Genomic DNA, 72,089 nt, shown 5'->3' on the forward strand with positions numbered 1-72,089 from the left:
GGACCACAGGCTGGTCATTACAGCAGTAGAGAGAACTTATGGTCAGTCATTACTGAAGGTGTCCCTTGGTCATTGTTTTAGTACCTTATGCCACATTAAGTTTCCCCCCGTCATTATGGGTTTAAATGGGAAACTCAATATAAAACTTAATTTAAACATCAATGTTTGGTCATTTCAGCAGTAGACAGAACCTATGGTCAGTAATTATTGAGTTAGGTTTGGTGATCATAGGTCGCTCTTTTGTACATTACACCAGTTCAACCAGTAATGACCTCTAAAACCAGCAGCAGCATATATTTATACATTAAAGCACCAGTAGAAAATCGTAATACATTCCCGGTGTGCATGTTTCGAAGTTTTTAAGCCGCCCGGTGAGGTGCAGTGTTGCTCCGTGTCGGTGCTGCAGAATGCAGCGTTCGAGTCTAAGCATGCGAGAGTGCGGAAATAGATCCAGGAAAAGTCGTAAACTGGGATCGCAGCACGTTGTTGACGTGGACAGAATACCAGTTTACGGACTCAAGCACCGTGCTGGATTGAGCAATGGTGCAGTGTGTATGTGAGACGTGTGTTTGATCAGGCGTAATGGCTACGAGCGGAGGGATATCTCGGACCTGTTGGCTGTTTCTGTAAGTTCAGGACTGACGAGTTAAACTGCAGTTATGGGGGACGTGAAGGATTTCGGGCCTCTAACTCGAAGCCGGAGACGAGCTACTATCACCAGCGCTAAAGGAGAAGGAGAACTCGTGAGACGATTAAATGGAGGTAGTCTGGCTGATATTAGCCGCAGCACAGGCAACAAACCCAAGCACAAAGTACCGGAGTTCCACATCCGCGATCCGGCTGAGGAGACTCGCAAACGGAGTCGCTATGATAACATGAGGTGAGCTTCTCCACCTATTCGATGTATGTCAGGGCATTTCACCGCGACCCTGACCGTACAGGGCGCCAGTGCATCGCCACACACCCCCATTAAAACAAACACTGCCCGGGGTAAAGGTATGCTCTAACAAGCAACAACTTTGTTAGTTTTTATAGTTCATTTCATCCCAAAGTGACCAAAAAGTATGTGGACACCCCCTTTTTGTAACTGAGTTTGGTCATTTCAGCCCAACCTTTTGCCAATAGTATGGGGAAGGTCATTTCCTCATCCAGGATACACCTGTGCACAGGTAGAGTTGCACTCGGAAGTATTCAATCCACCTCACATTGCAAGGAATTATGGTGATAAGTGTAGAATTGAACAATGGATACCTACAAGCAAGGTCATAATCACTATATATATATATATCAGCAAGTGAACATTTTATCCTCAAAGTTGATGTTAGGAGCAGGAAAAATGGACGAGCGTGAGGATCTGAGGGCCAAATTGTGATGGCTAGATGACGGTCAGAGCATCTCCAAACCTGCAGCTCTTGTGGGGTGTTCCCGGTCTGCAGTGGTCAGTATCTATCAAAAGTGGTCCAAGAAAGGAACAGTGGTAAACCGGCGACAGTGTCATGGGCGACCAAGGCTTATTGATGCACGTGGAAAGAGAAGGCTGGCCCGTGTGGTCCGATCCAACAGACGAGCTCCTGTAGCTCAAACTGCTGAAGAAGTTCATGCTGGTTCTGAAGGTGTCAGAATACACAGAGCATCACAGTCGCAGGGCTGTTTTGGCAGCAATAGGGGGACCAACACAATTGTTAGAAAGGTGATCATAATGTTATGCCTGATCAGTGTATAACACGTCCTAGCTGAAGAAAATTAAAGGTGGTTATTGATCTCAGTGGTTTAATCATGTTGTAACCCAACTTTTGGTTAAACAGACCAGCAGTAGGATATAAGATCAGCAAAACAAAGCATCATACAACTGTAAAATACTACATGATTCATCTGCTGAGTAAAAGGGTATTTTTTGGGTGTTAAATCTCTGATTTTGACCATATATAGAGACACAGTAGGTATAGTTGTACGTAGTATGGTGAGAAGAAACTGCAGTAATCTCTGAGAGTCATTAATGCACCTCATTTAACATTATTGGAATTAATTAGAATCCCATTCATTTGGGTGGACTTTAAAAATCATTTGGACATTTTAGAACAACGCCTGCTGGTCGACACTCGCTGGATGTTTACTCATTTCAATCTGGACGGAGGCTATAAGAAGACCCAGGTCCTGCTGAAGAGATAATTCACTTGGAAACGTTTGGCGTCCTCCGGTAGGATCTGAAGTCTGTTGTCGGAGATAAAGTGATCTGGGCTGATCTTCTCGGTCTGCTGCCAACACAACCATAACCAGGAGAAGCAGATGGAAGATAATAAAACTATTGATGTGTTTTCTGTATACAATGCAGTGCAGATAAATGAAATTGGGCTGCCTGCCGGAGGTGGGTACGTTTTTTCAATACGAAAAGGCCAATTTTTGCTGTCCACAATGTAGTGTACACTCACTGTCTTCTTTATTAAAAAGCATCCGGATACCACCTTAAATTACAGCATCAATCCATTCAATTAAGGGTTAAGGGTATTGCTCAAGGGCTCATCTGCAGCAACATGGCAGTCACAGTCAGGCTTGAACCAACAACCTTTTGATTATTAGTCCAGTACCTTCACATCTGAACTACTACTTTGATTCCACAAGCTTTTGGAAATATTCCTTTAAGATTCGAGTGCATGGTGTAATTGCTGCAGATCCTGAGTTGTTTGTTTGGATTTAGGTCTGGTGACTAGGGAGGCCATTGAAATACAGTGGAGTTATTATATGGACATGTTGGTAGAACCAGTTTAAGATGACTGGCATGGAAAACTATGGCAATAAATGGATGTCCATGGTCAGCAGCAATACTCAAATAAGCCATGGTAGTCAAACAAGAAACATTTGGGGTTTAGGGGCCTGGTGTTTTCCAAAAATATACACCATTACATTATTTAGGTGGTGGATGATTCTCAGCACTGCAGTGACACTGACATGGTGGTGGTGTGTTAGTGTGTGTTGTGCTGGTATGAGTGGATCAGACACAGCAGCGCTGCTGGAGTTTTTAAACACCTCACTGTCACTTCTGGACTGAGAATAGTCCACCAACCAGAAATATCCATCCAACAGCGCCCCGTGGGCAGCGTCCTGTGTCCACTGATGAAGGTCTAGAAGATGACCGACTCAAACAGCAGCAATAGATGATCGATCGTCTCTGACTTTACATCTACAAGATGGACCGACTAGGTAGGAGTGTGTAATAGAGTGGACAGTGAGTGGACACGGTATTTAAAAACTCCAGCAGCGCTGCTGTGTCTGATCCACTCATACCAGCACAACACACACTAACACACCACCACCATGTCAGTGTCACTGCAGTGCTGAGAATGATCCACCACCTAAATAATACCTGCTCTGTGGGGGTCCTGACCATTGTAGAACAGGGTGAAAGCAGGTTAAAAAGCATGTAGAGAAACAGATGGACTACAGTCAGTGATTGTAGAACTACAAAGTGCTTCTGTATGGTAAGTGGAGCTGATAACATGGACAGTGAGTGTAGAAACAAGGAGGTGGTTTTAATGTCATGCGCCTTTTGTATTTGTGAGCCCAGCGAGGGATTCGAACCCCCTGAACTCAGGAACTTCCGTTTCCAGCTGTGTGTCTTTTACCAGTATCCCACACCAGCTCATGCCTGGTATCATGCAATTGGTATAACAGCATAAAAAAGCGAGTTTACACGTGTTTACCTGCTTTACTTACAATCTGTTTGCAGTTGTCACCGGATGCAGGAATCACTGCTGAGTTCAGAGAGCAGTTTTAAGAATTACAGAGGCATTCTAAACTGGTGTGTTGTAATGTTGGTGAGTACGCGCACGCACGCACACACACACGTCACGGCTTACAGAATAGGATTACAACACTGACAGTACATGCAAGTGTGAAAGTTCTATGTGAAGAAACTTGTCACCACATGTTTTTTCTTTTGTAAGAGTGTGAACAGTACAACACGTATCAAAGCTCACTTGATCCTAGAAATGAGTCACTAAGTTACTTGATAATTTAAGTTAAAAATTAAATAAACACAGCCCGACCGGTTAAAATATAACAGTGTATAATTGATCCATACTGTGTTAGCTTCTCAACTTGACACTCCTGATTTTAGTCTCACCGTGGGTTAGATTTTTACCCGATCGCTTTTTACTCGATCGCTTTGGAACATATTGCAGGCATCAAAATCAGAAATTGATTAGGTGAAACAATATATGTACATGTCTAGTCCGTGGTGTAATTAAAATAACTGATAAAGTCTCCATACCAATTGAATACGAATATGAATGCCTATATTATCATTGTGCAAATGCATGACATTGTTATCAGGCATAACATCATGACCACCTTCCTAATATTGTGTTGGTCCCTCATTTGCTGCCAAAACAGCCCTGCGACTGTGATGCTCTGTGTATTCTGACACCTTTCTATCAGAACCAGCATGAACTTCTTCAGCAGTTTGAGCTACAGTAGCTCGTCTGTTGGATCGGACCACACGGACCAGGCTTCACTCCCCATGTGCATCGATGAGCCTTTGGCCGCCCATCACCCTGTCGCCGGTTTACCACTGTTCCTTCCACTGTACCACTGCAGACCAGGAACACCCCACAAGAGCTGCAGTTTTGTAGATCACAATCTGGCCCTTGTCAAACTGACTCAGATCCTCACGCTCGCCCATTTTTCCTGCTTCTAACATCAACTTTGAGGATAAAATGTTCACTTGCTGCCTGATATATCCCCCCCACTAACAGGTGCCGTGATGAAGAGATAATCAGTGTAATTCACTTCGATGACTGGGTCAGAGCATCTCCAAAACTGCAGCTCTTGTGGGGTGTTCCCGTTCTGCAGTGGTCAGTATCTATCAAAAGTGGTCCAAGGAAGGAACAGTGGTAAACCGGCGACAGGGTCGTGGGCGGCCAGGGCTCATTGATGCACGTGGAGAGAGAGGGCTGGCCCGTGTGGTCCGATCCAACAGACGAGCTCTTTTCACCTGCTCGAGTCGGGTTCACGTGGAGATCCGTATCGTGCACAGAGAGTCTCTCCATTGGACCAGCCCATCACTCACGAGCTCAATATGTCAGCACTGGTGGGCTAGCGTGCTTTACCCTACTTTAACACTTAAACTTTGCTGATTACTGTTCAGATCTCTAAATAAAAGTGTATTTATTAACTTTGCATCTCTATTATATAAATTCTGCTTTATTTTATGTACAGAAAGCATTCGTTTATGCATTTTTAGACGAGAATTTAAATCATTTAAAGCAGTTAGTCTCACACAGCATTGAATGAAAGTTTAATTAAAATATATGTATAAAACAAGTATCGAAATGTACAGATCTGTTTAGTTTTGGATAAATTATACATATAGCAGAAGATTAAGTAACAACTGAAGCTATATAAAAATCTATGAGTGCAATTAGGTTGGTTATAGAAGCCCGGTACACATAAGTGCATGGTGTGCATTTATATAGTGCGAGCTGTAAGATATTTAATGTCGGTGTAGTCCGGAGTTTAGCGTGATTGATGAGATACGCTGCCTGGGAGGGGAAGGGGGGGGGGGGGGGGGGGGGGGGGTTGTATGTTGTGGTCTTGCTTCTAATTGTCCTGAATTGTTTTCCAGTGGGAGGATTTAGAGAATGGGATTGCTGGGTGAAGTGGGTCAGTTATTTTCGGTGTATTTCTGGTTCTGCATGGTGGGCAGGTTACAGCTGATTATCCTCTGTGCTGATCAGGTAATGTGTCGTGGGCAGACTTGTTTCCTGGTTGGATATTACGCATCAAGTTTATATATTTACTTTGAATTTACACACGTCTTGTACCTTTGTACTTATAAACAACACAGTGGATGCATTTATTGCTTTAAACGCATTTCCTTTGTACAGAAGGTCCAATTTATTTGGTTATTAAGTCAACCCAAAACTTTAGAGTGACTATAATCATCTATTTTTTAATTTTACAAGGTAAACCAACATGGTTCGAGTAAAGTTTGCTGCACTAGAAACACTTTTACAGGCGCAACATGTGCTGTAATTTCACACATATAGCTGTATAAGTGCTATACTGAAATTATTCCCCACCTAAATGGTATCTGGTCAGTGGTACTATATGGCAGACATACCAATAAATGTATGTTGTTCCCTGGCTAGACAGGTGAGGTCTTCTGACAAACCAATAAAATGCATTTATGCACATTTTTAACTCCCAAAAAGTGAACGTATCCAGGAAAATAGACGTATGGTCACCTTTTATATATAATTAATGAATAAAGCATCATAAATATACACTTTAAACAGTGGGCTAAGGCAGCACAACCAGCTATATTAAAATATAATAATATATAAAGCGTTGTATTGAAGCTTATTCTGACAATGTTTATGTAATTATTATAAGAAGATCAGCAGATTTTTAGCTACCTACTGGGACGAGATGCAAAACATCCACATCATTTTGTAAAAATAATATTTAAAACGCAGATCCTCATGTGAGTTTAATACTTGAAGTCAGAGACCATAATGACACAGAACAGCTTCACCGTTTGTCATTTTCGGGTTTAGCCGACCGCTTCTTTTCACCTGCACGAGTCAGGTTCACGTGGAGATCCGTATCGTGCACAGAAAGTCAGGCACCGATCCCCGTTATCCCAAGTCTCATTGTGCAGGCACCATCGATCAGCCAGCAGAGGTCATAATTGCAGCGGTTATGAGGAATCCCATTCGACCCTCCCTCCCTTGGACCAGCCAATCGTTGTCCATGTTGATCCGCATGTGAGTTTAATACTCTAAGTCAGAGGCCATAGTGATGTTGAACAGCTTCACTGTTTGTAATTTTAAGGCATTAGCCGACCGCTTCTTTTCACCTGCACGAGTTGGGTTCAGATGGAGATCCGTATTGTGCACAGAGAGTCACGCACCGATCGCCATTATCCCCTGTGTCATTGTGCAGGTGCCATCGATTTAATGTGTAATAGTTTTGTTGTTATTATTTTATATGGATCTTCTAACTGGACAGTGATCCCAAGCATACCTTAAAGTCCACCAAGGTTTGGAAGATTCTGAAGTGGCCTATCACTGTCGCCTGACATTTGTGGGATTTGAAAAGCTTTCAAACCAGAGAATATTAGTAAACTGGACACCGTTGCCCCTGAGGAATGGGTTAAGGTTCCTCAGGAGCACTGGCAGAAGCTGGTGTCTGGCTATGCATGACGTTTGCAACAGGTCATAACAGGTCATAACAGGTCATAACAGCAAAACGGTCTCAACTAAGTACTATTTATTTATTTATTTTATTTATTAGGATTTTAACGTCATGTTTTACACACTTTGGTTGCATTCATGACAGGACAAGATTCATCAGTTCAAGTTTAATGTCAAACACACTCATGGACAATTTGGCATCTCCAATTCATCTCACTTGCACATCTTGGGACTGTGGGAGGAAACCGGAGCTCCCGGAGGAAACCCACTCGGACACGGGGAGAACATGCAAACTCCACACAGAAAGGACCCGGACAGCTTCACCTGGGAATCGAACATCTTTAGATGCTCGTTATGAGGGGGTTGAATAATTCTGAGTTTGTAGCCACAGTTTAAGCCAGTCAGTATATAATCCCAGTAGTTGTGCTCCGTTATAATAGTGACGTGCGTACAGAACATTTATTTGTACCTAAGCGTGTTTGTTTATCTCGCTGAGGTATGTACCCTGGCACTCGCTTGGCACCGGATGAATCATTGTTCGCGGCGTGCGTTTTGGGAAACACAGTCGGTGCCAAGCGACACCCAGGAATAGATTTCCTGAAACAGCGTCTCTGTCTGAACCCGAGCTGCGGGCAGCTTGCTCATTCTTAGCTTCACACTGAGAAGAATGAATTTACATTCCTCGTTCTGCCTGTGAGGCTGGAAATAAAAGCAGCTTTAAAGTGCTGACTTTTATATATCTCGAACGCCTGCTGCGCAAACCTGGATCTTCTGTTTATAATGTTCAGTATATATGATTAATCTATAACACCAGGTGTGTATATGTGTAGTGCACAAACCCGCTTTAAATTTACACACATTCTCTCTTTACTTATGAATGACTTAAATTAGCTGGACATTAAAGCTGCTATAAATAAATAAATAACAATACCACGCTACCCCATCAGTTCTGACATCTCAAGCTCGTGAGTTCAAATCTCAGCTCTGCTAACAGCCGGCCGGGCACCTACACAGACAATGACTGTCTCATCTGAGGGAGGGCGAGAGGGTCTGATACTTCCTCAGTCCTACACAGAGACTGGGGATAATGGAGATCAGTGCATAGCTCTCCGTATGCGATACGGATCTCTATATGAACACACCTAATGCAGGTGAAAAGAAGCGGTTGACTACATTAAGAGGGAAATATAGATTTACGCTCTTATGTTAATAACTATGCATCCAGTTAACATATTTACTTTGAATTTACACACGTCTTGTACCTTTGTACTTATAAAAAATACAGTGGGTGCATTTATTGCTCTAAACGAAGGTATGTTGGAAGTCAGCAGCAATGTGATGGCTTGTCTGGGGGAGGGAGGGCCAGAGGGGTTCCTTATAACTGCTGCAGTTGCGACCTCTGCTGGCTGATCGATGGCGCCCTCACAATGACACTGGGAGTATACAGATTCCCATATGAACCCACCTCATGCAGATGAAACGATGCGGCAGCTACTGCACACGTATCGGCGTGTGTGTGTGTGTGTTCCTTATGGCCCTCATCGGCCAGGAAGGAAGGTGTGCAGCAGTAAAGGCGGAAATACAAATCAACCACTTCTTTTCACCTGCAAGTCAGGTTCATATGGAGATCCATATTGCGCACTAATCTTTATTACCCCCCGTCTTATTGTGCAAGCTCCTCATGATTGCAGCAGATATGAGGAATCCCTACGGCCCGTCCTTCACTCATTGCTTTATCGCCGTGCATCCTGAGCCCCATGATCAGCATAAAATTATGAGTTAAAATTAAATTTACATGAATTTTAGAATTTCTTAGTGTTTGGCACTGAAATGCAGTTCCTTGGTACAGAAGGTCCGATTTATTTGAGCATTAGCTCAACCCGAAACATGCCTAGACACTACAGAGTCACTATAATTCTCAGATTTTTAATTTTACAGGGTAAACCAACATGGTTCGAGTTTGTTGCACTAGAAACACTTTTACAGACTCGACATGTACTATCATTATATTACTATAGCTGTATACACCGATCAGCCATAACATTAAAACCACCTCCTTGTTTCTACACTCACTGTCCATTTTATCAGCTCCACTTACCATATAGAAGCACTTTGTAGTTCTACAATTACTGACTGTAGTCCATCTGTTTATCTACATACCTTTTTAAACTGCTTTCACCCTGTTCTTCAATGGTCAGGACCCCCACAGGACCACCACAGAGCAGGTATTATTTAGGTGGTGGATCATTCTCAGCACTGCAGTGACACGGACATGGTGGTGGTGTGTTAGTGTGTGTTGTGCTGGTATGAGTGGATCAGACACAGCAGCGCTGCTGGAGTTTTTAAATACCGTGTCCACTCACTGTCCACTCTATTAGACACTCCTACCTAGTCGGTCCACCTTGTAGATGTAAAGTCAGAGACGATCGCTCATCTATTGCTGCTGTTTGAGTCGGTCATCTTCTAGACCTTCATCAGTGGTCACAGGACGCTGCCCACGGGGCGCTGTTGGCCGGATATTTTTGGTCGGTGGACTATTCTCAGTCCAGCAGTGACATTGAGGTGATTAAAAACTCCAGCAGCGCTGCTGTGTCTGATCCACTCATACCAGCACAACACACACTAACACACCACCACCATGTCAGTGTCACTGCAGTGCTGAGAATGATCCACCACCTAAATAATACCTGATCTGTGGTGGTCCTGTGGGGGTCCTGACCATTGAAGAACAGGGTGAAAGGGGGCTAACAAAGCATGTAGAGAAACAGATGGACTACAGTCAGTAATTGTAGAACTACAAAGTGCTTCTATGTGGTAAGTGGAGCTGATAAAATGGACAGTGAGTGTAGAAACAAGGAGGTGGTCATAATGTTATGGCTGATCGGTGTAAGTGCTATACTGTAAACATTCCCACCTAAATGGTATCAGCTCGGTGGTACAAAGTGCATCTATATGTCAGACGTACCTGATCAAATCACCAATGAATTTATGTACAAGATAACTGAAGCTTAAACTGATACTGAAACTCTTATTCATTTTATTTAGTAATATCCATGTTCCACTGTGCTCTTCCTGTGTTGCAGGTCTTGAGTAACGCTCGACTGTTTTTGGAAAACCTTCTCAGGTATGTATGTACATATATAGCGATATACTAAATGGGTCTGTACCACATGCCGGTGCAAATGTGGACGCACACATTTGCCAAATATCTATTTCTATTAAACACATACTGACTGAATGCCCTAAATACTTGCACGAACGGCAATCTATAGCAATACCAGAAACTATGGAAACATTTTAACCAAGCCAAAATAGAAACAATCCTCAATTTGTTGAAAATAATTTGGTAAAAAAAAGCGCAAATAAAAACAACATACAACAGTGGTAAGTGAGAAGGCTCCTAACACCAGCACACCAGTAAACCCACATCGACCAGAATCAGAAAATACCGAGATTTATAACTTCATCATGGATTTATTGAATTCCCATGAGCAAGCAGGGGCAGTGGTACAGTTAGCAGTTAATGTACCGGACTAGCAATCAGAAGGTTGCTGGTTCAAGCCCCACCATTGGCCCCACCAGTGCCATTGTTGGGCCCCTGAGCCTTTAACTCTCAATTGCTCAAAATGTATTCATTCATTGTAACCTGCTTTAGATAAACATCTGCTAAATGCTGCAAATGTAAATCTTTGTCATTCTTACTGAAAGTGTGAGAAAAATATCATGACCTGTGTCAAGGGGGTCCGAGAACATATTTTGGAACACAGGGGGGTCTAAGATTTAAAAAAAGGTTGTGGTCCGCTGATAGACACCATATATGCACTGACTAACCTTGAATTCGGTTATGATGAGCTACCATCCTGCCATGAACATCACTAGTGTGTAAACGTGGCATTAAACCCACAACCAAACAAACAAAATCATGTTACCCAGCATAGCATGGAGCTAGAACAAGAGAAAGAAGCCACTTTATTATATTGTTTTACGACCCCAATAAACTATCAAGTATAACGTCGGGAACTGTGGAGATGTTCAGGTCGCTGGGTGCGAGCGCTAGTCCGACTCTCATTCAGCTTGAGCGCTGTTCCCAGGCCGAGGGTACCGTATGCTGCCGTCGTGTTCTGCACTCCCTCAGGCAGCTGCCAGCTTCAGTCACGGCCGTGTAAACCGTCTCTCACGCAAAACAAACATTTATGAGGCGCGGGTCGAACAGATGTGCAGCAGGGGCGGGTCGAGACACGAATACAGTGAATACAGTGCAAGAACATGCACCACGTGCCGCGTTTGTAATGATATTGTCCTGCTTTTAAGGTACGGTGTGCTGGTGGACCCTATTCAGGTGGTGTCTTTGTTCCTAAAGGACCCGTACAGCTGGCCTGCTGCATGCCTGGTCATAGGTACGTATGCCTGACACGTTAGCATAGCCAACCACTTCTTTTCACCTGCAAGAGGCGGGTTCACACAGGGATCAGTATCACGTACATAGAGTCACGCACTGCTCTCCATTATTCATCATCTCTGTGCAGCGCCATCGACCAGCCAGCAGAGGGTGTAGTTGCAGCAGCAGTTAGGAATCCCTTCGCCCCGCCCACTCCGCAGACGTTAGCCAGTCATGTCTGTGTGTAGGTGCCCGATCATATGAGTATGATGAGTATGATGAGTCCTAAGTGTCCTCGGATGGGGACGCATTTTTAGAAGCTCCAATTGGCCTGACTGCATTTCTTTGGACTTGTGGGAGGAAACGCGTGGGTTTCCTCCGGGCGCTCCGGTTTCCTCCCACAAGTCAAAAGAAATGCAGTCAGGCCAATTGGACGTACCACACTGCAGAGACCTGTCTGTGAGGGGTTGGCATGTTCTCCCCATGTATCTATGTTCCTTTAGGTTCATTTGGGTAGCGCCCCCTGTGCAGACCTACTTTGCTATCAGTCGGCTGGGCGCCCCTAAGCAGGCACGATTGCCCACTAAAGTCTGCTGGGTGGGAAAAGACCCAACAAAAAAAGGGGGCAAGGTCTGAAGACCTGTCTGTGAGGGGTTGGCATGTTCTCCCCATGTATCTATGTTCCTTTAGGTTCATTTGTCTAGTGCCCCCTGTGCAGACCCACTTTGCTATCAGTCTGCTGGGCGCCCCTAAGCAGGCACGATTGCCCACTAAAGTCTGCAAGGGGGCAAGGTCTTCGACACTTTGTAAGAACCCTGGTTAGTACCCCGAGGCGCCTGTACAGAAGTGGAGGGACGTGGAGATTAGGGCGTGACTCTCCATGCGCTAGACTGACCTCACAAGCAAATCCACAGCAATGAAATACAGCAGATATATCCTGCTCGGGTCGAGATCAGGGTCTCCAGCAGTGGAGGACTAAGTGGCTACGCTAAACTGTGAGAAAAGGGAGAAAATGTATGAATAAAATAGCAAAATAAGAAGAATAATAATGCTATTTCTTCGATTTTATCAGCAAAAGTTACATACTGCAGCGTTAATCTGCTTTAAAGTGGATTATTGCTGATAAACTACTTATTTTCATTACGTCGTTGTGGACTGTACAGGCCTACATCGTGTTTTTTCCCCTTTATTAGTTTATTTATAGTTTTTTTTTTTACATGTGCTGGTTATTTATTCCTTTAATATTTAGCTGTAGAAATTTTATGGCGATCCAATTAAGTCTGCGCACTAAATAAACCAATTATTGGGCAAAACTGCAGGTGATTTTATTGCATTTTTTTACTCTCATTTAAGGTGCACGAGCGTGCATCTTAAATTAGCGCCGGAATAATTCGATTAGCCGGCGGAATCCAATAAGGACGGGATTATTACCGCGTCCTGTACGAGATCGATTATGAATAGACTAACATAGCGCCGGTACGAGTTCTCTCTCGGACGCGAGCGGATTCACCGGGTTTGAACAGCTGCTCGATATCTGCACGGTCAGATAAAGATAATGAAGGAACGTTCACGCTCCCGGCGGTACAGACGGCGTAAATGTACCCGCGAAGAGGCACGACTGTGGTCTTTTAGGTCCAATTATGTAGCTTAATGTTGTTCCTTTTCAAATATGATGCTTAGGCGTTATGTTCCTGTGAGGAAGCCCCTCGAGGACACTTCACACTAATTGTTAGAGTGTCTTTTATATTAGGATGTTTTAAAACGGTATTAACGTCCACGCTGGTACGTTTGGGATTTGTGTCTCTCAGTAGCACAGGTTTGATTTCTCAAAATCAAACTTTGGACTGGCATCCTTAAAATTATGGTTTCAACCCTAATACACTGCCTGGCCAAAAAAAAGGTCACACACTCTAATAATAGGTTGGACCGCCTTTAGCTTTGATTACGGAACGCATTCGCTGTGGCATCGTTTCCACAAGCTTCTGCAACGTCACAACATTTATTTCTGTCCAGAGTTGCATTAATTTTTCCCCCAAGATCTTGTATTGATGATGGGAGATTTGGACCACTGCACAAAGTCTTCTCCAGCACATCACAAAGATTCTCAATGGGGTTCAGGTCTGGACTCTGTGGTGGCCAATCCATGTGTGAAAATGATGTGTCGTGCTCCCTGAAGCTCTCGTCCACAATCTGAGCCCGATGAATCCCGGCATCGTCATCTTGGAATATGCCCGTGCCATCAGGGAAGAAAAAATCCATTGATGGAATAACCTGGTGGTTCAGTATATTCAGGTAGTCAGCTGACCTCATTCTTTGGGCACATAACGTTGCTGAACCTAGACCCTGACCGACTGCAGCGACCCCAGATCGTAGCACTGCCCTCATAGGCTTGTACGGTAGGCACTAGGCATGATGGGTGCATCACTTTAACCACCTCGCTTCTTACCCTGATGCGCCCATCACTCTGGAACAGGGTAAATCTGGACTCATCAGACCACATGACCTTCTTCCATTGCTCCAGAGTCCAATCTTTATGCTCCCTAGCAAATTGAAGCCGTTTTTGCCGGTTAGCCTCACTGACGAGTGTTTTTCTTAAGGCTACACAGTCAAGTCAAGTGAACTTTATTTATATAGCGCTTTTTACAATAGACATTGTCTCAAAGCAACTTTACAAAATCCAGGACCAACAGATACAAAAACCCCTGTTGAGCAAGCCGAGGGCGACTGTGGCAAGGAAAAACTCCCTAAAAATTACAGGAAGAAACCTTGAGAGGAACCAGACTCAGCAGGGCCCGTCCTTCTTGGGTGGCCTGGAGGATACTTTAAATAAATACACGATTTACACAGAGCATACAAACACAGAATTAAATGATCTAAAAGTTATAACTGGTAATAAAAAGATAAATAAATAAATAAATAATAATAGAGTTGTTCTTCGCTCTAGTCTTCAATAAAGTCTGTAGTGATTTCTTGTCATTCTTGGTGCAATTACTCCAGACCCGTCACATCCGGCAGGAGCAGCATCGTTGTCACGGCAGTCTCGACTTTAATCCTTAACCTCGGCGGGTAAACTGGTTTCCATCAGAATGCCTTTGGAGTAAAACAACAAAGAATGTAGTTAATAATGTACAATGCTAGTTGAGTAAAACAACAGTTTTACAGTTTTTGAGTTTTACAGATATTACAAATATTACAGCATAACTAAAAGGGAGAGCGAGCAGGTAACAAGGTCATGAAGGCTTTCACAGGACATCAGCGCCCACCTCTCCTACCCCAACACAGCTGTTTAGTCCCAATCCCTCGAGTTCCCTTCGCATTGTGCGTTACTTTCACTATTAAACATCTCCCTGAGTTTTACTGGAGTTTTTCTACCATTTGATTTCACCAAACTTTTAAGTGATCGCCGATCACCATCATTCAAGATTTTTTGAAAAACCCCCCACTGTCCTTCCACTTTTTAATAATGCGTTGAACAGTTCTTAACCCGATTTTAGTCGTTTCAGCTTCTCCTTAGATGTTTTCTCTGCTTGATGCCAATAATTTGACCCTTCTGAAACAGATTAACATCTTTTCCACGACCACAGGACGTGTCTTTCCACATGGTCGTTTAACAAATGAGAAGCTACTCACTGCATCAGTTAGGGTTAAATAACTTGTTGCCAGCTGAAACATAATCACCCATGCAGTAATTATCCATTGGGAGGCTCTTACCTATTTGCTTAGTTAAATCCAGGTGGTGACTTTTTTTTTTGGCCAGGCAGTGTATATAATGTTTGGACATGTACGGTACAAAGTCAGAGTATGAATACAGGTCAAGTATATAATTCCTTCGTGTCCTCGGATGGGGACGCATTTTTAGAAGCTCCGATTGGCCTGACTGCACGTCTTTGGACTTGTGGGAGGAAACCGGAGCACCCGGAGGAAAACCCACGCATTTCACAGTAAATATACTGTGTCCTGAATTCCTGTCTTGGCCAAGAGTTTTTAGGATAAAATGTTGACCCAAGACACGTCAAAACCAATTATGGAAGGACTAGATGATCCTAAAATCTAACTTTGGAATGGCGTCCTTAAAATTATGGTTTCAAGCCTAAATATAAATATTTGGACGCCCATTGTATTAATACAGGTCAGGTATCGGATTCCTACGTGTCCTCGGATGAGGACGTATTTTAGAAGCTTCGATTGGCCTGGCTGCATGTTTTTGGATGGGATTTCTTCATTCAGGCCAATTGGACGTACCACACTGCAGCATGGGTCCTGGAGACCTGTCAGTAAGGGGTTGGCATGTTCTCCCATGTTTTTATTTATTGACCCTTCAGTCATCGTTATTATGCTACACCCAAACACCTTTCACTCTATTACCGCTTATGTGGTGTGCGCCAGTGGGTTGGCGGGCGTGTACCGTATAAGTCAGTAGAGACGATTCTAATAAGACATGGAGCTCATAAGGCACATGTGCTACTTAGTCATCGCTGTTCAAACCGACGGGCTGAGGCGGCACAACTCGCTAGCACGCCAGCTAACGTCTCCCTTCGTGTCCCTGACGAGCCCGAATTTACAGATAAGCGACACTTGTATAGTTACACCTTTAAACAAATGAAACATCAATGAGAATTTATAAACATTTGAAAGGTTGGTTGATCCGCATTATATTCATCCGCCGTCACGCGCCCTCGTTATTCAGTCAGATCATCACTCAGAATTAAGGCGCCTCAGTAGGGGCATTTTAAGGGATCTGAGAATTTAGACACGCCCTCTTCTCAGGAGTGTAGGATGATGTAAAATGCGTCTATGTAGAAAGATCACTGGGTTTTCAGACAGACCCAGTGTAAACATGTGTGCAGATGCAAACCACTTCTTTTCACCTGCACAAATCTTACAGAGACAGAGGTGAGGTCAATTGGAGATACTCTGGGACTTCCTGTCATGAATGGAACCAAAGTGTAAAACACCACCTTCAAATCCTACTACAAGTCAATAGTTTTAGTCTGTAGTAGATTAGTACTTCAGTGGTGAGAATACTGGACTAGTAATCAGAAGGTTGCTGGTTCAAGGTTCAAGCCCCACCTTTTTCAAGGCTCTTAATCTTCAATTGCTCCAAATCCAAATTGTATTCACTTGAAAATCCTAATTACTCTCACTCACTCACTCGCTCACTTTCTTAACCGCTTATCCAATTAGGGTCACGGGGGGGAGCTGGAGCTTATTCCAGCTTTTCAATGGGCGCAAGGCACACAGTAACACCCTGGACGGGGCGCCAGTCCATCGTAGGGCAGACACACACACACACACACACACATTCACCTATATATCTCTCCAATTAACCTGATTGCATGTTTTTGGACTGTGGGAGGAAACTGGAGCACAGGGAGAACATGCAAACTTCACACAGAAAGGACCCGGACCGTCACGACTGGGGATCGAACCCAGGACCTTCTGTCTGTGTGTAAAACATCACCTTCAAATCCTACAACAAGTCAATAATATTAGTCTGTAGTAGATTAGTACTTGAGTGGTTACGATTCTGGACTAGTGATCAGAAGGTTGCTGGTTCCAAGGCCCTTAATCCTCAATTAACAATCAATCAAATCCTAATCAACAAACCAAATCTTTAAATGTGCTAATTTTTTTAGGTTTATAAGGTTTATAATGTGGATCTAATGTGTTCTTTTCCAGTGTCGAATGTGTTCATACTCACGGCACTGTACACAGAAAGAAAATTAGCCATGGTGAGTTTACCAGCTTTACCCCGAGATTAAAGCACGTTTATATTGTAAACAGTTCTATCATTTTTAATCCTGTTTCTTATTATTTATCCAGGGGACGTTTAGCGAGCAGATCGGCCTGATTATTCACGTCATCAATCTGTCTTTGGTTTTGTGTTTTCCGATGATCACCGTGCTCATGCTGCCCTCCATAACACCAGGTAAGAATCACACTATCGTCATTTTTTTATATGTATTACACCCATCAGGCACAACATTATGACCACTTCATTATTCCTAACTGACTGGTCTGCAGCTTTGCAACAAACCATGATGCACTGTGTATTCTGACACCTTCCTATCAGAACCAGCATGAACTTCTTCAGCAGTTTGAGCTACAGTAGATCGTCTGTTGGATTAGACCACACAGGCATCAATGAGCCTTGGCCGCCCATGACCCTGTCGCCGGTTTACCACTGTTCCTTCCTCGGACCACTTTTGATAGATACTGACCACTGCAGACCACAATCTGGCCCTCGTCAAAATCGCTCAGATCCTCACGCTCGCCCATTTTTCCTGCTTCTAACATCAACTTTGAGGATAAAATGTTCATTCGCTGCCTAATATATCCCCCCCACTAACAGGTGCCGTGATGAAGAGATAATCAGTGTTATTCACTTCACCTGATAGTGAATAGAACAATCACAAAGTAAATAGACTTAAATATTGTTAATAAACTACTATTATTAAACTGTGACATACTGTATATCATACAGTATGACATGGTGGTAGCCTAGTGGGTGGAGCTTTGGGCTATTCAATTGAAAGGTTGAGAGTTTGAATCCCAGTTCTTCCATGCAGCCACTGTTGGGCCCTTAAGCAAGGCCCTTAACAATGGTTGACCCTGCTCTTTGACCCCAGCTTCCAAACAAGCTGGGATATGCAGAAAAAGAATTTAATTGAACTGGACGGGCGGCCCGGTGGCTCGGTGGGTAGCACTGTCGCCTCACGGCAAGAAGGGCCTGGGTTTGATTCCCAGGTGGGGGCGGTTCAGGCCCTTTCTGTGTGGAGTTTGCATGTTCTCCCCGTGTCTGTGTGGGTTACTCACACGGTACAAAGACGTGCACAGGAGGTGAACTGGAGATACAAAACTGTCCATGACTGTGTCTGATATTAAACTTGAACTGATGAATATTGTGTAATGAGTAACTACAGTTCCTGTCATGAATGTAACCAAAGTGTGTAAAACGTGATGTTAAAACCCTAATAAATAATTAATAAATAAATAAATCTGTATATATGACAAATAAAGGTGCTATTCTACAAGTAATCAATGTCAAACTGGACTTGACTGTCTATTGTATAATATTATATTCTGTAGAACTTGGCCTAATTTTGTCATGTACTCTCGGTTTTCTTGTGTGTGTGTGTGTGTGTGTGTGTGTGTGTGTGTGTGTGCGTGCGTGCGTGCGTGCAGGTGGCGGCGTCTTCGCGCTGGGCATCTGTACCATCCTGTTTCTGAAGCTGTACTCGTATAAAGACGTGAACAGGTGGAGCAGGGAGCGGATGCAGATGAAGGCTCGAACCCTGTCCAGATCACTGTCATGTGAGTGTGTTCTCTCTCTTCCAGGCAGTGAAAGAACCTGCATTCGCACACGTCCTCTCTCCCTGTCTCTCTCTCTCTCTCTCTCTCTCGTTCTCTCTCGTTCTGTCTGAACTTAATGACTTGTGCACTACAGTCACATTAGTTAGTTTAGAGTTTTTTCCCTGTGTACATGCGTGCTCAGAATTCCAACAACACAACACCATCATGCAGCAAAACTCCTTTCACTTACTGACCTTTTTATTAGGAACATCATACCTGGGCGCTAGGGTGGCACCTGAGATGTTCACAAGTCACAAAATACAAGTCCGAGTCAAGTCACGAGTCAATATAATAAACACAAAACATATATTGTAAATGTAGCGTAGAAATAAAGAAATAATCTGTAAGTTCAGATAAAAAACAACAACAGATTAGCGAGTGTATTTAGCCGTTTTACTTCGTGTCTTTACTTTCCTCCTCATTGTGTAAATGAATGTAATTTCTGTAACAAGAAGGTTCCAGTTAAAAGCTTCAACTGATACGTTTTGTTTTCATTACAGAACAAAAGCGCTCGATAAATCACGGCACAGCGGCCAAAATCCCAAACACAGCAAAAACCATCATAACCGCTGCTTACCTGAGCTTCTGTTCTTCCAGATGCTATTACATTTATAAGCGTGCGTCCCATTAGGAACAGAATCCGTTATTTTGTAAATGTGCTTATAATTAAAAACCTCCAAACTTTTCCCGGTCGTGAAGTAAAACAGGAAGTGGTTAGAAAGCCGATCGAGCGTTTCATTACCACGTCATCTGTGTGACGCAAACTGAATAAATGCAAATAACAGCATTTCTTACTAACAATTACAATCAGAAGCTCTGATTGGTTCAAGAGCGCTCTTTCAACTATTTGCGCCAATTCTGTAGGAGCCTTCCATTCACCCCGGTTGTTCCTGTGAAGTGCACTACGTAGGGTATTCCACCATTTTAATGAGATTCCAATCCAAAGGTAACGAAAATGTTCAAATGAAGTGAACTTCAAACTGTGTAGGGAGTAGGGAGCGACGCTTCATCACTACGCCGGAAGCTGGCTGGAACATTTACACGTTGTGTGTGTTGCGGGGTAAGACGGTCGAAACGGGTTAATTGTCACACGTAACTAATGTTAACACACGCTGACGCTAGAGACTCTTGTTGTTCAAGAGTCATTCTTTGTGAGTCATGAGTCGAGTATGAAGTCGCTGTGTGTGTGACTTACTCTGAGTGGCATTGTGGTAAAACATGCTAGCACACCAGAGCTTACATCTCAAACTCATGAGTTTAAATCTTGGCTCTGTTAACGACCAGCTGGGCGCCTGCATGGACGATTATTGGCTTGTCCGAGGGTGGGAGTGCCGTGGGGATTCCTCATCGCTGCTGCAATTACGACCCCTGCTGGCTGATTCATAATAGAGATCGGTGTGTGACTCTCCATGCGCAATACTGATCTTCATATGATCCCACCCCATGCATGGGGAAAAAAAGCGGTTGGTACAGCACACACTGTTTTTTACAGTTTTTACTCCCTGCTACCCTCTCATGGACTGAAGGCAAGATGTCTGCGGTTCTACAGACTTGATCTTTTATGAGTTTGAGGCCCTAAAGATATTAGCAGGCCAGTCATTCCCTGGTAGATTCTCCACTCTTCCATTTGGAAATAACGGCTCTTGCTGTGGTTCATTGGAGTCCTAAAACTAGTTACAAAGGCTTTTTCTCAGCTTTCTCAGGACCCCCGTTTGCTTTCAGAACAGCTTCAGTTCCTTCAGGTTCTAGGTTCTAGTCCATGTTGACATGATTGCATCGTGTAATCGCTGCAAATTTCTCTGTATTGGATTCAGATCCGGTAACTGGGAAGGTTAGTGAAGCAATTGAGGGTTAAGGGTCTTGATCAAGGGCCCAACAATGACAACCTGGCAGTTGTTGATGGGGCTTGAACCAGCGACCTTTTGATTTACATTATGAGATGAGTAAATTGTGGCCATTTAGGATTGTATACAGTCAGCAACAATGATCAACTTGACTGTGGTAAAAATTTGGTATTGGGGGCCCAGTGTGTGCCAAGAAACCATTCCAAACATCTTAACCCCACTGCTGCCAACCTGAACGACTTGCACCGAATGGATCTCGTCCACTGATCAATGCGGTTTGCGCCAAATTCTGACCCAGAAATGTATTTGCAGGTCTTCTACAGTCCAGTTCTAGTGAACCTGTGCCTATTCTCGTCCTGGATTCCTGTTCTAGCAGTTTCCAAAACGTTCAAACCAGCCTGGCACCAACAACCATGCCGCGGCCGCTCAGACCTTCTTATTGTTTTATATTCAGTACATGATTTGAAGATTAACTGAAGCTCTTGACTTGTGTCCATATTTTTTTCTGCGCTGCTCGTCTGTCTGATTGGATGCATATTAAAAAATAGGTGTATGGGCGTCCCTCCCAAAGTCCTGGCCGCTTGTGGGCAGCGTGTCACATCCCATCATGCGCTCGCATCTTTCATGCTAACATCCTGTACTTAAATGCGGCCCAGATTTTACAGATCGAGTCCTGAGAGTTCCGGTGTTATGAATGAATCTCGTCATTATAGTTCCCTGAACGACGCCTATACTCCGTAACTCGATGAATTACTCGATTTTAAGACACATACGGACCTAAATTGACCCCCGGGAGTGTAGATTTCCAAACTTACAGGCTTCTGATGGTATCGGGTTGCGGTTCGTTTGCTGTTCTTAACTCCTTCAACTCCTACAGGATTCTGAGTGTTGTTCAGCCGAGGCGCAGCGGCGGTATCAGGTAAAGGGGCAGCGATGGTAAAAACAGTAAACCAGTGCCGCCCACGTTAATTTAAATGGTCTCGTATCCGTCCACTCATCCCTTTATTGTTCTTCCTGACACAGGTCCGGCTCCACCGTCTACTGACTCTGGCGTGTACGTGTCCTACCCTGGAAACCTTTCTTTCAAAGGTAAACATTCAGCTTGGTCTGTAATGTTAATGTAAATGAAATGTTGCTTATTTTTATCCATTTACAAATTTTTACTTTTGTCTAATTGATCATCGGTGTCCTGAAAATTAATTCTGCTTTATCCCATGGACAGATGACTTCTAATTGTTCTAATAGAAAGTGTTTAATTCCTACGGCTGCATCATTAATTCATCATTAGGGGTCGCCACAGCAGATCTAGGTCGCCCTTTATAACACAATCCACCTATTTCCATCTGGGCTTGGGACTGGCATGCTAGGCAGCATCAGACCCATGGACATTACTCAATCATGTCTGGCTGATAGCACCTTTAACATTTGAACCCTGGCTCCCTAGATCTCAGCATTGGTGGGCTAACCAGCTCTGGGACTGGTGTCTTGTTAAAGATGTTGACTTTCAAGGTATTTTTCCCATAAGGATGTTTGGGAAACCTGTTAATGCGTCCATGGTCCTGTAGAACTGTGTACAGTGTATTTTAGGCTCATGTAAAATAATGCACTGAAAATAAGACAAATATAATATAAACACACTGATATACAATTAAAAACAGTTACAAATCAATAGAAAGTACAATAAAAGCTGCACTTAAGCTTTACTTCTTTATTGTTTCCTTATGCTTCTTAATCGCGGAGATGCTTGATCTTGGAATACCGTATTCCGTTCAGCACTGGCGCATTCACATGAGAAGCTTAACGTGACTTATTGTACTAAAACAGCGAGTGAGGAATTTGATTAGTGAAGAGAACTTATGAGCAGTAATAATGAAGAGAAGTTTAGTGCTCCTGTCTCCTTCTTTTACTACATTAAACCACGTTAAGCTTTATTCTGAACCAGAAGCGTTTTAGACTCTGGGAGAAGCTGATTCTGATTCTCACAATTTCTCAGAAGCTCGAGCTGTAACACAAGTTTAAAAGTGAAAGAGGGAGGAAAATCCAGATAAACACAGATACATGTGGAGCTGTAACCCTGGATCTGACGCTTATTCCACACAAACGCAGATTTGTCTCATATTCACACTTTGACTACGTTTTACCGCTCAAGCCAAGTGCTGAACAAAGCGGCTGGTTATATTTAATTTGAGATTAAATTAATAAATTTTTTTTTAAACTAAACACGTCGAGTTTAAGAGTCCAAATAGGGGACGTCGAGTAACAAGGTACCGCTGTATGTTTGTTTAATCAATTTAAAATCATTGTCACATACATAAAAGTACACACAGTGGTGTAATAAAATAACAGCTTGCTGTCTGATCACTTTGTTTTTGCTTGTCACTGAACATTTTCTGTTTTGTTTAGATTTGTATTATTTCGTTTTCGCTCCCACGTTGTGCTACGAGCTGAACTTTCCCCGAACTGAATCCGTGCAGATGGGCTTTTTGCTCCGGAGGTTGTTCGAGATGGTACGTTTTGCTTAACTCATTTACACATCATTTTCTGATAGTCAGAATTAATAATGTAAGTATCTGTGTGTTACAGCTGCTTCTCACTCAGCTGTTGGTTGGCTTAACACAGCAGGTAAGTCTGTGTCTGATCACTGTGTGTTTTATTACAGTTTATGAGGGGCAGGCACGGTGGCTCGATGGGTAGCACTGTCGCCTCACAGCAAAAAGGTCCTGTGAGGCGACATGTTTCCTCCGGGTGCTCCGGTTTCCTTCCACAGTCCAAAGACATGCAAGTGAGGTGAATTGGAGAAACTAAATTGTCCATGACGGTGCTTGTGATGACGCTTTCCTACCATGAATGTAACAAAGATGATGTTAAAATCCTGATAAACAAATAAATATTAGAGTTTATGGTATTCAGTGATAATTTTCTTATTCTGCTGTTGCTTGGTCTTACGTTGCTAACAAACCTCTTATAGTGTAAAATTTAAATGACCAACATGCATGGTTTATACTAATGATAGTCAGCATTGACATATTTGTGTTGTATTTGCTTACAAATAATGACAAATCAATAATAAATGCTTCATTTTTGCTTGATGAAAGCGTCATGCCTTCCTTTATTGCCACTCTGTACCAAAAAAAATGTGTATAGGAATAGTCTGGTGACATTGTTCTTTTTCAGTAAAGCCAATAAATAACGTTTTTGTATTTTTTATATAAATTCTGAGTAATTTCAAGTTTGCAGAATTACAGTAAACCAGACGACGTGTTTAGTTTCACTTTGTGCTTTTTCTCTTTATCTTTAGTGGATGGTACCAGTTATAAAAAGTTCAATGAAGCCCTTGCAGGTACGCTCTTCTAACACGCCCAACACATTCACCCTGTTAAAAAGCAACAGTGTGTAAAAAAATTAGTATAACCCACCTTTCCTGTTATGCTTTAGGAAATGGATTACACCAGGATGACCGAGCGTCTTCTCAGGCTGGCTGTAAGTAACACCAACGATTTATTTATTGTTATATTATTCAGTCTTTCTTTATTTATACTGTAAGTGCTACATTCTGGAATCTGAATCTCAGGGCTTTGGATCCACCTCCATCCTCCTCAGACCGGCCAATAGGAGCGCTATTCGAACCCAAATCTGAGCAGTAGTGGGCTGGTCTGCATTCATTTATAATTCACTAACGTCTGCCGGGTGGGCGGGTTATAAGGATTCCTTAGCGCCTGCACAGAGACGGGGGATAATGGAGATCAGTGCGTTACTCTCCATATATGATACTGATCTCAGGTGAAAAGAAGTTGTCGGCCAATGCACACGTGTCGGAGGGGGTGTGTGTTAGGTACGGCCAGAGTCGGGGTCTGCAGCCATGGAGAAGATATGGAGATATAACCAGGGTAATTGGATATGACTAGATTGGGAGGTTTTTTTCTAATAAGCTTCATGTATGTCCAGAAAAATATACCCATCTTTAACCCCATAGTTTCTTCTTCACATTAATGTGCGACTGTGGGTGGAAAAAATCTTAAACAAGACGTTGATGATGGCAGGCATGTTACAGAGGGCCTAAATATTAATACTATGTCTCTGTGAAGTCATGTCAGCTTTACTATGAGCAAAAATCATTGGTTTTAATAATAGGTTGACAACACGTCACCACAATTTGGTGCAATAACAGCCTCTACTCGAAGGGAGAGCAAAATTCTGGAACTAAACGTGCACTTGGGGTTCCTGTTCATCTTAAGGTGTTAGATAAGCAGTTATAGTTTTTGGGGGGTTTTGTACATTAAGAACATCTACAGTGGACCAAGTAAAAATTGTACCAGGAGGCGCTTAGGTGGCGCCGCTTAGGTGGTCGTCGCTTCGAATCTCAGCTCTGAAACCGGCAGGCTGGGCGCCTACATGAACGATTGGCTGTTGCTCATACAGGGTGGGGAGCCAGATAGGGACTCTCTCATAACGATGCAGTTACGACCTCTGCTGGCTGATTGATGGTGCTGCACAGAGACGAGGAATAACACTGATCACGGTGTGGCTCTCCGTACACAAAGCTGATCCACATATGAACTCTACTGCGCACGTGTCGGAGGGGGCTGGCTCTCCCCAATCAGGGCGGGGATCGGCATCAGTACAGAGGAAGCGTAATGCAATTGGGTAATTGTATAGGGTAGAAGCTCAGCGGTTAAGGTACTGGACTAGTCTATCTTAGACTATCTTAGGGTCGCTGGTTCAAGCCCCACCACCAGACTGATGGGTTTGATGTGGCGTCCAATGAAAATGCAAGTTTAAAACTCACTGTGCTCCTCAATACGACACATTCAAGTTCCACTATTTTTAATAAAGATCACACACACACACACACTCAATTAAAAGGAACTTCATCTACATTTTACCATGAACTGCACCTCGTTAGCCCCGAGCCAGGAGTGATGAAACTGATACGGTGGATTCGGAGACGCAGAATTTATCCTGAATTTCTCCCTTTTCACGGTGACTTTCAAGTCCAAGTGACTCTCTGCAAGTTTCTCGAGGCGAGGCACTAAATTTAGGCAGCCCACTTTCATAAAGTTATATAAGTCGTATGTTTAATTCCAGTCGCACCACGTTTACCACGTTTACCACGTGTCAGATGGAAGATTTTAGCCATTTCTAGGGATTTTGGTTTAATTTGCAGGTTATGATAAAATAATATAAATAATAATAATAGTATCAGCTTGGACAGCGTAATGATAGTTAGCAATTCCTACACATCATTCTCTATAAATAACATTATTTTGTTCCTAAAATAAAGTAGAGAAGCAAAAGCCTAAATACATGACCTCACAAAGTGAAGAAAACTGTACGTCCGTGTGTATGTGATTAACAAATCTGAATTTTCTTCAGAGAATCACATTTTAAAATACGCTAGCCCACCAGTGCTAACAGCCATAACATTAAAACCACCTCCTTGTTTCTACACTCACTGTCCATTTTATCAGCTCCACTTACCATATAGAAGCACTTTGTAGTTCTACAATTACTGACTGTAGTCCATCTGTTTCTCTGCATGCTTTGTTAGCCCCCTTTCATGCTGTTCTTCAATGGTCAGGACCCCCACAGGACCACCACAGATCAGGTATTATTTAGGTGGTGGATCATTCTCAGCACTGCAGTGACACTGACATGATGGTGGTGTGTTAGTGTGTGTTGTGCTGTATGAGTGGATCAGACACAGCAGTGCTGCTGGAGTTTTTAAATACCGTGTTCACTCACTGTCCACTCTATTAGACACTCCTACCTAGTTGGTCCACCTTGTAGATGTAAAGTCAGAGACGATCGCTCATCTATTGCTGCTGTTTGAGTCGGTCATCTTCTAGACCTTCATCAGTGGTCACAGGACGCTGCCCACGGGGCGCTGTTGGCTAGATATGGACTATTCTCAGTCCAGCAGTGACAGTGAGGTGTTTAAAAACTCCATAAGCGCTGCTGTGTCTGATCCACTCATACCAGCACAACACACACTAACACACCACCACCATGTCAGTGTCACTGCAGTGCTGAGAATGATCCACCACCTAAATAATACCTGCTCTGTGGGGGTCCTGTGGGGGTCCTGACCATTGAAGAACAGCATGAAAGGGGGCTAACAAAGCATGTAGAGAAACAGATGGACTACAGTCAGTAATTGTAGAACTACAAAGTGCTTCTATATGGTAAGTGGAGCTGATAAAATGGGCAGTGAGTGTAGAAACAAGGAGGTGGTTTTAATGTTACGGCTGATCGGTGTATTTACTTATGATATATACATACTTATGTTCACTATATGTCGGTTTCTTTTTTTCTTAACTGGCAGGTTCCCAATCACTTTATCTGGCTGATTTTCTTCTACTGGTTTTTCCATTCGTCCATGAACTTCATGGCTGAGCTTCTCAGATTTGGAGATCGAGAGTTTTACAGAGACTGGTGGTATGTCAATTCATCACATCATAAAATGCGTCTGTGTAGAGAGATCAGTGGGTTTTCAGACACACCCGTGGACTGTGGGGTTTCGAACAGGTCTGTGATAAGTGATCTGTGTTCACAGCTCAGTTCTGCATGTCTGACATCGGCACATTTTTCTTCGCAGGAACGCCGAGAGCGTAACGTATTTCTGGCAGAACTGGAACATCCCCGTGCATAAGTGGTGCCTTCGGTAAGTGCCTCCAGGCTTTCGGGGGAGCGTCGATAGCTGAGAGTCGCCGGATAAAATACAGCGCGGTGAAGCGCATCCACACTGTAATGAAGAGACACAATAATGTGATCCGTCTGGCACGTTACGTCTGCTTATTTACTGTGTTGACTGTTGGCGCTCTCTATAACTCTCTCTTCTTCTTTTTTTTAGACACTTTTACAAGCCCTTGCTGAGGAAAGGGGCCGGAAAGTTAGTGAGCCAATCAGCAGTATTCTTCGCCTCGGCCTTCTTTCATGAGGTGAGCTGTACATAAATCAGACCTTCTTTTAAACGCTGAATCTCATCATTTCTGTTCAGTTTAACAGCTTGTGCAGGCGTGTAATGTGAATGCCAAAGATAACGATTATTTCTGGTGTCCATTCTGTTATTTATTAGGATTGCATACTTTAGCCACAGCCGTTGCTAACAGGTGCAATAGAATATATACAGTATATATATATACAGTGTATCACAAAAGTGAGTACACCCCTCACATTTCTGCAAATATTTCATTATATCTTTTCATGGGACAACACTATAGACATGAAACTTGGATATAACTTAGAGTAGTCAGTGTACAGCTTGTATAGCAGTGTAGATTTACTGTCTTCTGAAAATAACTCAACACACAGCCATTAATGTCTAAATAGCTGGCAACATAAGTGAGTACACCCCACAGTGAACATGTCCAAATTGTGCCCAAATGTGTCGTTGTCCCTCCCTGGTGTCATGTGTCAAGGTCCCAGGTGTAAATGGGGAGCAGGGCTGTTAAATTTGGTGTTTTGGGTACAATTCTCTCATACTGGCCACTGGATATTCAACATGGCACCTCATGGCAAAGAACTCTCTGAGGATGTGAGAAATAGAATTCTTGCTCTCCACAAAGATGGCCTGGGCTATAAGAAGATTGCTAACACCCTGAAACTGAGCTACAGCATGGTGGCCAAGGTCATACAGCGGTTTTCCAGGACAGGTTCCACTCGGAACAGGCTTCGCCAGGGTCGACCAAAGAAGTCGAGTTCACGTGTTCGGCGTCATATCCAGAGGTTGGACACATGAGTAGACACATGAGTGCTGCCAGCATTGCTGCAGAGGTTGAAGACGTGGGAGGTCAGCCTGTCAGTGCTCAGACCATACGCCGCACACTGCATCAACTCGGTCTGCATGGTCGTCATCCCAGAAGGAAGCTGACGCACAAGAAAGCCCGCAAACAGTTTGCTGAAGACAAGCAGTCCAAGAACATGGATTACTGGAATGCCCTGTGGTCTGACGAGACCAAGATAAACTTGTTTGGCTCAGATGGTGTCCAGCATGTGTGGCGGCGCCCTGGTGAGAAGTACCAAGACAACTGTATCTTGCCTACAGTCAAGCATGGTGGTGGTAGCATCATGGTCTTGGGCTGCATGAGTGTTGCTGGCACTGGGGAGCTGCAGTTCATTGAGGGAAACATGAATTCCAACATGTACTGTGACATTCTGAAACAGAGCATGATCCCCTCCCTTCGAAAACTGGGCCTCATGGCAGTTTTCCAACAGGATAACGACCCCAAACACAACCTCCAAGATGACAACTGCCTTGCTGAGGAAGCTGAAGGTAAAGGTGATGGACTAAACCCAATTGAGCACCTGTGGCGCATCCTCAAGTGGAAGGTGGAGGAGTTCAAGGTGTCTAACATCCACCAGCTCCGTGATGACATCATGGAGGAGTGGAAGAGGATTCCAGTAGCAACCTGTGCAGCTCTGGTGAATTCCATGCCCAGGAGGGTTAAGGCAGTGCTGGAAAATAATGGTGGTCACACAAAATATTGACACTTTGGGCACAATTTGGACATGTTCACTGTGGGGTGTACTCACTTATGTTGCCAGCTATTTAGACATTAATGGCTGTGTGTTGAGTTATTTTCAGAAGACAGTAAATCTACACTGCTATACAAGTTGTACACTGACTACTCTAAGTTATATCCAAGTTTCATTTCTATAGTGTTGTCCCATGAAAAGATATAATAAAATATTTGCAGAAATGTGAGGGGTGTACTCACTTTTGTGATACACTGTATATATATATTTTTTTTTTTTATATATATATTTTTTATATTATCATTAAAATTAATTATATATTATAATTATAATTAAAATTATATTTGTTATTATTATTATTTTTTATTTTTTTTATCACCATTATTGTTGTTATTATTATTATTATTATTATTATTCACATTATTTTATTATAATTATTATTTTTATTATTAGTAGTAGTATTATATTATTATTATTTTTTATTACTATTATTATATTTGTATTATTATTATATTTAATTATTTTATTTATTATTAGTTTATTATTATTATTGTCATCATTATTATCGTTTTATTATCATTATCATTATTCTTATTATTTTATTATTATTATTATTTATAATTTTTTATGATTATTATTTTATTATTATTAAAATTATTTTATCATCGTCATTATTATTTTTATTATTATCATTACCATTATTATTTTATTATTATTATTTAAATTATTTTATTATCATTATTATTATTATTATATTATTATTTTTATTATTATATTTAATTATTTTATTATTGTTATTTTTATTATTATTTTATTATCATTATTACCATTATTATTATTATTATCATTATTATCAGTATTATTATTTTATTATTGTTGTTGTTGTTGTTGTTGTTGTTGTTGTTGTTGTTATTATTTTATTATTATTGTTAGAGGTCCAAGCACTTTTTCTTTAATGATATGGACATGAGATCTATAGGTCAACAGATAGTAGTTCCTTCACTACTCTGGTGCTCAAGCCCGATTGGCCTGACGGTGGCGCTATAGCATAGCCTCAACCTTTAAGCTCCATTTCTCCACACTGTATGGCATAAAGACAAAATAATTTTCCCCCGATTACTCGCCTTATTCCCTACAAAGAGAGCCGTGTAGCTCCGCCCACTTAGATTTACGGCTGATTTACATAATATGCAAAATAACACGCACACATTTTTGGGTGTGAACTAGGCTCTTGATTTTCACCCCACATACACAAATAAGGTTGTAAAGGAACCCGGTTGGAATTTCTGTACAGCGTCATTGCCAGATGCCAATCAAAAACATGAAGCACCCATACTGCATCACACCGACTGTCACCGAACCTCAGAGGTACAGAGCATACACCCCCTATGTAGCAAAAATATGGTGTAACTGCAGTGCTAGGTGGCGCTATAACAGGCGAGTTAATGTTACACAAACAGAGATTGTCTGACTGACATGAAATTTGACCCGGTGCTTCTGTGTCCTGTCTTCTTTCAGTAATGGTCCCATACTCACATACTGGGCCACACTGGGCTGTTATTATTATTAAGGAGCATCAGGTCGAAGTGCAGCTTTATGTCCCTATAGCTCTGGAGGAGAACATGACCACCGTTTAGCTCTCCTCAGCACAAGTGAAGGTTAAAAGAAAGTTCTGTTGAAAAGCTGCTGCAGCTTCGTATCTCACCGCTGCTCTCTGAGATAAGCTCCGGACTGAAAGAAATAAACAGTCGGGAGGATGCAGGTACATCCAGATAGCACGGTGAGCTTAAAGAGCTGCTCCCAAACGTGGTGGAGAATTCGTAAATAGAACAAATACTGTGGGGTTGTTAGTTCTTGTTCTCCAGTCGTAATGATCATTTTGTATTAGCTTGAATGGGACACTGAAACAAATACAATAATCTGTATGAGACACACCCCAAAATTAGGGCAAAAAACTGAAATGGGTCATTCCTGGGATTCGATGCCTTTTGGACCTTAAAACTTTTTGAAAATGAAACTGAATTAAACACTGTTTAATTTGTTTTTCATGTTTTATTATAAAAAGGACGTGTTATACTTCTCCAAACTAATATTGGTCAAGCTAAATTACACATCTCATAGCACTGTGACGTCCAGCCTGTTACGTATGAGGTTGTAACAGGGTGGACCGTAACAGGGTGGACATTCTGACGTAAAATTAGGCATTAGCTAGCGAGTGAGCAAAACCATGCTAGCATAAAAGTGAATTCAGACACAGAATTATCTGCTTTTTAGTGTGATAATTTTTAAAATGATCAAATCGTTTAGCTTTTTCTCATAAATCCCGTAACAGGGTGGACATGTTATGGTTGACCGTATAAGACTTTTAGGATAAAATGTGGAAAAAACAGCATTAAAACGAGGAGTTTAATAAGCCGCTCATCCTCCACAGTTGTTTTCCCTCCAAAAAGATCATCTGAGCTTCAGGAAATGATGTCAGTATGTAAAACAGCTCTTTATTTTAAGAGACAGTAGTAAGAGATAACAGGGTGGACGGCAACTTGAGGGACGTGTGAAAAACCCTCATAATCAGCAATAAAATCAAACTCATTAAGAACAATAAATCCAGGGTTTAGAGGAACTTAATCAAAACTTTTATTATCACGAGATATTTTCACGAATGAACCTCATATATCAGAACTAAAACAGCACTGGGGATCATGGGAAAACCTCTGCTATCTAACAGATAAAAACAGTGTAAATGTATACAGTCATTTTATTTTGGGGGGGTAAAAAATATTTATATTTAATATTTGAAAGTGTTAAAATTATTTCAGTAAGATGTTTAGAAATTGTATTGTTTAAAATATACTTAATAAATACAGTGATCAGTACTGGGGACACAAAAGGCACCGAATTGTAGGAATGACCCAAATACAACATGGAATACGCATAGACCAAAGCTGCGTCCGAAATCGCTTACTTACAGTCAGTATGTACTGCACGGCCAGTACGCAAGTGTGCAGTATGCACTCGTTCGAGTTTTTAATCAGCTAAGGTAATTTAACTTGTTAAGGTATAATGTTGATCAGCTAAAATGTGCATTATTAACACACGGTATGATCGCATCGTGATATGTGGAGATATGTGTTTTAATAAGAGACTTTCCTGGCACTAAAATCTGCTTTTATTTTTGTTTGGTTCGTGTTGAGTGCAGTATCTCGTCAGCGTGCCCTTGAGGATGTTCAGACTCTGGGCGTTCATGGGCATGATGGCTCAGGTAGGAACGCTTCTTATCTAACCAACACATTTCATTATGTTTATATTAAAACATTATACGCTATATTGCCAGAAGTATTCACTCACCCATCCAAATCATTGAATTCAGGTGTTCCAATCACTTCCATGGCCACAGGTGTATAAAACCGAGCACCTCGGCATGCAGACTGCTTCTACAAACATTAGTGAAAGAACGGGTCGCTCTCAGGAGCTCAGTGAATTCCAGCGTGGTACCGTGATGCCACCTGTGCAGCAAGTCCAGTCGTGAAATTTCCTCGCTACTAAATATTCCACAGTCGACTGTCAGTGCTATTATAACAAAGTGGAAGCGATTGGGAACGACAGCGACTCAGCCACCGAGTGTTACCATGTAAAATGACAGAGCGGGTCAGCGGATGCTGAGGAACATAGTGCGCAGAGGTCACCAACTTTCTGCAGAGTCGATCGCTACAGACCTCCAAACTTCATGTGGCCTTCAGATCAGCTCAAGAACAGTGTGTAGAGCTTCATGGAACGGGTTTCCATGGCCGAGCACCTGCATCCAAACCTTACATCACCAAGCGCAATGCAAAGCGTCGGATGCAGTGGTGTAAAGCACGCCACCACTGGACTCTAGAGCAGTGGAGACGTGTTCTCTGGAGTGACGAATCACGCTTCTCCGTCTGGCTGATGGACGAGTGTGAGTTTGGCGGTTGCCAGGAGAACGGTACCTGTCTGACTGTATTGTGCCGAGTGTAAAGTGTGGTGGAGGGGGGATGATGGTGTGGGGTTGTTTTTCAGGAGTCAGGCTCGGCCCCGTAGTTCCAGTGAAAGGAACTCTTAATGCTTCAGCATACCAAGAGATTTTGGACAATTTCATGCTCCCAACTTTGTGGGAACAGTTTGGGGATGGCCCCTTCCTGTTCCAGCATGACTGCGCACCAGTGCACAAAGCACAAGGTCCATAAAGACGTGGATGAGCGTGATAGATAGAACACCTTTGGGATGAATTAGAGCGGAGACTGTGAGCCAGGCCTTCTCGTCCTACATCAGTGTCTGACCTCACAAACACGCTTCTGGAAGAATGGTCAAAAATTCCCATAAACACACTCCTAAACCTTGTAGAAAGCCTTCCCAGAAGAGTTGAAGCTGTTATAGCTGCAAAGGGTGGCGACATCATATTAAACCCTGTGGATTAAGAATGGGAGTCACTCAAGTTCATATGCGTGTGAAGGCAGACGAGCGAATACTTTTGGCAGTAGTGTATTTTTACACCAGTAACTTCAGCAGTACGTATCTGTTTAGTTCGTGTACTTGATTCCTTCGTGGAGATGACAAATGTGAGTGGGTGTGTGTGTGTGTGTGTGTGTGTGTGTGTGTGTTTTGCAGCTGCCGTTGGCATGGGTCGTGGGCAGATTTCTCAGGGGGAACTACGGAAATGCTGCGGTATGGCTTTCTCTCATAATTGGCCAGCCCATCGCCGTTCTTATGTATGTCCACGACTACTATGTCATCCACCACCTGGAGGATGCGGCAGAAGCGGTCGCTCTGTAAAGCTGCACGTTCTGAGGACTGTGTGACTTCCATCTGCTGTACTGGTCCTTCAAGGCAGCTCTGTTTTAAACTGGGAAGAGATCTGAACACACTCGAGGGTTCAGATTGAACTGGAATGTAATCAGGGAATCATTTCTTAATCTTTAAGTTGTGTTTTATGGGGATTTCTGTGCATTTTGTGTGTAGATAAACACACACGTCATGTTTTTTTGGCATTATAGGATTTAGAATAAGGTGTATTTTTTTAAACATGATGTTTACATGTAATTTTAGATACTTTTCTAAAGGGACGGGCAAGTCTTGCACATGCTGATGTTTTTAAATGTATCTGACTGTTCATTTTTAATAGAAATGTTATTAGTTTAATCAATTATGAGTCGGCTGGGCGCCATCTAGCAGGCATAGTCGGCGGTGCCTGCAGCAGACACGTTTCTGCTTGGGCGGGATGACCGGACTACGTGGGTGGGGTCTTCAAACGCTGTGTAAGGACCCTGATTAGCAGATAGAAGCACCTGTGCAGAATGCATGGGTGAAAAAGGTTTCCGCTAAGGGCTGCGTGTGGGTCGGAGGAGGCGTGAGCAGCAATATACCCACCTCGACTGCAATCAGGGATCCTCCAGCAGCGGAAGAAAGATTGACTACGATAAATTGGGAGAAAGTGAGGAAACCCACGCAGACACGGGGAGAACATGCAAACTCCACACAGAAAGGACCCGGACTGCCCTGCCTGGGGATCGAACCCAGGACCTTGTTGCTGTGAGGCCACAGTGCTACCCACAGAGCCACCGTGCCACCCGGCGTTAAACAAACAAAACAAAGTTTGAGTTTAAACTGCATGTTTTCAATCAGCCAAAGTTTGGTAATTTGTTAAGGTACGTTTTGTAAGGCAAGTCTTGCACATGCTGATGTTTTTTAATGAATTTGACTGTTCATTTTTAATAGAATTTAAAATAGTTTGTAATCCATTATGCCTATCCGTTATGTGGGGTGGTTTTTGTAGAAATGAGGATTTTTTTTTTTATCTAAAGTAGGGCACTGCCACCTACTGGTGCCCTACAGATCCCATACAGTCGGTGAATGAAATCCTTTATCCAGATAATTATTCCTTTATGTGGAGACATTCATCAAACATAATTATATTCCGCAGAGCAGCGGAAGCGCCGTTATCTCTGACTGAGTTATTTTCTGCAGATTTGGTTCTTTTGGAGCCATTTGTTTTGGAGATGATGAGGGTGCCAGGTCTCTCCAATCAGCAGGAGTCAGTGATGAATGGCTCTGGAGACGAGCTGTATAATAGCTAGTGGTCGTCCTGTATAAACATCCTATCTGTGCACTGAGGAGCAGGAGAATCTGGGAGGCTGATTGCACGGTGCGGCACTACAGCCTGTTTAAAATACGCTGGCAGAGACTTGTGATTGCGGTGTGTGGGATCGATGCCCTCCATGCTGAGATAAAGTTTCCTCAATAGCACTACACTCGAGTTTCTTTGAGTATTCTTCGAGTTTGACATCCTTGAATTTTGTACGTTTCTCAACGGCCTGCAAAACAATTCAACTACTTTTATTTCATTAAAGTCTGTACTGTCAATATAAAGACCACTAAAGATCTTGTACAACAATCAATAGTGTCATGATTTCTTTGGAAGGATGCGAGTACGGCTGTTCCACAAAGTTTTGGACTCTGAATGTAGTTCCTGTAGGCAGAGCTCCCCACAGTTCCTGTTTTTTTCTTCTTACATCCAGATTATGTATTTATTTATTTATTTATTAGTATTTAACGTCATGTTTTACACACTTTGGTTCCATTCATGACAGGACAAGATTCATCAGTTCACAAGTTTAATATCAAACACAGTCATGGACAATTTATTATCTCCAGTTCATCTCACTTGCACGTCTTTGGACTGTGGGAGGAAACCGGAGCTCCCGGGGGAAACCCACACAGACACAAGGAGAACATGCAATTGTTGTAGGGCAGTTGTCGCCTTGTGGTTAAGGTACTGGACTAGTAATCAAAAGGTCGCCGGTTCAAGCCCCACCACTGCCAGGTTGCCACTGTTGGGCCCTTAAGCAAGGCCCTTAACCCTCAATTGCTTTGACAATATACTGTCACAGTACTGTAAGTCTGCTAAATGCCAAAAATGTACATGTAAATGTAAATTCCACACAGAAAGGACCTGGACTGCTCGTCTGGGGATCGAACCCAGGACGTTCTGGCTGTGAGACGACGAGACGACAGTGCTACCCACCGAGCCACCCCTGTGTTTATATCCAGATTAATAAAAGTTTTATATATGTCTCTGAAACTAGGGCTATTCTTCCTGAATGTATTCCCTTAACCCTCATGTTCTTTTTGGGGTCCCTGAGACCCCCAGAGCTTCTTTAACAGCTCACAAAATATCCATAGATTTTTTTAATACTTGATACTTTAGAACTTTTTCTAATTTTATATAAGCTGCAAATGTTTTAGTTTTATTAGGAATGTGGTCATAATGTTATGCCTCATCTCCAATTACTTTAGTTAATTAATTTGGTTAACTTTGAATTCAGTGTAATTTTATTGTACTCACTGGGAAAACACTGGGACCCCAGATAACAAGACAGTAAAGTTGCTGTAAACAGACCACAAGTGTTAATAAGTATTTCGATGATGATGATGATGATGATTACTGGGTGAAACTGTGTCATTCTAAAAGAGACCACTTCCATCAGAATGAAAAATAAAGTTTTATTTATCTTATTAATCAGGACACCAGTCAGAAAGTCTTTGGATTCGTTGCACTATTCTTTCCAAGGTGGACCTGTGGATCCAAATCATGATATGCCTGTTAAAGCCACTGGACTTCTCAATGTATGGCTCATGGTGTATGTTTTTCACATCATGACAGACCAGTGTCAAAGGTTTTATACGTCTTAATCTCTTAACAACTGGGCCTGTTTAACTTTGGATAATTGTCTGCTAAATGCACTTTTATGTTGTGGTTATAAGTAGTGATGGTGTAGTAGTAGGAGTAATCAGTCGTGACTGAGACGCTTATAGTCCGGATTTAGCTCCATCTGATTTCCACCTTTTTGGACGCTCGACGAAGCTTTAAGGGGTAGAAGATTTTCATGTGATGATGATGTGAAAGCAGCGGCGCATGAGCGGCTACGAGCTCAACCAAAAGCATGTTTTGCTGATGGCATAAAAACGTTGGTACGACGCTAGAAAAATGCGACGATGTAGAAAAGTGATGCTATTTGTTTATTAAAAATTCCTAATAAATAGAATTTAAAAAGTGTAGAAACTTTTTGAAGAACCCTCGTATATAATAGATTATTCTTCCAACACTGACACCAGTTTGGGAAAGGCCCCTTCCTGTACCAGCATCTTTTTACAGTGAGGATTGTGTAGAGGACCTGGCCTGTACAAAGCCCTGATCTTAATCCTATTAAACACCCTTGGTATTAATTATAACTGCAGTTACATTTACTCTTTTAGCATTTAGCAGACGCTTTTTATCCAAAGTGACTTACAGTACTGTGACAGTGTTTTGTCTAAACAATTGAGGGTTAAGGGCCTTGCTCAAGGGCCCAACAGTGGCAATCTGCCAGTGGTGGGGCTTGAACCAGCAACCTTTTGATTACTTATCCAGTACCTGAACCGCTAGGCTACTCGATTTCACTCTAACATCAGTCTTCAAAATCTAGTGGCAAGCTTTCCCAGATTGAAGGCTGATTGAAAGTCTTTAAGGTTAAACCTACATATTAATGCACATGCTTTAAAAAGGTTGCTTATCAAGCTCATGGTCAGGTGTCCACATACTTCTGAGCAGATATTAATCCTGATGTACGTTTTGGAGGGTGCACTCTCTGTTCTCGTTTCTCTCGGTGTGTTTATTCTTATCCTTCAGGCCGCCGGCTCGACAGTGTCCTCGGCGTGTTCCACCTGTCAGAGACGCGACTTTAACCTCACTAGGCTGATGAAAAGCAGAGGCTTGGGATATCGATTCCACCAAAATGACTCAATTTCCTGCCGAGTAATTTTCCGCTCTGAAGATGGTACCAGGGGGTCAGATCAGTGTCACGCTGTAGGTTTTTTTTTTTTTTACGCCCTGGCCTGTATAAAGTTAGAAAGTGTTTACACCCCGGGCTTATATCAGTGATGTCCTAAGAGGTTTCAGTGCACTTGTCACAAGAATGACTAAAGATTATCTTCATAAAAAGCCGTTTAACACAATAAGAAATATCATTTTGCAAATATCATAATGGATATTATCTCATATCTGTCTCGTATCTCATATCATATCTGTCAAAATATGCCTTGAGCTGTCACCTTCATGCATAATGACCAGAAAGGACCAGCCTGTAAGTTTAAAACCTCTGTTATTAATCCGTTCACCCAGACCATCGTGACGAGGACCAGCCTGACCAGCAAGAGCATTTAACACACAAGGTAAACACACTGGATGGCACAGTGGCCTCACAGAAAGAAGTTCCTGGGTTCGATCCTCAGGTGGGGCGGTCCGGGTCCTTTCTGTGCAGAGTTTGCATGTTCTCCCCGTGTCTGCGTGGGTTTCCTCCAGGAGCTCCGGTTTCCTCCTACAGTCCAAAAACATGCAGTCAGGTTGATTGGGGACACTGAATTGCCTTATAAGTGAATGTGTGTATGGGTGTGTGTGTGAGTGTCTGCCCTGCGATGGACTGGCGCCCCGTCCAGGGTGTTACTGTGTGCCTTGCGCCCATTGAAAAGCTGGGATAGGCTCCACAACCCCCCTGCGACCCTGATTGGATAAGCGTGAGTGAATGAGTGAGGTAAACACACACTGTTTATATTCATGCAGAGTTAAATTAGAAATCTGAAGCATCGTGCTGTTGGATCCTAAATTCACTGTAGCAGGGATTTCTGGAACAGAAAGAACGGAGTTTTGGCAGATGAAACAGGATGAATTTCCTGACAGGAAATGTGAGAGAGCTTCCGAGACGTCTATTAGTATAAATGTATCCTGTGCTTTTGCTTCTAATCACTGTGATTACAGAGCTTCATCACCTACAGGTGATATGTCACATTTAATGTCATTTTTAATTTTCTACACATCGATTCATTTACAGTCTAAGCTGGAGTGTGTACGACCGATCAACTTGAATGTATTTGTATAAATATAAACAACTTTTGAAGTCTGTGATGAACTAAAAAATGTTGGGACGGGCAAAATAAGATGGAAACATTTAGGCAGTGTTATAATAACACGTTTGAAACATTCAATCATTCAGGCATGTGAATTTGTGGCAAGTTGAAGTACAAAAATTGGGCTTCAAGGGTTTAGTCTTTGCAATCTTAGATGGGTTGTATCTCACAAGAGAATTGTCAATCAATTAAAAAAAAACATTTATCAAAGCAAGCTTTGCCATCTACTATAAATAATATTGTTAAAAGATTCAATAAATCTGGACAAATCTCAGTTTGTATAGAGGAACAGTACATAGAAAACCACTGTCTTCAGACCCTCAGATGGCACTGCATAAGAAACTATTATCTTACTGTACTAATATAGCTGCATGAGATTGAGAGTACTTCGGAAAACCGTTGTCATTTAACACAGTTTACCGCCGCATCAAGAAATGCAACCAGGAAGAGAAAGTCAGACATCAATTCTATGCAGAATTAGTCACATATTCTCTAAGCTTGTCTCAGATGGACAGAAAGATAGAAAGAAGTGGAAATGTGCTGTGATTATATGAATCCATGTCCAACAAAGGACATTAAGCTTTGCATGCCAAGGACAAAAAGGACCTTTCAGATCGATTTTAGCAAAAGGTGCAAAACTGCAACATTTAGTGTTCTTAGGTCCCAAATGGACAATAGAAATTAATGGGAGAAGTGATCCTGTTCCAACTTCTTTTGAGTGTGTTGCAGAAATCAGATTGAAATTTGTTCATACTGTATCTACAAAATACAGTTAAGTTCGTTTTCTGCATATTCCAGCTTGTTTGGAAGCTGAGGTCAGAGCGCAGGGTCAGTCATTACACTGCACCCCTGGAGCAGACAGGGTTAAGGGCCTTACTCAAGGGATAGCATAAAGCTCTACCCACTAGTGCCTAACAAATCATTCGTCCCAGCTTTTCTGTTTGTAGTGAATTACTGGTAAAACCTCCTTAAGCCGCAATAACGTTTCCTGTAGCTGCTGGTCAGCCATGATCAAGAGCGAGTAGAAATTCAAGATCAGTCTGGGATTTTGTCCATGAGCAGCCCTCTTCATTTCAGTTCACTTATGGTCTGGATCCTAAAATATTTCAAAACGCACATATTTTATTCTTGTTCTGATTTAAAGGTTGATGGTTGAGGTTTGATGACAGTTGATACCCTGCTTTCTCCTGTACTGTAAAATTGTTAACCAGCTAACCAGGCCTGACAGCAGCAAACCAACCCCAAACCAACATGCCATCAGGGCAGTTTTAGCCTAGCGGTTAAGGTACTGGACTATTAATCGATAGGTCACTGGTTCAAGCCCCACCACTGCCAGGTTGCCATTGTTGGGCCCTTGAACAAGGCCCTTAACCCTTAATTGCTCAGACAGTATATGATCACAGCACTGTAAGTCGCTTTGGATAAAAGCATCTGCTAAATGTAAATGTCATGCCTCCTCCACCACGTTTTGTAGTTTGGGTAAGGTTTTGGTTCATGTGTGGGACTTTCATGTCTCCGAACACACAGTGCCTCTTTTTAAAGTTCTCGTCTGTCCATAGAACGATGTGCAGCAATGTCTCTTTCTTTCCACTCCCATTTCCATTCATAAGCTTCCCACCACCCAAATGTAATAATAATAATAATCCACAGCAGATGGAACACCTTTATTTGTCATATATACATTACAGTACAGTTTAGTCAGCCATTGCATAGCAAGGGCCCAACAGTGGCTGCATGGCAGAGCTGGGATTCAAAACCACAACCTCCTAATTGGTAACCAGCAGCTCTACCCACTAGGCTACCAATCTAGTAGCAAACATAAAAAGATAAAGAACGTTCTTTTCTTTTTTTATTCTTTAAAGACACTTGTGATTTGAATGATTTGTGATGTCAGATGTGATGTTACGTTAATGTTGAGTTAATGCAAACTTTGGGACAAAGGGAGGGGTCAGGAATTGAGGGGTGGGAGAGGAACGATAGAGCAATGCAGAGTATCTGTGGAAGGAGCAGCAGACACCGGGGTGAGGAATGAGGCATCGCACCACGACTGGGCTTTAGTGTCATACAGAGGACATTCTGAAAACATGTGTTAGTGTTGGGGTAGTATAAAAGTATTAAAGTGTAAAAGTACGATGCTTTAAATCTGTTTAACACTGGATCATGACCTGAAGAGCTCAACCATGATCTTCTAAATGTGTGGGTAAGTCCTTGTTTCATACTTCATACTTCATGCATGTTCTTTGGTCATCGATCAGACAGTTTGGTGCTAGACTATACTAGACTAATAATGAATAAATGATACATCATTTTATTCATTGTTTACCATTTACATAAACCTGTATTTCCAACATGTGAGTTCAGTAATATCTGCTGGGATTTTTTGGTTAGTTCATTAGTATTTATTAATTATTTATTGTGGGTTTTCTAAATTGAGACCCCACTGCTAAATGATCAGTTTCTCTAGCTTTTACTATTTTTAGCTTGGTATTAGAGGTAAAATGTACATTTATTATATGAACTACTGATATTTCAAACAAAAATACTGTCATTTAGTGTGTTTATTTCAAAAATGTCCGGTGAAAACAAGTGCAGTGTTTTAATGCAATACTAACATTTCAACAAGGGTGGCTTGGTGGGTAGCACTGTCGCCTCACAGCAAGAAGGTCCTGGGTTCGATCCCCAGGTGGGGCGGTCCGTTTCCGTTCTGTGTGGAGTTTGCATGTTCTCCCTGTGTCTGCGTGGGTTTCCTCCGGGTGCTCCGGCAACCTGTCTGTGGTTTTTCCTATCTTTCACCCAGTGAATTGGACCCACAGTGACCCTGAATAGGATGCAGAGGTGGTAAAACAGACTATGAATGAATAAATGAATAATGTTTCAACTTACCACAGTTTACCACGGTGTTACATTACCTTTACTGTTCATTTCATATGGGAACTAAGGATACTAAGTGCTGAAAACACTGACTATTGCTTTTAATCACATTTTACAAATGTCCCAGCTTTTCTTTAGGGCAGTTGCAGCCTCGTGGTTAAGGTACTGGACTAGTAAGCTAGTAATGCCGAAAATGTAAATGTCATTTTTCAACTTTTTTGAGCAACAGCTAGCTTGTCTCTTACCGTCCCTATAATTAGTCTGAAAGCATTTTGTAAACTCTTGCATTTTGTGAAGCACTTGTGTTCCCATAGAAAAGTGGTTGCATATGTTCGTATTTGGAATACACTGATCAGCCATAACATTAAAACCACCTCCTTGTTTCTACACTCACTGTCACTTTTATCAGCTCCACTTACCATATAGAAGCACTTTGTAGATCTACAATTACTGACTGTAGTCAATCTGTTTCTCTGCATGCTTTGTTAGCCCCCTTTCACCCTGTTCTTCAATGGTCAGGACCCCCACAGGACCACCATTTCAGCACTGCAGTGACCCTGACATGGTGGTGTGTTGGTGTGTTATGCTGGTATGAGTGGATCAGACACAGCACGCTGCTGGAGTTTTTAAACACCTCACTGTCACTGCTGGACTGAGAATAGTCCACCAACCTAAAATATCCAGTCAACAGCACCCTGTGGGCAGCGTCCTGTGACCACTGATGAAGGTCTAGAAGATGACCGACTCAAACAGCAGCAATAGATGAGCGATCGTCTCTGACTTTACATCTACAAGGTGGATCAACTAGGTAGGAGTGTCTAATAGAGTGGACAGTGAGTGGACACTAACACACCACCACCATGTCAGTGTCACTGCAGTGCTAAGAATCATCCACCACCTAAATAATACCTGCTCTGTGGGGGTCCTGACCATTGAAGAACAGCATGAAAGGGGGTAATATAAGTATGCAGAGAAATAGATCGACTACAGTCAGTAATTGTAGAAGTACAAAGTGACAGTGAGTGTAGAAACTAGGAGGTGGTTTTAATGTTATGGCTGATCAGTGTATGAGCATGTAGTGCGTCACTTTGGAGCATGTTGCATAACGTAAGGTGATGCTGACCTGGAGATACCACTGTAATTATTGTATGAAACTGTGGGCAAGGGTTACTACGTTATATGATTATTACCTCGTTTATGGAATGTGGCATTACATCATAATCTGTAATTACACGAGGATAATTACACAAGAAAGGAATAAAATAGCTACGCACTGAGATAAGGAGTGAAGTCATGTGCTTTTCTTCTCTCATGTTACAGGCACACAGCTAATCTGAGAGGCATGGACGTCAGCAAATCTGAAAAGTCGTTATCTTTGAACATCTCAGCAACGCTGACTCCACCGCTCACCACCAACGTTTCCCTGCCATACCGGGAACCCTATCTGCAAAGACTGGTCCACCTGGATGAGGGCCTCTATAATGACTTCTACAGCCTGTGGATTGCCCTACTGGTCATAAACTCTTTGATCTTTATGGTTGGAATGGTGCTGAACAGCCTGGCTTTGTACATCTTCTGTTTCCGGACAAAACTCAAGACCACTTCTGTTATTTATACCATTAATCTGGCCATCACTGACCTCCTGGTAAATCTGTCACTTCCTACACGTATCATACTCTATTACAGCGGAGGCAAGTGCTTGAACTGCTCTTACGTCCATATATTTAGCTACTTTGTGAACATGTACTGCAGCATCCTGTTCCTCACCAGTATCTGCGTGGACCGTTACCTCGCCATCGTACAAGTGGAAGCATCGCACAAGTGGCGCAGCCCCAGTGTCGCTAAAATAATCTGCATTTGCATCTGGCTATTCGCCGTCGTAGTCACCTACGCTTTCCTCACCACGGCGATCAAGCATTCTGCCTGCTGCGTGTCAAAGCTGTTCACGCTGACCGTCTTCGAGTTCTTCTTACCACTGCTGATCATTGTGGTGTTCACAGTTAGAATCACGTGCGCGCTGTCCGGCCCAGGCCTGATGCAGCGGAGCAGGGAGAGACGCATGAAGGCTGTGCAGCTCCTCATCACCGTACTGCTCATCTTCACTGTCTGCTTCACACCGTTTCACGTCTGTCAGGTCATAGTCTACTTTCATCCGGATCTGCCGCACCACGTGATAGTCTACCATGTAACTGTCACCCTCAGCAGCCTGAACAGCTGCCTGGATCCTGTGGTCTATTGTTTCATCACCACCAACTTCCAGTCAACCGTGAGGAGGTTCTTCCGTAAAGCAGAGACAGAACAAACCAGCGGTGATTTTATTAGCATGCAGAAAACATCCAGAGGCTCGGGCACTTTCTTTGCTATAACTAACAACACGATAATGATGAATATGAATCCAACTTAAAAGGGAAAGCTTCCAGTATGAGGGTGTACCAGTGTACACCAATCAGTCATAACATTAAAACCACCTCCTTGTTTCTACACTCACTGTCCATTTTATCAGCTCCACTTACCATATAGAAGCACTTTTTAGTTCTACAATTACTGACTGTAGTCCATCTGTTTCTCTGCATGCTTTGTTAGCCCACTTTCACCCTGTTCTTCAATGGTCAGGACCCCCACAGGACCACCACAGAGCAGGTATTATTTAGGTGGTGGATCATTCTCAGCACTGCAGTGACACTGACATGATGGTGGTGTGTTAGTGTGTGTTGTGCTGGTATGAGTGGATCAGACACCTCATTGTCACTCAACCAAAAATATCCAGCCAACAGCGCCCCGTGGGCATTGTCCAGTGACCACCGATGAAGGTCTAGAAGATGACCGACTCAAACAGCAGCAATAGATGAGCGATCGTCTCTGACTTTACATCTACAAGGTGGACCGACTAGGTAGGAGTGTCTAATAGAGTGGACAGTGAGTGGACACGGTGTCTGATCCACTCATACCAGCACAACACACACTAACACACCACCACCATGTCAGTGTCACTGCAGTGCTGAGAATGATCCACCACCTAAATAATACCTGCTCTGTGGTGGTCCTCTGGGGGTCCTGACCATTGAAGAACAGGGTGAAAGAGGGCTGAAAAGGTATGTAGAGAAACAGATTGGCTAGTCAGTAATTGTAGATCTACAAAGTGCTTCTGTATGGTAAGTGGAGCTGATAAAATGGACAGTGAGTGTAGAAACAAGGAGATGGGTTTAATGTTATAGCTGATTTTGAAGAACTCACTTTGACACTACAGTTGATTAAGTGTAGACTGATGCTTAATAATAGCAATTATACAGTATGTAAAACCTTAAAAATCAGGAAACACAATAAAGTTATTGCACAAAAGGTCAGTGTTTCCCGGATATACTCTGTGTGTGACAAGTGGGATGTGCTTTAGGTGAAAGCTTGAAGGGCAAAGGTAGGGGATGAACGTGAGGGTAATTAGTGAGTCAGTCCATCTTGTATTACCCGGTCTATTTACCTTGTATGTTCCTTCGTTGTGTTGCCCCTCTAGTGTGTGTGTGAAGGCGTGATGATAAAAAGGAAGCTGATGTTACCTAATGTTACCTAATGTTTAACTTACACAGTATGTACAATAAATCATGTGCTGTGGTCAGATGAGGTATATTTCAGCGTAGTGCAAAAGCTAATTTGTTATGGTATGGTATGCATGTGTGTAAAAGGTGAAATTGAAGCAGAGGCGTATATTAAAATTTTAGAGCAGCATATGCAGCCATCAACAGCATAGTTTTATAAGCACAGAGTGCCCGTGCTTGACTGGCCAGCCTGCAGTCCAGATCTGTCTCCTATTGAGAATGTATGGTGCATTATGAAGAGGAGAATCAGACAACGACAACCACAGACTGTTGAGGTCTTGTATCAAGCAAAAATGAGAACAGTAAGTACTCTCAGTTTCCAGTGATGTAACAGTGGTGAACATACCTCCTGACTTTTTTGTGTTGTCAGCGAAATACAAAAGGTTGTCAGCAAAATACAGAAAGCTGGTCAGTGAAAACAGGAAATGTTCTTTGTACCTTCGTCAATTTAATGTGAAGATTTAAAAGAATGAAGAAAACACAGATTTTTATTGCAAAATACCCCAACTTTTTTTTTTTAAATGAGGTTGCATTTGGCCATAAGCACTAAGCAAGGCATTTAGTAAAAACACAAACACATTTGACAGCTGTTAAGTATGGGGAAGTATAATTATTACAGTGGTACCTTGAAACTCAATGTCAGTTGGTTCTGGGAGTGGCGTCGAGTTTCAAGGGTATTTTTTCCCATAAGGATGTTTGGGAAACCTGTTAATGCGTCCATGGTCCCGTGGAGCTGCAGCTATTTTACTCATGTAAAATAATGAGGTTGTTTTTGACACTTATGCACTGAAAATAACACAAATATATTATAAACACACTGAAATACAGTTAAAAACAGGATACAATAAAAGCTGCACTTTAGCTTTACTTCTTTATTGTTTCCTTACGCTTCTTAATGGTGGAGATGCTCGATCTTGGAATACCGTATTCCATTCAGTACCGGCGCATTCACATGAGAAGCGGCACAATGGCTTTTGCGCTGGATTTGCCGGTGCACAAAGCTTAACATGACTTACTGTACTAAAACGAGTGAGGAATGTGATTAGTGGAGGAACTTATGAGCAGTAATAATGAAGAGAAGTTTAGTGCTCCTGTCTCCTTCTTTTATTACATTAAACCACGTTAAGCTTTATTTTGAACCAGCAGCGTTTTAGACTCTGGGAGAAGCTGATTCTGATTCTCATAATTTCTCAGAAGCTCGAGCTGTAACACAAGTTTAAAAGTGAAACAGGGAGGAAAATCCAGATAAACACAGATACATACACAGCTTTCAGACTGGATCTGACGGTTATTCGACACAAATGCAGATTCGTCTCATATTCACACTTTGATGACGTTTTACTGCACCGCTCAAGCCGAGCGCTGAACAAAGCTGCTGTTCATTGTTAATTTGAAATTAAATAAATACATTTTTTAAAACAAGAAGCTGAATATGTTGAATTTAAGGTCTGTTTATTAGGATTTTAACGTCATGTTTTACACTTTGGTTACATTCATGACAGGAACAGTAGTTACTCATTACACAAGATTCATCAGTTCACAAGGTTATATCACACACAGTCATGGACAATTTTGTGTCTCCAATTCACCTCACTTGCACGTCTTTGGACTGTGGGAGGAAACCGGAGCCCCCGGAGGAAACCCACGCAGACACGGGGAGAACATGCAAACTCCACACAGAAAGGACCCGCAGCGCCCCACCTGGGAATCGAACCCAGGACATTCTCGCTGTGAGGCGACAGTGCTACCCACCGTGCCACCCAGTGCCCAAACATGATTATTTAAATACAGCTCATACTGTATGTACCCAAGAATTGAGACTCAAAGTAAGATCAACCAAGTGGTTCAGCAGACCATTAAAGGGTTCAACAAAAACAGAAGGCGCATTTGATCAAAAACCTTATAAAAATAATAAGAATAACACATTTGACAGCCATTAAGCATAGGGAATTGTTATTATTAATATTATTATTATTTGTTGTTGTAATTCATTGTTTATTAATTAGCTTATAGCCTGAATTAGCTTAAATCAGACTAGTTTCTACACCTGGACGATGATCTAAAACATCATAAGTTCAGCTATTTAACAGTTGTCTAGAACATATTTACTTTGTTATTTTGCACGTTTACATATCTGTAATAACAAGTTCATTTTATTTAGCGTGTTAGTGTGTAATTTGATCCTTTAAACTTGACTAAACATGTTGAATGTTTCTCCGCCTGCCTGTCGGTGAAAGGTAGTACCGTATTTAAGGGAAACGGGGATTTTGAGAGCCGAGTGCCTGGCAACCCGCCGTACACAAAAGACTAGTGGAGCTTTTAGAGCTGATGTGGACGAAATGAGTTTGATCGGCTGGTAAGATATTAAACATTTATTTACAACAATCGTGTCTAATTCTGTTTTATCAACGAGAATGTGATTTATTTGAGAGGAAGATATATTAAAAAGCGTGTTAGTTTGACACGACACCTGAGTGAGGAACGTCAGGTTAGCTGTGTAGCTTAGCGTATAGGAAACAACAATCCGACTGTACAAGCTGTACAGTTTTAACACAGCAGCTAGCTCGTTAAATAACCTTAACTTACCCATAGTTAGTTTGCAAATTAACAGTATAACCTTGCAACCTGACATTCATTACAAATGCTGTTGTGTAACTTCTTAATTAAAGTGTAATTTTCCGCAGCAGGTTCATAACTGTGTTCTAATATGAGCAGTTTAGATAAACAGGTTAGTGGCTAAATTGCTAACGAGCGAACCGAGGCAGCTAAACAGTAAACAAAACTAGATTCAGTCTGGTATTGTCTGATTAGTATTAATAATTTAAACACGATACGTTTAAAATAAAACTTCTATTTCTAAAGATTCTATTTCTCAGAGGTTAAGGGTTAATAACAGACTTGAGTTGCTCAGGACCTTATTACACTTGTCGAGGGGGTCTGTGTTCTCGAAGCTACTGATTTCTGCAGCTCTCTATTTTACAAATGTAACTTTAATACATCAGTAGTTTCATGTTTTCTTAAAAAATCTACTGAAACAAACAATTTACAGGCCTGTTTTTTTGTATTTGATGGCTCTACAAGTGTCATTCAACAAGTGAAATTGGCAGAAATTCCTTTTTTTTTTCTAATGGATGACATAAATAGGGCTAGTTTGACTACACTCATTAGATTAGATTAGATTAGATAGGCTGTTATTATCCCACTGGGGGGAATTTGCAATGTTACATCAACTTTCAGGAATAAAAAGCTCTGAAAAGTGTTTAAATTAGGGCTTTAATCAAGTTTCAACAAGTGAAATTGGCAGAAATTATCTTCCTTTTTTTCCCCTCATGGATTATATAAATAGGGCTAGTTTGACTACACTCATTAGATTAGATTAGATTAGATTAGATTAGATAAGATGGCCTGTTACATCAACTTTCAGGAATAAAGAGCTATGAAAAGTGTTTATACATATATTAAAAAATTAGAAATGTAAGAACTATAGAAAGATATAAGAGGCGGGTAGCACTGTCGCCTCACAGCAAGCAGGTCATGGGTTCCATCCCCAGATGGGCCGGTACAGGTCCTTTCTGTCCGGAATTTGCATGTTCTCCCCGTGTCTGAGTGGGTTTCCTCCGGGAGCTCCGGTTTCCCTCCACAGTGCAAAGACGTGCAAGTGAGGTGAATTAGAGACACTAAATTGTCCATGACTGTGTTTGATATAAACTTGTGAACTGATGAATCTAACGTTTCTGTCATGAATGTAAACAAAGTGTGTAAAACTTGACGTTAAAATCCTAATAAATAAATAAATACATTGGCAGGAATTCCTGTTTTTTTCTGGTATAACATAAATAGGGATAGTTTGACTGCACTCAGCAGTGTCTGAAAGATGCAGTACATGGAGGAAAGCCAGGTCTGTGCACAGGTTTTTAAAAAAATCAGGTATGTCAGAGTAAAAAGTACATGTAACTAGCACAAGGAGACTGGTACATTTCAACACCTCATTACTTATCTTAAAAAAATAAGCATATGGGTTTTAAAAGTCTGTCTGTCTATCTGTTCCTGAGTGAGTCAAATTTAAAACCTTTTGTTTGACACAATGACTGTATATCCGGCTTGCGTAAGTCTCTCTGTGCCAAGGTGAGCTCCTTTGCTTCATTCACTATTTGTTTTTTCGTCACTGCACAATTACACTACATTTTTATTAATAATATAATAATATTTTAAGTTGTGCTGGTACCAGTTATATTTTACACAGCTGTTAGTGAACGAGCAAGGTGAAGGTCCTATTTGCAGGTTTGTATCTCATGCTGTGTAGGTTACAACCCCTGATTTACCACAAAAACAGCATTTTTTGCATGGGTTTGTTCTTAATGAAGCAGTTTAAGCAGGTTGGGTGTCTGCACCCACACACACACACACTTTACCCCAATTTCCTTCACCCCCAGAGATCAGAAATTGAAATTAGCAATTACATTTTCTAAAGTATCGTTATTCCGTGTCGGCCTTTTGAAGTCTCTGTTTCTTTACATGATACGGTGAAACCTCTTTGCCACAGTCAGTAAGACTCGGTGGGCGGCACTGTCGCCTCACTGCAAGTAGGTCCTGGGTTCGATCCCCGGGCGGGGCGGTCCGGGTCCTTTCTGTGTGGAGTTTGCATGTTCTCCCCGTGTCCGCGTGGGTTTCCTCTGGGCGTTTGGTGTCGGCCTTTTAAAGCCTCTGTTTCTCTACGTGACACAGTGGTCTCAGTAAGAAGACTGAGCTGGCCTGAGCCTTTTCAAGTTCACGTGGAATGTACTAAACCATCAATTCCCTACCAGTAAACCAACATTCCGTCACGTAGGGTGGTCAAAGATCCATCAAGATTTCTTTCAGAAGCTTTGAAGTGTGACTGATCACTGTGAGAAGAGATTAGGGACATATAACCAGATATTAGATGTTTTACTTGTATATTTGTGATCCAGCACATGCTGTCGTTCCTTCTGAGGACGTAAAGAAACTCAAATTTGGTATTGTTTTGGGCATATTAGCTCACTTTATTCTATGTAAACTTTGAACATTTTACTTTTTTGTTCAGGGTGGATTAATTTAAAAATATGCTCATAAACCAAGAGTCGGATAAGTGCAAATCATTAATGCGATCATGGAGTTAAAGACACGCTGTTGGTCCCCCTTTTGCTGCCAAAACAGCCCGGCAACTGAGATGCCCTGTGTATTCTGACACCTTTCTATCAGAACCAGCATGAACCTCTTCAGCAGTTTGAGCTACAGCAGCTCGTCTGTTGGATCGGACCACACGGGCATCAATGAGTCTTGTCGCCGGTTTACCACTGTTCCATCCTTGGACCACTCTTGATAGATACTGACCACTGCAGACCGGGACACACCCCACAAGAGCTGCAGTTTTGGAGATGCTCTGACCCAGTCGTCTAGCCATCACAATTTAACCCTCGTCAAACTCGCCCATTTTTCCTGCTTCTAACATCAACTTTGAGGATAAAATGTTCGCCTGCTGCCTGATATATCCCCCCCCACTAACAGGTGCCGTGATGAAGAGATAATCAGTGTTATTCACTTCACCTGTCAGCGGTCATAATGTTATGCCTGATCTGTGTGTTGCATAATGATTAATGTGTTTAATTGTTGTCTTTACATAAACAGCCCTCATGAAAAGCTTTTTGTTGTTTTACAGCTGTCTTTGGCTTCAGGTGAAAGACAAGGTGATGACAGGCCAAGGTAAGTTCCTCCCTTCGCACATGCTCAGTTGAACAGGCCTGATGAAGACAGCTGAGCTCAAATACGATGAGGAATAAAATCTGAAAGTGGTTTGTTAGGGCGTGTTGCATTTACCTAAAACAGTTTGTTGTAATTCCTTGGAAGGTGTTTGTGAGGGAATCTGATATGATTGAAATCTGTGGCTGTAACGGGTTTTAGTTTAGGTGAGAATACTTATGTCCATATTATCACATTCTCAAGCGCTCCATATTAAACGGAGTGCAGCACGTGTTTATGGCGTCCGTACACAAAGCAAAGTGCTTAAACTTATAGCAGAAATGAAATAGTTAGATGTAGCCACGTCTCATTAAGTCTGACGTACGGTAACGACAGAATGAGCCCAGATTCTAACCTCCACATTCACTCAACACTTACTTCACATTCTAAGTGATGTAAACACAGTGGTGAGTGTTACGGCGCATTCACATGAGAAGCTTTTATTACCGCGGCGGTCGAACTGAACTCGCTAAGGAATACGGTATCCCAAGATCTCTTTGATTAAGAAGCTTAATGAAACAATATAGACGTGCGACACGGTGCTAGTGCTGCTGTGGTACCATCAAAGCTTTACACAGTGAACAAACCAGCTTTTAGTTTTGTGCCAGTTTTTTTTTATTTTTTATAAATTTTTACCCCTTTTTCTCCCCTTTTAGCGCATCCAATTGTTCAATTAGCATCGTGCTTCCTCTCTGTCTATGCCGAACCCTGCCCTGACGGAGGTGATTGAAGCTAACCCGTATCCCCTCCGAAACACGAGCAGCAGCCAGATGCATCTTTGCCACCCACACATTGACGAGTTTGGCGCCACCTAGCGTTGCATGTGGAGAGACACACCCTAAGGGCACCCTCTCCCATCTCTGTGTAAGCGCCTCCAATCAGCCGGCAGAGAACGCAATCGCGTTCTGACAGAGAGAGACCCACATCTGGTTCTTTGTCCCACCCCCCACATGAGCAACCGGCCAATCGTTGCTCATATAGCCACTCAGCTTCTAACCGGTAAAGCAAGGCTGGATTCGATACCACGTTCTCAGAATCCAGCCCTGGTTGCAGCGCGTTTCTTTTTACCGCTGCGCCACCTGAGCGGCTTGTGCCAGTTTTAAGTATCACCAAACTTTGGATGATTTGGGTCGTGGAAAACTTTGAGCTTTTATTTGAAAGCTCTACAATCGGCCTCTGACCGCTGCAGACGGTGTTTTTTAAGACTGACCTTAATGCCACCAACCAGTGACTGGACCAGATACGATTTAGATCATGCACACAGCAGGTAGTGCTGAGGGAATCATATGAACGCTTATATGAATGGAAACGCTGTAGAAATTAAAATGGATCATTTATAAACATATCGCGGCAGCCCTAGTTCATACGTAGTTAGGAGGGATGTTTAATAAATCATTTATTATATAATTAATTATTTTGTTGTTAGAGACCTGTGGCACTCGGATATGTGTGAGATTCACAAATCATTTGTAAACGTTTCCACATGTTTGCCAGGTGAAGATCAGGTATTTTAAATGATTACCACTGATGATTGACCTTTGGTATTCCCTGGCATACTTTGGCATACTTCTTGCATAATGACTTTTTTCCTCCCCTCACGTCTAGATCTTAACGAATCCCTCTCCGGTGATATCTGTGTCGGCCTTCCTCAACTTCTCTCGCTCTTTAAGACACAGGGAGACATGACTTTTTGTGGATTTATATCACATCTATGGATTTGTACCAACCACAGTAGGTGGTAAAGCTTTCAGCAGTAATATATGGAGCAGCATGACTTCTGCCTTAACTGCTGGTTAATCAGAAGCTCTGCTCGAATGTGGTCGAATGCACCTGGATTATGAAAGATCTCCGCGGATGTTATAAGAGCAGACGAGGACGTCGGGTTTGTTTATCGTGGACAGGAAATAGAGCTTCGTCGTCGGGTCGAGCCATAGGCGGATCGGTATGGTGCTGAAGAACGTGGATTCGGAGGCTGTACAAGTGCTACACGTGGCTCTAGAGCCCGGGATGGGTCAGAGTGGCAAAATGAACGAGGAGAAGAAGCTGGACGTTTCAGAAGAATCATCTAGTCGGAGTTCTGAGGGTTTCATTCCCAAGCGACTGTGGGTTCTGCATGGAACCATCATGTTTGGCCGTGAGTTCTGCTACGCGATGGAAACGGCTCTGGTCACGCCTGTGCTGCTACAGATAGGTAGGTGGCTGTTACAATGGGAAGCAGTATCATCGATTGATAGTGTGTAGTGTCTCACTGTCCATTTTATCAGCTCCACTTACCACATAGAAGCACTTTGTAGTTCTACAATTACTGACTGTAGTCCACCTGTTTCTCTGCATGCTTTGTTACCCCCTTTCATGCTGTTCTTCAATGGTCAGGACCCCCACAGGACCACCACAGAGCAGGTATTATTTAGGTGGTGGATCATTCTCAGCACTGCAGTGACACTGACATGGTGGTGGTGTGTTAGTGTGTGTTGTGCTGGTATTAGTGGATGACACAGCCATGCTGCTGGAGTTTTTAAACACCTCACTGTCACTGCTGGACTGAGAATAGCCCACCAACCAAAAATATCCAGCCAACAGCGCCCCGTGGGCAGCGTCCTGTGACCACTGATGAAGGTCTAGAAGATGACCGACTCAAACAGCAGCAATAGATGAGCGATCGTCTCTGACTTTCCATCCACAAGGTGGACCGACTAGGTAGGAGTGTCTAATAGAGTGGACAGTGAGTGGACACGGTATTTAAAAACTCCAGCAGCGCTGCTGTGTCTGATCCGCTCATACCAGCACAACACACACTAACACACCACCACCATGTCAGTGTTACTGCAGTGCTGAGAATGATCCACCACCTAAATAATACCTGCTCTGTGGTGGTCCTGTGGGGGTCCTGACCATTGAAGAACAGCATGAAAGGGGGTAACAAAGCATGCAGAGAAACAGGTGGACTACAGTCAGTAATTGTAGAACTACAAAGTGCTTCTATATGGTAAGTGGAGCTGATAAAATGGACAGTGAGTGTAGAAACAAGGAGGTGGTTTTAATGTTATGGCTGATCGGTGTATTATATAGTTAAGTTTATAAGTAAATCTCACATTCTTGTTTTTTTCAGGTCTTCCAGAGCAGTACTACAGTCTAACGTGGTTCCTTAGCCCAATTTTGGGTTTAATCCTCTCTCCTCTGATCGGCTCAGCCAGTGATCAGTGTACCCTGAAATGGGGTCGGAGAAGGCCCTTCATTCTGGCTCTCGGTGTCGGAGTGCTGATGGGTGTGGCACTTTTTCTCAATGGATCTGTCGTGGGTAAGGGTTATCTTTTAACGCTTGTCGCTTCGCTTTGGTTATCAGGTTATTGCAGGCGAGAATGAGGTCTCCTCTAATATCTGTCGTTTGCACGTACGATGTCTAATTCAGAACTTTTAAAACCTAAGCAGACAAGAACATGTGACCTGTTCTGTTATGTATATATACAGTATATACTTCTAACATGTCTGTATTTGTGCACGTGCTGAAGGTCTGGCTGTTGGAGATTTTCCCGGTAACCAGCCCATCGGGATCGTCCTGACAGTGCTGGGCGTGGTGGTGCTGGACTTCTGTCTGGACGCTTTAGATGGACCGATCAGGTCGTACTTGCTGGACGTGGCTGATGTAGAAGAGCAGGACATGGCTCTCAATATTCATGCCTTTGCAGCAGGTAATGTGCATACAGCAACAATATGCGTGAGTGATTAGTACGACAGCGATGGATGCATGTCAGTAAGAGCTGCAGGCTTGTATTCGTGCCGCGCCTTAACCGAACAGTAGGAGTCGCTGTTGCAGCAGCAGGAAGTTTAACATTTGGCCTTTCCTTACTTTGATCTCCTTTGGCGATAATCGAACGAACAGGCCGCTCAGGCGGCGCAGCGGTAAAACACACGCTGGAACAACAGAGCTGGGATCTCGAATACATCGTATCGAGTCTCGGCTCTACCTGCCGACTGGGCCGAGCGGCCACATGAACAGCGGTCGGCCTGTTGTTCAGATATGGGTGGGATATTAAAAATCTAGATAGGGACTCCATCATAACTAACGCAATTACGACCTCTGCTGGCTGATTGATGGCGCCTGCGCAGAGATGAGAAGAGAGTGCTCTCGGGGCAGGGTGTGTCTCTCCGTACACAACGCTGAGCTGCACTGCACTCGTCAAAGTGTAGGTGACAAGATGCGTACGGCTGCTGCCCACGTGTCGGAGGGGGCGTGGGTTCGCTTCGTTCTCCTCAATCAGAGCGGGGATCGGCACTGGTGGAGAGGAAGCGTGACGCAATCGGGCGATTGAACGCGCTAAAAGGGAGAAAATGCATAAAGAAAATTATATATATATATATTAGGGATGCATCAATACCATTTTTTCCCAGCCGAGTACGAGTGCATGTATTTTTGTACTTGCCGATACCGATACCTATTTAGAATACCGTTTTTTTTTTTTAAACAAAAACACACGTGAGAAGTGACGAGAAGTTTAATGATACCACGTCCAAAAACGCACGTCAACAAGTAGCGAGCGATCAAAGTGTTTGTGCGCTGACGTGATGAAATCAAGGAGGAAAAATAAATGAATCTGAGTGGATTTGGCAACACGAGCAGCACGGATCGTTCTGTAGTGAGTTGGAGGTTAATAAATATTTTTGCAATGTTGGTGTTTTGTCGTTATGTTTTGTAGAGAACGATCAGGTCAGAAATACTGTAAAACGTGTGTGTGTGTGTGCTGATGTATTCTGATATAAACTATATTATCCCCCTGTCCCACCTGTTTACACTCCTCTCCTGCGTTTCCCCTCACACCGTATCCTGCGTTCTCATTGGCTGTTCGACGTGTCACTCATTCCCAGTCGCACATCTCAGATCAGATATCTGACGTGCTAGAAAACTCGAGCGCTCGGCGAGCCGGTCGGATCGAGTCGTCGGATAGTTCACACTTAGCGATCGAGAGCCGAGTTTCGAACGCCGAGTCGCTCCCGAGCCGGCAAATCTAGCGCCGACCAGTCGCCGAGCGAAAATCAGGGCAAAAGTCGTGTAGTGTGAACCGGGCATAACGCAGCGACGTGCACTAGGCTCACGGTATCGGACGTTTAGTATCGGAGCCTCGTTTGCGAGTACGAGTACGAGTTAATGAGCGCGGTATCGGGATAATACCCGACACCAGTATCGGTACTCGCGCGTCTCTAATATTTATATAAAAAAAAATACACTCTATGTAAACACACACATCAAACATTGTCAGCACACGACACCACAGAAAAGTCGTTATTGCCGTATGGTTGCTAGGGCGCCCCGTAGTATATACGCTACACAAATCGTTAAACACAACCGTTACATTTTAAATTTTGCATATTGCACAGGAGACGTCTCATTTCACAGTCCGTGACATGATTAGGTAGGGCCTTAGCGAAAAGCCCGAGTGAAAACCCTAACCCTGTGGTGTCATTGCATTTCCAGGATTAGGAGGCGCTATGGGCTACATGTTCGGAGGAATGGACTGGACGAACACCTTCTTGGGTCATGCCTTTAAGGCCCAAGAGCAAGTGCTCTTCTTCTTCGCGTCCATCGTCTTTATCATTTCAGTTGCACTTCATCTTTTTAGCATCAAGGAGCATCCGTACGACCCCCGTCGGCAGAAGTCGCATGACGGCGAGGAGTCCGAGAGCTCCTCGTCCGTCGAGCTGAACAGGGGCCTTTCGTGCCCTCGCCCGGGGCCTCGGCTGGACCTCATTAGCGAGGAGGGTGATTTTCAGTTTTACGATGACGATCAGTCTGAGCGAGAGATCCAAATGGACTTCCTGAACGTGCGGAGTAAAAGCGACTCGGCCCTCGCCGTACCGGACACCACCATCAAGCTTGATCTGGACCTGGATCTCGATGGGTATTTTCTCCACAATGTGGAGAACTTTAGATCCGAGATGCCATTTAAAAATTGCCATGACGGTGCTTGCCAGGCCAGTCAGAGCTCCGTCCTCCACCTCGAAGTGGATCCAAACAATAAAGACGGATTCTTTGCCTCTACCAAAGTCATCGCTGGTGACCTTGCTGGTAACGGCAACCCGGCGTCTCTCACCGTGGCTCCAACGAATCAGCAGCACAGATCTTGCCTCCGTCACTCCAACGTGGCGGTGCGTCGCAGACACCCTTCCTTCTTCCGCCAACCTTCCTTTACCTTCACCTACCACGGGCGGATGGGCTTCCAGCGGCCACGTCGACGCCCCATCGAGTCGTCGCGGAGCTTGAACGACCTCGACGCGTTGGCGAAACACCAGGCGCGGCGCAGGATGCAGCACAGCGGCAGCACGTCCACCGAGACCGAAGACGACGGGAGCGAGGACGGAGGGCAAGGCGGCACGACCGTGAAGCTCATGTGGTTGTCCATGCTGAAGATGCCGCCGCATCTCTGGCGCCTGTGCGTGTGCCACCTCCTCACTTGGTTTTCCATCATCTCTCAGGCCGTTTTCTACACTGACTTCATGGGGCAAGTCATCTTCGAAGGGGACCCGATGGTACCAGACGCTTTATTTTATATAAAAGAGTTCATATTTTAAAAACAGATGGCAACATTAATGTCATTTATTTCTATATAGGCTGCTACCAATACAACCGATCTTCAGAACTACCATAAGGGAGTGCAGATGGGTTGTTGGGGACTCGTCGTCTATGCTTTTACTTCTGCTATCTGCTCAGGTAGGTTTTACAATGCTCGCAAGATCTTAAATCCATAAGAAGGGTTAAAACAGTGAGGACGTCAAGTCCAAATGATATAAAAGACTGGAATGTGGTAAAAACCTATATATAATGTATCATGTGTACATAGTATAGATACAGAGATCACCACTTTCTGAGCCATATGAGGGTTTGTACAGTAGGTAGGATGCAAAGAAAAGCAGAAAGGTGAATTTTCTGAACTGTATTTTTGTATCTAATCAAAGACGACACAAAGACGAAATATTTCATGTTTTTAATTCGACGTGTAGCGGTGGGTCACGCGCCGTGAGTAACGCGTGAATGCAGCTCTGCATATGCAGGAAGAAAATATCTCAGCATGGTAGAACAATACTGTGGCTCAAAAGCCACTACCAAAAAAGGGGATACGTGTAAATAAATAAGGGGTCCAAAACAATAAAAAACAAAGTGCCAGACAAATGGGACGAAAACCTCTGCAGCCCGCAATGAAGACAGTGGATAGAATAGGGATAGAGCAGTACTGAGAGCCACAATATGATCGGCTGCTCTGGCCGTCTGCGACTGCCCAGTTATCAGATAAAAAAGAAAGAAAGGGGAACCCTAAACACAAGCCGGGGGGCAGTGCATGAGCGTCAACCTTACAGAATGATGCAGCCAGCACGTAAGCACACAGAAACAGGGACTAAAGTAAAAACCTAATGGTATTTAAATACCATTAGTGGGAGAAACAGCCACTCTTCTGCCAAGGCTGCTCACAAGACTTTGTATAGCATTTGTGTAAGAGCCTCAGTTGATGTTCCAGTTCATTCCAGAGCTGTTGAGTGGGGCTGAGGTCAGGGCTCTGTGCAGGACACTGGAGTATATATCATCTAAGCTATCATCTAAGCCAACAGTAGCAGCCTGGCAGTGGTGGGGCTTGAACCAGCGACCTTTCCATTACTAGTCCAGTACCTTTAACACTAGGCTACTACTGACCCGAAATTAGGCTCTGCTACCGGTCAACTGGGCGCCATCTAGCGGGCACGATTGGCAGTGCAGACAGAATTGGGTGAAGAGACCGGACCAATAAAGTGGGTGGTGTCGTCAATGGCTGTGCAAGGACCCTGATTCACACCTGAGGCTCCTCCACTTCTGCACAGGCGGAAAAGAAGGGGTCAAGGGACCGCGCACGCGGTGGAGGGGGCGTGGGGCAGTGGAAGACGGGAGAAATAATTTTTTTTTTCCTGTTCAAAGCTGTCCTTCAGAAGTACCTGGACAACTATGACTTAAGCATTAAGATCATCTACATGCTGGGCACCTTTGGCTTTGCGGTGGGCACGGCGGTGATGGCCATCTTCCCGAACATCTACGTTGCCATGGTGATGATAAGCAGCATGGGAATCGTCTCCATGAGTATATCGTACTGTCCGTACGCTCTGCTGGGGCAGTACCACGAAATCAAAGAGGTATTATTATTTTATCCAGTTGGTCTGAGTTTGAATGTATTGATAATTGCTCATCGACGATATTTACTGGGGGGGGTTTTCCGTTACAGTACATTCTTCACAGTCCGGGTAAATCTCGCCGAGGGTTCGGCATCGACTGCGCCATCCTGACCTGCCAGGTTTACATCTCTCAGATCCTGGTGGCGTCGGCTCTCGGCGCGGTGGTGAAGGCCGTGGGCACGGTACGGGTCATCCCTATGGTGGCCTCCGGGGGGTCTTTCCTCGGCTTCATCACCGCTGCTTTGCTGGTCATCTACCCCGACACCCCTGAGGAGGAGGACGACGACGAAGAGGAGCGGTCCCCAAGTACAGCTTCAGCTTCGTAATGAAAAACAAAACTTGGTTACATCCCGCATGGTGTTAAATGCTTAAAACAACAGTGCAAAGGTGAAAATTAGGTGTAGTTTAGAATAAACTACCAATCCCAGGTTGCACCACTGCAAATCCGTCTTGATCATAATAAAATCAAGGCAGCCGGAGGGGGAATATTAAAGAAATGGTGCCCAAACTTTTGCATTCTTCCACCTCCAGTATTTATTTGAAACTGATTGGTACAGAAACATTATTACTGAGCCGCTCAGGTGGCGCAGCGGTAAAAGACACGCGCTGCAACCAGGGCTGGATTTCGAAGGAGCGTCGTTTCGAATCCAGCTCTGCCTTCACGGTCGAGGCTGGGCGGCTACGGACAACGATTGGCCTGTTGTCCGGGTGGGGGGGCGGGACTTGAGACCGGAGGGGATGCTCTCTCAGGAACGGGGCGGTTGCGCCCTCTGCTGGCTGGTCGGTGGCGCCTGTATGGAGACGGGAGGGGGTGCGGCGGAGTGTGTGATCCTCCGTGCACAGTACTCTGCCACGCTACACTCGTCAAGTGTGGGTGATAAGACGGTCGATTGGCTGTGCACATTTCGGAGGAGGCGTGGAACGGCCTCGTCGGCCCCGATCAGGAGCAGGAATCCGCACTAATGAGAGGAGGATAGATGGAGGATGATAGATGGGACGAAATTGGATGTGCTAAATTTATAAAAGAAAAAAAAAGAAACATTATTACTGGATACCAGAATTGCATTTTTGTTTTACACAGAATTGATAATAAAATGTCATCGTTTTACTAACCTGCAGTTACGCCTGCAGTAATAATCGCTCCTGTACAGAATGTTTAAGTTCTTTTATATGTGCCACCTTAAGATCACTGAAACTTTTGCACATGTTTCCCTAATATGCTGGATTACCTTTAGTTCTTTAAACAGGTACTCAGGGCAAAAACCTTTAAGCTGCTGCAAATAAGCAAGTCAAAGTTACTTCTATAAACGTCTTAACTATGCAGTAAACCAAATATGGTCATATACAAACATTTGGTAAACCTTTGATCGAGTTCCAGTAAATATAGTAATAAACAAGTCCTCTGCACGTTTCAGTGTGTAGCTGCTGAATAAATCATATTTATTATTACGCATTTAATATATTTTTTTAGCAAGTAAATAAAAATGCACGTTTGCAGGACTGTAAACTATATGGCCAAAAGTATTTGGACACCTGACCATGAGCTTGTTGTACGTCCTATTTCAAAAACAAATGCTGTTACGTTTACATTTTCAGCATTTAGCGGACGCCTTTATCCAAAGCGACTTACAGTACTGTTACAGTATACAGTCTGAGCAATTGAGGGTTGAAGGCCTTGCTCAGGGGCCCAACAGGAGCAACCTGGTAGTGGTGGGACTTGAACCAGTGACCTAGGCTACTGCTTGCCCACTCTGTTACAACAGAGTGACCTCAAGATCTGTCCTATGTGATCTTGTCGGCTATAACGGCTATTCTTCTGACAACACATCTCACAAGACTTTGAAGTATGTCTGTCGGAATTTGTGCCCATTCGGTCAGAAGAGCTGATTTGTATGACTGGGCCTCAGTTGATGTTCCGGTTCATTCCAGGCTGAGGTCAGGGCTCTGTGCAGCTCACTAGAAGGTCCTGGTTCGATCCCCAGGTGGGGCGGTCCGGGTCCTTTCCGTGCGGAGTTTGCATGTTCTCTCCGTGTCCGCGTGGGTTTCCTCCGGGTGTTCCGGTTTCCTCCCACAGTCCAAAGACGTGCGAGTGAGGTGAATTGGAGATACAAAATTGTCCATGACTGTGTTTGATATTAAACTTGTGAACTGAAACATCTTGTGTAATGAGTAACTATCGTTCCTGTCATGAATGGAACCAAACAAACAAACAAAATAAAGGGCCACTCTTCTGAAAAGGCGTCTCTCAAGACTTTGAAGCATATATATGGTCTGTGGGAATTTGTGCCCATTTAGACAAAGGAGCATTCGTATGGCTGGGCACTGATGTTAGTTTAAAAAGCCTCAATAGATGTTCCAGTTCATTCCATAGCTGCTGAGTGGGGCTGAGGTCAGGGCTCTGTGCAGGACGCTGGAGTTTATTTAAACCGAGCTTTTCTTCTTTTGTTTATAGAGCTTGCTTTGTGCACAGGGGCACAGACAGGGCCTTCCCTCAACTGTTAGTGCAAAGTTGGACTTGTTACAGCTTATTACAGTGTTGTGGCTGAAACCCATGAATTAAATAATAATACACAGATTTTTTCCTGAGATTTTCATGCACATCTGGCACAACTGTTTGCTCGACTGGCACGAAAAATTTAAACATGTAGCCTGTGGCGGTTTTGGGGGTGGAGGCGCCTTTTTTGTAGGAACAATTGGCAGACTGGTTAAAGCTGGTTCGTGCACAGGGGTCACAGTTATGCTGGAACAAGGAAGGGCCTTCCCTAAACTGTTGCTGCAAAGTTGGAAGCACATGGTTTGCTTAATATGATTGATTTATTATAGCTGTTAGCAAGTGTTGTGTCTGAAACACAGGAATTTAATAATTAAAGGGGGGTCCCAGTATTTTTATCTATATAGTTTATGTTTGGTGAATGAATAAAACGTGGAACTTGACCTGGGGTTCACATACTTTTGTATACTTTTGTATACGACTGCATAGGAACATAGGAAGTGTTTTATACAGAATCTGAGGTGTTGTTTTGAGTGATGTGCTTTGTATACAGTTTTGTGATACATCGCAGTGTAGGATTGTTCAATTAATTTAGAAAACGTTTGACCAGATGAGGCTCGATTTAGAATTTACTGACCGTGAGTTTGAGTTGCATATTTTTTGTCACTGATGATCGGGTTCATTTTATACCAATAACGGTGTGGAATAGATTTTTGTCTTGCTGGACATGTGACTTGGAATTGGCCTGGTAATAACACGGTGAAAAAATGTGTACAAAATGATGAGCACCTTTCCCAAAGGAGGTTTTTATACTACAATCTTTACATTTACATACATTTTTATCCAGTTATGACTGGGTACAATTTTGTGCAATTGAGGATTAAGGGCCAACTGGCAGGCATGGGCCTTAAACTGAGAAACGTCTGATTACTAGTCCAGTACTGCTGTCCTAAAGCTGCCCATAAATGTGTCATTTACAACAAAAGGGAACAGTCACAGTCATGTTTGTTTTATTATTAATAATAATAATAATAATAATAATAATAAAAGGAGATTGTGTCGTTACAGGTAAATAATAACACAAATCACTTTTATTTCCTGTCAGTACACAACTAAATGCAGTTCAAACAAACAGTTGAGGGTTAAGGGCTTTAAAGGGGCTCAACTTATCTGTGATGGGGCTTGAACCAGCAACCTCGTGATTAGTAGTCCAGTACCTTAACTGCTATGCAACCTCTGCACTAAATCTGTCCATAAATCTGTTGGAAAGGGAACAGTCGCATTTAGGTTTATTTTATTAATTTATTAACCGAGATCCGATCAACACCCCCGTCCCGGGCTTTGCACAGGGGCCCAACTTAGGGCTTGAACCAGGAACTTAATTCATATAAAACACAGTCTGGAGCACGTAATAAAAAGAAAGGCTGCTATAGGTAGGGATTTTATCTCCCAGTTAGCATAGAATTGGTGGAATGTATCACATTATGGTTTTTAAGTTCTTCCAGTTTCCCACTGTTGGAAAGAGTCGGCTCGTAAACTGGAACGCCTAGAGACTCGAGTAGGCCTAACTAAGCCACATCTAAGAAGTAGATCAGTGTTAAAAGCAGTCGTGTAAACACACAAATATTTCATGTCCTGCAGATTATGTCTTTAAACTGAGCAATCAAGCTGTGGTTCGAAACAAACCAGCAATGAACAAACCCAGAATCGGTACTTTTGAACGAATTTTGTAAACACACCATGCCTTAAAGTTAAAAGTGCCACTAAAGGTCATTTCTTACTTCCAAATCATTTTTTCAGTGGGATGTTTGATGGACGGTTGATTACAAGACTATCTGACACTGTCACTGCTGTTTTGTTGCTCTGCGGTCATATATGTTTTAAAATTATCGCCATTAAAGCTGCGTTTGTTGATCACAGTGACTTTATGCAATTCGAGCGTTTACACACGTTGAGTTACTGGTATGCGAGTGTCTCTTACTGGAGCGGCCTGTAGGTAGGTAAACGTTTTATTGCGGTGCTGCCACCTGCACTCGAGTTTTCCTTTCTTTTGGTAAATTATGTTTTACTTTAAATTACAGTGTTTATTTGTTTTAACAATTATAGGCTGGAACTGTTGGTACTGCTGTGAAAGTGACGTGTGTGGGATTTGTGTTGGTCCAAACGACTCGGTTTACAATTTGTACAACAGTTTGGATGTGAAACTAAGTTTAAACAACCTTGTTTGTCATATTTTTTTTTTTATTTTAACACCACAAACAAAAGAAAAGGTTTTACAGTGTACACAACACTCCGTGTGTTTACATGTACAATCATCTGATCATCTAGAACAGTGGTTCTCAAACTGTGGTACGCGTACCACTGGTGGTACGTGAAGCAGCACGAGGTGGTACGCCAGATAATCTCGGAAAAGTAATTACATGCACCGAAAAAATAAATAATTTAATAATTATGAATTAAAAAAAATCATATGAAACAAATTGTGTAAATTACTAATAAAATCTGTTTCAAAGTTCTTATAATTCTGTTTTAATAAAATCAGTTTAATGAAAACAAATTGTATTAAAACTAATGTGTTTTTAAAAAATATTCTGGGCTACGCAGCCACCGTACTTCATTACGTCTATACTTCACGTTCGCGGTTTCAGTCTCGGAATTTCCGAAACGTTATCAGTAAAGTTATCAGTAGCTCTCTCACTTTTATCAGAGACAGATCTGCATTTGAAGCTCACTGATCTCGTTCCTGACATCACAAGGCTACTCCGCTAAACAGGCGCACTCACTGAAATGGTCAGTGGTAACTGCATATATACTAGTGATGAGTCGTTCGCGAACGATCCGATTCTATTGAACGGATCTTTGAAATGAACGAAAGGAACCGAGTCTTTTATTTCTGAGCAGTTCTTATCGGCTGTAATCCACCCATTCTGCTTCGCATCAGTAGAGGGAATTAATCATAACTCGTAATAAGAGCTGTTTATTGTCGAAATTCAAATCCGTAATCACTTTCAGTATCGCGGAGAGCAAGCGAGACACACACACACACACACACACAGAGAGCTAGTAGTATAATGACAAATAATTGAGAAATAAACTATAAACTTGTTTAATTGTGTTAAATACAAGAGAGGATTTTTCTGAAACTTAATGCAATGTAACCACAGTCTGTCTCTTCTCTGTAGTTTTATTCCTTTTAAAATAAATCTTTTTTTCTCATGTAAGTGTTGTTTGAATGAGGAATACATTTAAGGCAAAGTAGCAAAATTTGATATTAATATCGGGGGTGTCTTATAGTTTACCCAGTAGCGCCTCCCGAAGAACGAAGAGCCATTTTTTTGAACGGCTCTTTAAAAGGAACCGAGCCAAAAGATCCGACTCCCTTCAAGAAGCCATAATTCCCATCACTAATATATACACACACACCTAATTAATGTGTGCCATATGTGGTTCTGAGATGAGAAACATAGGTGGTACTTGGAAGTTTTGGTTTGATAATGGGTGGTACTTGGTCTAAAAAGTTTGAGAACCCCTGATCTAGAAAGTGCAAAATATGTGCAGATGTTGATCAGTAAGATCAGTGGGTTTTTTTTATTATTAATTGCATTAATAAATATAACAAGAAATGTCCATGTCTAAGTGTGTCCTTCATTTTCCAACGGCATTCTGCGTCCACACAACACACACTAACACACCACCACCATGTCAGTGTCACTGCAGTGCTGAGAATGATCCACCACCTAAATAATACCTGCTCTGTGGTGGTCCTGTGGGGGTCCTGACCATTGAAGAACAGCATGAAAGGGGGTAACAAAGCATGCAGAGTAACAGATGGACTACAGTCAGTAATTGTAGAGCTACAAAGTGCTTCTATATGGTAAGTGGAGCAGATAAAATGGACAGTGAGTGTAGAAACAAGGAGGTGGTTTTAATGTTATGGCTGATCAGAAGGTTGAGGTTTTCACCGCGAGCTCAGACTGAAGAAGTCACTTGGATGAGTGAGGAAACGTTTCTCTACAACCAGCTTGTGTCCAGATGAATCGATTCGAGAGCCGTATGTTTTTGTGAGTTGCCACAAGGAACTGTTAAATATCTACAGTATTCTGAAGTATCTATATTAGAAATGTGATGCTTTTCTTTTCAATTGTCGGCTTTCTTTATTCAGAGATCAAAATCTAGATGCATAAAATACTGATTTGTTTGTTTTGCAGTGTCGTCGTTATTAACATGATTCTGTAACGCAGCTACAAACCTTCCTGAAAACCCCACTGTGTCTGTTCCAACTTTTTTAAGTGCTTCAGGCGTCATTGTTTAAGTTTTGTTTGGTGCAAACATGGGAAATCTTTGTACTTTTGTCAAGTAAATAAAGGTTCATGAGAATTAACAAATCGCAGATTCTTGTTTGTATTGCGTGGTTTGTACATTATAACTATTCTGTTAAGATGACAAGATGGAAGCATGTCAAGATAATTATTTATTGGTACACATAGGGGGTTAATTTTATAACCCGGTGGTTCCCAAACTTTTTGCCTATCGAATTAAAACAAAATAAAGTGACATATCACCTTTACAGTGGAAGTATCATAAGTTCACTGCGTTATTTATCTTACATTTTACTGTGTAACTCTCAAACATGCCTCATTTATCTGACCCACTGTCATAACTTGCCATATAAAAGTCACATACAGTGAGTACAGATGCAAAACAAAAAACTAGTTTTGTTCATTAAATTACAATTTGATTACATTTGTGATGAGTCCACCTGCCACGGAGATCTGCAGCGGGGCTTGGTAACAGAATCATGCCCTTCTGCCTTGCCAGTGAGGGTATGGAGGCGTAGATGACTGACGTGCACATTTATGACAACCAGAATCCATAAATAAATAAAAAATCACTGTGACCGTGATGCTGCCTTAAAATCTTGGGGACCTCAGTCTGATCCTAACCCCATCAAAGTCTGTGAGGAGTTTTGCATGTTCTTCTCATCTGTCTGTGTATGGAATACTCCAGCTGACCCTCCCCACCCATTTCCCATAGGTGTTAGGGATCGAGTGAATGGCGCTCAAGTGCGGCTGTAAAAACACGCTAGCCCACCAGAGCCGACATCTCGGCTCTGCTACCGGCAGGCCGAGCACCCACACAGATTCATCATAACTGCTGCAATTAATGGAGATTGTGCGTGACTCTCTGTGCACGATACGGATCTCCATATGAACTCGCCTCGTACAGATGAAAAGAAGCGGTCGGTACTGCACACGGGTCCAAGCGGGCGTGTGTTAGTCACGGCTCTCCTTGGTCAGGAGTGGAGGTCTGTAGCAGCAGCAGTGGTGAAATACGATCTGGGAATTGGATACGACTAGATTTAAACAATCTCTTAGATCTAAGAGATGCAACAAAATGGACAGTGGTAGCCTAGTGGGTAGAGCTTTGGGCTATTAATTGAATAATATTAATTGAAAGGTTGAGAGTTCAAATCCCAGCTATGCCATGCAGCCACTGTTGGGCCCTTGAGCAAGGTCCTTGACTCTGTCTGCTCCAGGGGTGCTGTACGATGGCTGACCCTGCACACTGACCCCAGCTTCCAAACAAGCTGGAATATGCGAAGAAATAGTTTCATTGTACTGAACACCTGTATATGTATACATGACAAATAAATGCATTCTTCACTTAGCCAATTAGCCCTTATAAGCAGTAAATTGTTTAATTAATTAAGCAGCCACAAAAGATGATCATGAATTAAATATTTTTATCTGTGCAGCCCTAATGATGGTCATTAATCAGAGCTCCACACGTGCTGACCCTCTCTGCCCATCCATCTATCTGTAGGTGATTCTTTAGGGCAGTGGAAAGTGTGTGAAGGTCTGAAGAAACTCTGATGGGTTTTTTTTATTATTATTTGCATTTCCATACCATCCCAACTTTTTCTGATTAGGGGTTGTTGTTTTTATGGACCATTTAAACATTTAACAAACGTCCCACAGGACTTTTATAAGCAGTCCAGGACAGAAAATTGTACGTTATATACACTGCCTGGCCAAAAACAAGGTCACCACCCGGATTTAACTAAGCAAATAGGTAAGAGCCTCCCATTGGATAATTACTGCATGGGTGATTATGTTTCAGCTGGCAACAAGTTATTTAACCCTAACTGATGCAGTGTGCATTTGTTAAACAACCATGTGGAAAGACACGTCCTGTGGTCATGGAAAAGATGTTAATCTGATTAAGAAGTGTGTGCATCAAGCAGAGAAAACATCTAAGGAGATTTAGCTAAAACTACTAAAATTGGGTTAAGAACTGTCCAACGCATTATTAAAAAGTGGAAGGACAGTGGGGGGGGGGGGGGGGGGATGTGGTCAGAAAAAAATCTTCAATGATGGTGATCGGCGATCACTTAAACGTTTGATGAAATCAAATGGTAGAAAAACTCCAGTAGAACTCAGGGAGATGTTTAATAGTGACAGTAAGAGCATTTCCACACGCACAATGCGAAGGGAACTTAAGGGATTGGGACTAAACAGCTGTGTAGCCTTAAGAAAACCACTCGTCAGTGAGGCTAACCGGCAAAAACAGCTTTAATTTGCTAGGGCATAAAGATTGGACTCTGGAGCAATGGAAGAAGGTCTTGTGGTCTGATGAGTCCAGATTTACCCTGTTCCAGAGTGATGTGCACATCAGGGTAAGAAGAGAGTCCTCAAATATTCATTCATATAGCTGCATTCGATGATTAATAAAAGCTGTAAAAGATCCTGTTACCTATTGTATATCAGTTACAGGTTTTTTGTTAAGCATTTATGGCATTTATGCTACTGTACAGTTAAGGTTTTGGTACAACACGCCTTGACATGTCTAGGTTGTGAATTTATTGTTTACGTCTGAAGGTTTTCTTTGAACAGGACAGGTTTTATCACTTAGACTTAGCCTTAGACTCTCCAGAATGGTAAATAAAGACCTGCATTGCCACGGAATTTCCTTTCATCCTCTTCATAATTCATTTTTTTTTGGTTGATTTATATCCATGTTCAGAATTGTATGCTAAATGTTATCCAGTATATCATGCCATAAGCAGCTGACTGAGCATCGAGCTGAGGTCGTGGACTTCACTCTGGAGACATGCACATAATCTATTATAATAGACCTTAATCAGCCCTAATAACAGTTCATCACTTCTTCTTTACTGCCTAATTACTAATAAATTGAAATTCCTTTGACTATAAAACACAAGTAAGCTTTATCTAAACCTTCAAATCTAGTCAAAGAGACTGTAGACCAGGATTAAAACTGTCTACAGTAAACCTTCAGCAGATGGCAGCGTTGCACGTCGGATATACACTGACATTAAACATTAAAACCACCTCCTTGTTTCTACACTCACTGTCCATTTTATCAGCTCCACTTAGAAGCACTTTGTAGTTCTACAATTACTGACTGTAGTCCATCTGTTTCTCTGCATGCTTTGTTAGCCCCCTTTCATGCTGTTCTTCAATGGTCAGGACCCCCACAGAGCAGGTATTATTTAGGTGGTGGATCATTCTCAGCACTGCAGTGACACTGACATGGTGGTGGTGTGTTAGTGTGTGTTGTGCTGGTATGAGTGGATCAGACACAGCAGAGCTGCTGGAGTTTTTAAATACCGTGTCCACTCACTGTCCACTCTATTAGACACTCCTACCTAGTTGTTCCACCTTGTAGATGTAAAGTCAGAGACGATCGCTCGTCTATTGCTGCTGTTTGAGTCGGTCATCTTCTAGACCTTCATCGGTGGTCACAGGACGCTGCCCACGGGGCGCTGTTGGCTGGATGTTTTTGGTTGGTGGACTATTCTCAGTCCAGCAGTGACAGTGAGGTGTTTAAAAATTCCATCAGCGCCGCTGTGTCTGATCCACTCATACCAGCACAACACACACTAACACACCACCACCATGTCAGTGTCACTGCAGTGCTGAGAATCATCCACCACCTAAATAATACCTGCTCTGTGGGGGTCCTGACCATTAGTCAGTCAGTAATTGTAGAACTACAAAGTGCTTCTATATGGTAAGTGGAGCTGATAAAATGGACAGTGAGTGTAGAAACAAGGAGGTGGTTTTAATGTTATTTTTTTATGTCTGTTCTGCACACATTAATTAATCATTCGCAGTTCAGACTGGAAACGCTCCCTATTTACCCGGGCTTGTGACCTCTAAAAGTGCACTGATAAATTTACTTGTGTGATCTAACAACTTAAAGCTGCACTAAATTTGAACAAAGATCAATTATCAAATTATCAATTATCTACCATAATAATAGCATTAAAGAGGAGAAGAGACACATTTGATCATGATAATATACAGTCTAGGCGGCACAGCGGCTCGGTGGGTAGCACCGTCGCCTCACAGCAAGAAGGTCCTGGGTTCGATCTCCAGGTGGGGCGGTCCGGGTCCTTTCTGTGTGGAGTTTGCATGTTCTCCCTGTGTCTGTGTGGGTTTCCTCCGGAAGCTCCGGTTTCCTCCTACAGTCCAAAAACATGCAGTCAGGTTAATTGGAGACACTGAATATATATAAGTGAATGGGTGTGTGTGTGTGTGTCTGCCCTGCAATGGACTGGCGTCCCGTCCAGGGTGTTACTATGTGCCTTGCGCCCATTGAAAAGCTGGGATAGGCTCCAGCCCCCCCCATATACAATATACAATCTAAGCCTAATGGAGGGTTAAGGTCCCTGCTCAAGGGCCCAACAGTGGCAGCGGTGATGTTTGAAGCAGCAATCTTCTGATTATTAATCCAGTACCTTAACCGCTACGCTACAACCGCCCCTCATATAAGCATATAACCATCAACAGGAAAAGGCCAGCAGAAGACTGGACCAGTGACATGACTACAGTATATCTGATTTAAGCAGCAGCCTTTGTGTGACGAAGGAACATGGAGTCCTACAGCACTCAGGTCTGATTCTACAGCCTATTCTAATGATAATAAATATCCCAGCGTGACTGTTTTTCTTTCAATATGTCAGTCAGGCTCTGTAATGATCATTAAACCCTCATGACTACGGCCAGTGTTTTCAGACAGAATGTGATCCTGTGCTGACACTGGGGCTCATTATGAATTCAGGCAGCACGCCTCTCGCCCATGCGGTGAGCGTCCATCGGCCTGGCTCGGCGCTGGCCGTGGGAGGCCGCGCCGCAACACTGGAGGCCCTGGAGGAGCGCTCCAGCTCTGACATGGCAGTGGAAAGAATTTTTTGGGATGTGCCTGTTAGACAGAGCATTTACACATCTCTACGTTCCATCGGTGCTCGTGGGTGTGCGGCTATTATGCACACGCACATACTGTTGCTTTTCTTTCTCATTTGGATGTGGGGCTGAGAGAAACAGTCGACCATTCAGTCCTGGATTTGTTTTTTTAAATACAAATACGCTTTTATAAAGCGATGTGTTTTACCTGTGTTTTTCATCCCATTAAAGAAACAGCAGCAGTCTGTCCACCACATTAAGTGTGATTAGTATGGTAATTATATTCCCAGTACTGGAAAAATAAAACAACAGAGCATTTGTCTACTTGAAACGTACTTCAGGTGCAATTATTGGGGCAATCATTAAACATTTATGCAGAACACATCTTTGTAAAACTTCCGCTGCCGCTTCATCTTGGTTTGGGTTGATACCCAGAAACACTGAATACAAGGCAGGAACAAACCCTGGACAAGCCCAACATAAATCGCAGGGCATAAAAACCTTTCACATTAATTTAGCTGCACTCAGGTGCCATCCAGAGTAGCCAAGTAATGTTGAGTAATGTCATTTACATAATGCAGGTTTTGGTAGGTGGAAAAATACTGACACTGACTGAGGGGGAGGCTCTCAGAACCCACATTGATATGTGGCACCCACTTAACCAGCTGCACTACCACGCCATGCCATTTTTGTAAAACACTTTAATCACTTATTCAATCTTTCACCCTAATTCTGTACAATAAGTCCTCTTAGAAATGACGCAACCTTTAAATTGACAAGAATT

At 42.8% G+C, this 72,089-nt stretch overlaps 3 protein-coding genes across 3 annotated transcripts; all 3 read left to right on the forward strand.

Annotated features, from left to right (window-relative positions):
* Positions 1–529: 529 nt before the first annotated feature.
* On the forward strand, positions 530–35,656 carry dgat1b (diacylglycerol O-acyltransferase 1b). The gene is made up of 17 exons (XM_062991707.1): positions 530–880; positions 3,725–3,812; positions 10,277–10,317; positions 11,505–11,590; positions 17,251–17,303; positions 17,395–17,500; positions 18,757–18,885; positions 21,792–21,857; positions 23,172–23,275; positions 23,352–23,390; positions 24,067–24,108; positions 24,204–24,248; positions 27,091–27,203; positions 27,364–27,429; positions 27,619–27,706; positions 32,440–32,502; positions 33,870–35,656. Exons 1-17 carry the CDS (start codon positions 660–662, stop codon positions 34,032–34,034), a joined length of 1,515 nt encoding a protein of 504 aa, XP_062847777.1. The 5' UTR covers positions 530–659; the 3' UTR covers positions 34,035–35,656.
* A 7,510-nt stretch (positions 35,657–43,166) lies between these two features.
* Positions 43,167–44,475, forward strand: gpr20 (G protein-coupled receptor 20). Its single transcript, XM_062991565.1, has 2 exons — positions 43,167–43,183; positions 43,392–44,475. The coding sequence occupies exons 1-2, from the start codon at positions 43,167–43,169 to the stop codon at positions 44,473–44,475; spliced, it is 1,101 nt and encodes a 366-aa protein (XP_062847635.1).
* Positions 44,476–53,156: 8,681 nt separating this feature from the next.
* slc45a4b (solute carrier family 45 member 4b) lies at positions 53,157–60,315 on the forward strand. Its single transcript, XM_062992440.1, has 7 exons — positions 53,157–53,609; positions 54,528–54,716; positions 54,928–55,107; positions 56,889–57,940; positions 58,022–58,121; positions 59,355–59,566; positions 59,656–60,315. The coding sequence occupies exons 1-7, from the start codon at positions 53,363–53,365 to the stop codon at positions 59,929–59,931; spliced, it is 2,256 nt and encodes a 751-aa protein (XP_062848510.1). The 5' UTR covers positions 53,157–53,362; the 3' UTR covers positions 59,932–60,315.
* Positions 60,316–72,089: the final 11,774 nt, after the last annotated feature.

Source organism: Trichomycterus rosablanca, chromosome 3 (genome assembly GCF_030014385.1).
Source record: "Trichomycterus rosablanca isolate fTriRos1 chromosome 3, fTriRos1.hap1, whole genome shotgun sequence".
In the NCBI taxonomy this organism is placed as follows: domain Eukaryota; kingdom Metazoa; phylum Chordata; class Actinopteri; order Siluriformes; family Trichomycteridae; genus Trichomycterus; species Trichomycterus rosablanca.

Excerpts from the sequence above, each read along its gene's own strand:
- slc45a4b (XM_062992440.1), top strand. The coding sequence starts at position 53,363 with ATGGTGCTGAAGAACGTGGATTCGGAGGCTGTACAAGTGCTACACGTG. Across the intron at positions 57,941-58,021 it reads TCTTCGAAGGGGACCCGATG|GCTGCTACCAATACAACCGA; the intron begins GTACCAGACGCT and ends ATTTCTATATAG. Across the intron at positions 59,567-59,655 it reads AGTACCACGAAATCAAAGAG|TACATTCTTCACAGTCCGGG; the intron begins GTATTATTATTT and ends TTTCCGTTACAG.
- dgat1b (XM_062991707.1), top strand. The coding sequence starts at position 660 with ATGGGGGACGTGAAGGATTTCGGGCCTCTAACTCGAAGCCGGAGACGA. Across the intron at positions 23,276-23,351 it reads TCCGGAGGTTGTTCGAGATG|CTGCTTCTCACTCAGCTGTT; the intron begins GTACGTTTTGCT and ends TGTGTGTTACAG. Across the intron at positions 27,707-32,439 it reads CCTCGGCCTTCTTTCATGAG|TATCTCGTCAGCGTGCCCTT; the intron begins GTGAGCTGTACA and ends TGTTGAGTGCAG.